At 49.5% G+C, this 62,228-nt stretch overlaps 2 long non-coding RNA genes and 1 pseudogene across 2 annotated transcripts; all 3 read left to right on the forward strand.

The window, feature by feature from the left end:
• Positions 1-41,821: 41,821 nt before the first annotated feature.
• LOC124515479 (uncharacterized) lies at positions 41,822-43,924 on the forward strand. The gene is made up of 2 exons (XR_006962821.1): positions 41,822-42,249; positions 42,376-43,924. It is a non-coding gene; the product is annotated as an uncharacterized LOC124515479 (long non-coding RNA).
• A 3,260-nt stretch (positions 43,925-47,184) lies between these two features.
• On the forward strand, positions 47,185-55,707 carry LOC124515480 (uncharacterized). Its single transcript, XR_006962822.1, has 4 exons — positions 47,185-47,292; positions 48,879-48,958; positions 52,403-52,496; positions 55,377-55,707. It is a non-coding gene; the product is annotated as an uncharacterized LOC124515480 (long non-coding RNA).
• Positions 52,506-55,383, forward strand: LOC124515478 (L-lactate dehydrogenase B chain-like; annotated as a pseudogene).
• Positions 55,708-62,228: the final 6,521 nt, after the last annotated feature.

Here is a 62,228-nt window from a genome sequence, read left to right on the forward strand (position 1 = left end):
TAGGTCTTAACCAAGGTCTCTTGCCAGAATCATCTGAGAAGCTGGGGTTGCCTGGGACCAACCCCATTCCAAGAGATTCTGTAGGGCTGGTGCAAGACTTTCAAAGCATTCCCCCTAGAGGCCAGCTATGCACTCTTGGTTAAGAACCATCGTATCAGACAACGTCTAGCTATGACTCCTGCCTGTCTGTCTTCACCAAACTCTTCAAGGCGACTCCAGCTCCCCAGTTACCTGGCTTTTAGCCCTATGTCTCAGGAAACAGATGTCTATCTTTTGTTTTCCTCATGCCTTGCAGCAAATTGACATTCACCTTCTGACTATCAGGAAAAGGGCCAACTGTCCTTGAGAGATGCTGGTGTTGGCCGCTTTGCCTATTTTGGCCACAGTGGTTTCCTGCAGACTTTATTTATTTATTTATTTATTTATTTATTTTTGAGAGAGAGAGAGCGAGCATAAGCGCACACCCACATACACACATAAACACACACACGTAAGTAGGGGAGGGGCAGAGGGAGAGAGAATCTCAAGCAGGCCCCACACCCCGAGAGGAACCCAACTCAGGGCTCTATCTCATGACCCTGAGATCATGACCTGAGCGGAAATCAAGAGTTGGACATTTAACCTACTGAGCCACCCAGGCACCCTCCTGCCGACATTTTAGATCTCTCTTTTTCTGGCCAATCTTTGCCTAGCTCTTTTTATCTTTCTGTCCCTCCCCATCCCTCATTTCAGATTACCCTGCAGGTCAGCTTTGTTCTTTTCCCCATGGAATAGGCCCCTGCAGCGTTCCATCCTCCACTTCTGAGACCCAACAGACAAAAAGATTTCTCTCTCTAGGACTAGTTTGAAAAATTCAAAAGAAAGAACCTCATTTGAGAGACAATTCAAGTAATGGTTAAGAGCAAGGACCCCACAGCCAGAGTTCAAATCCTGGCTGTGCAAACACAGCAAATTATTTAACATCTCTGTGTCTCAGTCTTCCCAACTGTAAAATGAAGATGATAATTGTAACTTCTGTGCTGAGCTGCTGGGGGGGGGGGGGGGTGGGGAGTCAGCGAGCTAATGATCCACTCAGAAGAGCTCCTGGTTTGGGGCAAGTACTGTATTTGTAGGTGACCACGCTTCCTGTGGATGACCCAAAAATGTTTAATTTGCTTTATGCACTCAATCCTCTGAAAGTAGAAGAGACAGGGTGAGATGCGTGGTTGGACCTAATTCTAAAACATGTATCAATACTGGTTTACAATGTAGAAGTGATATCAGGGAGCCCTTTATGGTACAACAGGGACTTGGGCTCATAGGACATATTTCATGATGTTCACTTCACTTAAGGAAAGCAGATTTCAACCAGTTGGGAAATTTTCATGAGTCAGAAAGTTCAAAGGAGAGTATGGCTAAAGAGGCACATAAATCCCCACGAGTAAAATTCCCATTATACAATCATGGATTAATCAAGGAAGCATGCTTGGCCCCTCTCTCCCCTCCTTCGTATGTTTCATCCCCTTCCAAGGACTGTCCATATGACATCCTAAATTTGATTTGGCCTTTCTTCCCAACCCCACATCACCCATTCTTGCTTGGGCTACCTTTATTTTTCAGCTGGACTGAAGTTTCAGCTTGCCCACGGGCCTCCTCATGACAACTCTGCCCCTGCCAGAGTTCCAATGCGTTCTGTACTCTCTACACTGTAGCCAGAGTGATTGTTTTGAAATACAAATCTGATCATGTTCTTGCTGTCCCTACCCCACCTCCACCCACACCACTCAATGGTTCCCCAGTGTTTTCAGAATAAAGAAAAACAGCTTTAATAGCCCACGAGGCCCTGCAAAGTTGGGCCATCACCTGTTTCTCCAGCTCTAGCAGGTCCACCAGCTCTGTCTCATTCTCTCTACCCACAATGGCCTTCCTTCAGGCCCACACGATCCTCAAACTTCCCTGTGCCACAGGGCCTTTGTATGTGCTAGTTTCTTCCTGGAATACTCCCCCTCCTTGCCTTTAAAAAAATAACCAACTTTATTTTTTAGAGAAGTTCAAGTCTCACAGCAAAACTGAGCAGCAAGTACAGAGAATGCCCATATATTCTGTCCCTCCCCACCACATACACACACACACACACACACACACACACACACATATACACACAGCTGCCTCTACTACCAACATCCCAAATGTGGTACATTTGTTACAAGCCATGAATCAACATTGACACACCATTACCAACCAAAGTCTATAGTTTTACGTTACGGTTCACTCTTTGTGTTGTACATTCTATGGGTTTGGACAAATGTATTATTACAAATATACAGTCTTATAGTGTCATACAGAATAGTTTCACTGCCCTAAAAATCCCCCATGTTCTATCTATTCATCCTTCCTTCTCCCTAAATGCTTAGCAACCATTGATACATATTTTTTGCTGCTTCCATAGTTTTACCTTTTCCAGAATGTCATACAGTTGGGTTGATAGAATATAGTATATGACTTTTTCAGGCTGGCATCTTCCTGTGGGAGATAAGCTTAATAATCCCCCGAGTTTACACCAATGAGTTAACAAGGCATAAAGAAATACAAAGTCATAAAATGCTTACACCTGAGTTTGGGTAAACCAGATTGACACCCCAAGAATAGGGAGGCGCAAAGCTGCCAAGAATAGAGAGGTGCAAAGGCACCCCAAAATAGGGAGGGGGTGCAGAGCTCCCAGAATAGAGAGGCAGAGGCAAAGGCCTAAACTAGGAACGGTGCAAAGGTGCCCAGTACACAGGAATATGAAATAAACAAGATTAAGATGTTCAGGGTGAAAGCACCCCCAATTTAGTACTATGGCAGAAAAGCTGCCTTCACAGAAGGATAGGGCCAGGTTAGGTAACTTGGTGAATTGGACTATGGACCGCTTTGCTGCAGGCAAAGCAGCCCAGAGCAGAGAGGGTTAACAAAAGAAAAGGTGCCTTGTCAACCCTGAGGTTATTCTCCCTACCTGTCTCATCCCCTAGGCTAAGGGAAACAGGCCCAGAACCTCCTATCTGCCATTAACAGCCATCCACCCATCTGCCTGGCGCCCGGATTTTGTTTTATATTGACCCAAACCCCAAACACTGTATATCTTCAAAACCCCCTTTTCCCTCACGTCCCCAAGTTAATGTTCCCAGTTTCTTTGTCCCTTTGTAAACGCCCATCACGTTTGTAAGCCTTCTGATTTGAATAAATACCGGGCAAGGACCCTTATTCGGGGCTCTTGTCTTTTCCCAGACATTAGCCTCTCTCGCTTTCAATCTTGCGTCCCGTTCTTTTGCTAGACAAGGGAGAACTTTAGACCCAGAGTCTACGACAGATGGTGACCCTGACGTGATAGAAAGAAAGGGGGACTATGGGCCAACGTGGACAAGGAGCCCATGTGGCCAGGCAGTGCGACACAAGGACTGCAGGATGCTGCGCAACGATCAAGGAGCTCCAAGAAAGAATAAAAGAAAAAAATGCACCAGGTACAGTCTCTACCTGACCAGGTAAGGGACAAAGCGAAACTATATTAGGATTCGCTGCTGTGGAACTTTTTGGGAGATCTATCATGGGAAACTCCCTCCCCCTGAATAAAAGCGCTATATTTGAATTCTTCAGTCCCTAAGAGAGGCAACAGGGACTGCTGTAAATTATATGGCTCTCCTTAGATTATTGGCTATCCAATAAAATTGCCCTTGGTCCCCAGAACAAGGAACTTATGATCTTGAAGTGTGGGAAGGAGAAGAAAAAATAATGAAGGCCAGGCATTCTAAAGGGGCTAATGTCCCCCCTAAAGTAATCCTCACCTGGTCCGTTGTCCGCACTGCCCTTCCCCCCTTGAGCTTGGACAATGCATACGAAGAAGAAGACAGGAAGACAGAAGACGTAAAGTTATCTAAAAAGGAGGAAAAACCTCACTCCCCCTATACTCAGATTGTGCCTCTGGCTCCTTTACAGCCAGAAGATACTCCTCCTCCCCCAAAAGGGTGGGATGGTATGGAGCCTCCGAAAACCTCACTGACCTACTCTGATAAAGTCCTCACCCCAATGCACAAGTATATTGAAAAAGTCCATAAGGCCAGTAATTTCCAGCTGTTTCCTGTTGTCAGAAAAAATGAGCAATGTGGCCATGAAGGCCTGCTCTTTCCAATACTACAAGAATTGCAAAAATCAGTTAGGCTGTATGTCCATCCCAGCCTTTTTACGATCGGTATTTTAGAAAATATTCATGGCACTCATTCCATGCGTGCCTGGGACTGGGCTCTCTTCAGAACATCATTCGGACCCCAGCCCAGTATGCTGTCTGTGCCCAAGAGTTTCATGCTGCTTACGTGACTAGTGCTGTGCAGAACTTTGCTGCTGCTATTGCGGTGTCTTTTAAACAACTGATGTAGGGCAGTATTCCCAACCAAGGCAGAGAGCCCAGCTTCCAATCATTGTCAGTAAATCAATGCACTGAAATAGTGCGGTGTATTTTACAGAGGCCATCTCTAATACAGGGGACTCTAACTCTCTCTCTCTCACTGTTTCTCCTAATACACTCTGGTTACTCTGACTATATGTGAGGGCTTCTCCCTCACTCATTTCCTGGATTAATAACTATGATGATTAGAGCCAACTCTCTCTGGCTAGTCTACCTCGGGACAAAGATTTTAAGGAATATTCCCAAGCAGCTGCCGAAACTCCTTTTGTTTCGGGGAACTTCCCTGTCTTCTGGCCGGACATGGACTGCCTAATTCCGCTAGTGGAAAACAAAACCAAAACAAAAATACAAAACAAAGCAAAAGTCGATATCTGCTCATCTATCTGAGCTGACAGGCTTTAGGACCATGTGAACTTTTTTCTCTGCCCTCTGTGCCTCTGTCTGCCTTCAGGCCTCCAGGCTGTTCCTCACCTTTTCTGCCTTCTCTACCCGCCCCCCCCCCCCCCTCTGGTTTCTGAACCGCCTGGAGTGCGGCCTGCATATCTGACTCATCAATGCCTCAGACAGCACTCCTCCTCCCCAGGCTGTCAAAAGGCAAAAAACACCCCCTTAAACTTTAAATTTCTTCAGTGGTTCCACGGGGGAAATTAACAGTGGTAAACTTTTAAGGGGACACAGATAAAATATTATTAAGATAGGCATGTCTTTTAAATTATAAGACTTTATTCTGCTAAGGTCGAGATGAATGGAATTTTAAAAGTACACTGATATAAGGTTGAAATTCTGCTTTTCTCTCTGTTCAAAAAACAAAGCTTTCTTGGACTGTTCTGCTCTTGTTAAGACAATGTAAGCGAAGATTTTTTTCTCTTTGCCAAAAAACCAAAGCTTTAGGTTTCATCTTTATCAGGTCTTTGATTGCTTAGGTAAAACTTCTCAATGTTAAAGGAACTAGGTTTTGCTAACAACTATATAATGCTATACATTCACCTTTAGGATCTTTTATTGCCACGTTGGTTAAATAAATAAAGTTTCAAGATTTGTAACGATCTGTAATCCTATTTAGGATGTGCTTTATGATAACTTCCTAAGGTTTTCACAAACTTCCCAGGATTTAAATGGTAAATGAAGCATATTCGGTGTTTAAACTAATTTAAGTTTGTTGGCTCTGTCTTTAAAGTTATCAGCATTAAATATAAAATTTTATTCTACTAAGGTTTACTAAAGGTCAAATAAGTTCATGTTATCTCTGTTCCAGTTTGTTAGCAAAAGGATGACTTAAAGTAATGGTTAACTTCGTTTGCCTCATAGTTTCCACGGGTAATTGTTAAGATAGCTTTCAGCATCTTTGGTAACCTAAAACTTTAACGTTTTGCTTAAATGAGCAATTGAATTAAGTTCTTCAGACATTTAGACCTCTTCCGAATCAAATGAAAAGCTGAAGCATTGCTTATTAGACATCGGTTTATGCTTTTAACTTCTTATGGCAACAAAAACAGAATATTTAAATCCATGCTTTATGCTTAATGGATTCTTAAGTCTACCACCTAAAGAATTCTCTGATGTAACAGACAATTCACAACTGGTTAAATGTAATTAAAACTGATAAAAATAACAAAAGCAACTCTGTATGTAGGAAAGTAGGAGATATGAAGAGAAAAAAAAGATATAAAAAATGGAAATATATTTTTGTTAAAGGTAAAAGAAAGTAACTTTGTCTTAAAAGAGACTGGTTATTTGGAGAAAAACGGCTTGAGACAAAACCTAAATGCAAAGAAAAGTTGTAAAAGGTTCGTAAAGGAAAATCTTTAAAAAGAAATTTTATGTGTGGTCAGGACGGACTAAAGTTAAAATAAATGGATTTTAGGGGCATCTGGGTGGCTCAGTGGGTTGAGCGTCTGACCTTGGCTCAGGTCATGATCTCGCAATTGATGAATTCAAGCCTTGAGTTGGGCTCTGTGCTGACAGCTCAGAGCCTGGAGCCTGCTTCAGATTCTGTGTCTCCCTCTCTCTCTGCCCCTTCCCTGCTCATGCTCTATCTCACTCTGTCTCAAAAATAAATAAACATTAAAAAAAATTTTTTTAGAAAATAAGTGGATTTTAAAAGTATACAGGGTTAAGATTAAAATTCCTCGTCCTTTGATCCAAAGACTGGGAAATTAATGCCAATACTCTTGGTGCCAGCCTTCAAAATCCTCCACATTTATGTTGTTCCTGTTTGGCAAAAGAATGGATGCCTCTGCTGTATGAGGGATGGATAATATATAAAGGGCTTTTACTAAGATACATGGGAGCCATTTTACTAAACTTAGCCTACTGTATGCCTCAAATGGATATCCACATGGCTAAAACATATTTATGTGGACATTACTAAAAAAGACAGGGGAATAGACCTTGACTTTGGCCCTTCAGCCCCCTCCCTCAAATGCCAATGATCAATGTGTAAGTTACCGCTGAGCAAAAATGAAATTAGAGCATCCTACAACCACAGAAAAAATAATATATTTTTGTTAATGATAATAAATAAATAAGTAAATATATAATTTTAACAAAAAGGGTAAAACAACAAGACAACACGCCTTTTTAAGTTGTTTTACTTAAGCCTTGGTTGATATTACCCATTCCTTGTAATCCACAAGGCCAAGCAATTGTAAAATGAGCATCTATTACGCCCAAAAACATGTTAAAAAAACAAAAAGGGGGAGATACCCCTGGCTGTCTGCATTACAACCTCAGCTCCTTCTTGATAGTGATAGGATTACTCTTCACTTTTTAAATCTTAATTCTCAAGGACTAACTGCAGCTGAGTGACATTCTTCAAAATCACGTAAACCCTCTCACCCTATGGTGCTATGCAAAACCCCCCAAGGGGGGCCCAACCGGACTGGGCCCACTCAACTTGCCACCTGGGGTTGAGGATTTGCTTGTGTCTTTTCAGATTCTGGACTTCTGTGTATTCCTTCTCATTTGGTGAAGCCTTACCATGGCATAATGGAGACCCCCAGGATATCTTCCAATGAACCAGAACTTCCAGAGAATGACTCTGAGTGAGTGGCTACCAGTCCCCTTTTTACAAGATGGAAGCCTCTTCATGGACTCCTCATCCTGAGGCCACTCCACAATCGCAAGTCCTTGCCCCTGATAGAACATGGGGAAGCCTTCAATGCCTGTCTAACCAGGCCAGCATCCTTTTACAACACAATGATATTGCATATACCCCTAATTCACATCTGATGGCCATGATGTCTGCCATTAACAAAAATTCTCTATGTGTAACCCTGATTCTTCTTGGCTTCATTTGTCCAGGCCAAGCTCAATATTCATATTGGGCTCATCTCCTTAACCCATCTATATTTGATAGCTTAACACTCCTGGCCTGGGATTTTCCTAGTAGCAGTAATGACAGAGTTCATGGGAGGAGCCAGTCTTAACCCGCCCTTCCAAACTGAACAAGAGCATTGGCTTTATATGCCAAGACCTCAATGGTGGCTTACTCAAGCACCTCCTATGTGTGTTTCTAAACTTAGCAACTTATCTGCTGGTCTCCAACTAAAAATCAACCCAAAACCTCTACAAGGCCAGTCAATTTTACCTTTTTCTCAGCCACACGCTTCGATATACCTCAAAAAACAAACATATCTCACACTCCTAATGTTATAGCTTGCTCTGGTCTCAAAAGTCCTGCCACCCCTATAATAAATTTCCTGGGACAACCTGTTATGGAGAGACTGAGCATCATCTTCACTGGGGAAATTGGACTATTACTGACAGGGGTCCTTGAGGACATCTTGAAACAAAATATTCTAGTAAGACCATATCCTTTGGCCAGCCTAGTAGGGAGAATATTTTTTGGAAAGATGGAGGTTTGTCTGGCCCTATAATTTCTGCACATAAAGGGAAATTAAAAGGACCTTGGCTTGTTAATCTTTGGAAGCTAAGTCTTCCCTTCTTCCCTCCTAGTATTAGCCACGGTGAGATTCATGTAAAGCAACATGCTAACCTAACTGGAACCTCCCTGTACAATAACTAATTCACATGGACCACTATTTGCGTCCCTTCTCCCTACGTTCTCTTTGCTACCTCCACCTTACAGATCCGACAACTAGGAAATAATTATAATATCTCTATCACTCAGGGTTGGTTTATGTCCTGCGTAAGTAATAATAACATCACCCAATTAAACATCTCCTCCTCGTTAGTACTTAGCACATCTCAACCTGGGTTCCTGTTAATAGCTCTAAACCCTATAGACATCCATCAGGACTAGGCTCGCTTTCCAAGCTTGTTCAGCACTGGTACTCTGCTGCAAGGCAAAAAAGATTTGTTAGCCCGTTAATCATGGGCATCCTTGCAGCAGTCGGTGTTATCGCCTCTGCTACTGTAGCTGAAATCAGCCTGCATCATACTATCCAGACAGCCCATGTCCTTAATAAATTTATGGTCAACACTACCAAAAAATTTATAACCCAAACTTCTATTGATAGACAAGTTTTGGCCCGCCTCAAAGCTCTTGAGGCTGCAGTGAAACTTTTGGAAAGAAACAGCAGGCCATGTTCCTCCCCTCTAAACTGCCCTGTGACCCTAACTACCAGCATATCTGCATGACTGGAATTCCTTATAATTACTCCCAAGCTTGGGATGCTGTCCCGACACACCTTCACAGTGTCTTCTCTTCCCACCTCTCTGAAGATATAGATTTAGATGTGACATTGCACCAACAGCTACAATATGCAGAGGATCGGCTTAAAAAATGAATGGACTGATTCCTGGGAAATGTGGCACGACCTAAAATCCTTTCTCACTTACAGCTAGCACCCATCTCAAATTCTGGATAACTTTGGGAAGCAAAATGCCTTTACTGTGTCTCTTTTTATGTCTTTGCAGAATCACCCTCCAAGCCATCCAAAAGCAAAAGAAGGACCAGGAACTCATCATGAGGGTCCTTGAACACGAAGCTAAAAACAAAAAACAAACAAAACAAAATAAAAAGGGGGAACTGTGGGGGATAAGCTTAGGAATCCCCTGGGTTTACACCAATGGGTTAACAAGGCATAAAGAAATACAAAGTCGTAAAATGCTTACACCTGAGTTTGGGTAAACCAGATTGACACCCCAAGAATAGGGAGGCGCAAAGCTGCCAAGAATAGAGAGGTGCAAAGGCACCCCAAAATAGGGAGGGGGTGCAGAGCTCCCAGAATAGAGAGGCAGAGGCAAAGGCCTAAACTAGGAACGGTGCAAAGGTGCCCAGTACACAGGAATATGAAATAAACAAGATTAAGATGTTCAGGGTGAAAGCACCCCCAATTTAGTACTATGGCAGAAAAGCTGCCTTCGCAGAAGGATAGGGCCAGGTTAGGTAACTTGGTGAATTGGACTATGGACCGCTTTGCTGCAGGCAAAGCAGCCCAGAGCAGAGAGGGTTAACAAAAGAAAAGGTGCCTTGTCAACCCTGAGGTTATTCTCCCTACCTGTCTCATCCCCTAGGCTAAGGGAAACAGGCCCAGAACCTCCTATCTGCCATTAACAGCCATCCACCCATCTGCCTGGCGCCCGGATTTTGTTTTATATTGACCCAAACCCCAAACACTGTATATCTTCAAAACCCCCTTTTCCCTCACATCCCCAAGTTAATGTTCCCAGTTTCTTTGTCCCTTTGTACACGCCCATCACGTTTGTAAGCCTTCTGATCTAAATAAATACCAGGCAAGGACCCTTATTCGGGGCTCTTGTCTTTTCCCAGACATTAGCCATCTCTCGCTTTCAATCCTGCGTCCCGCTCTTTTGCTACACAAGAGGGAACTTTAGACCCAGAGTCTATGACATCTTTCACTTAGCAATATGCTTTTATAAGGTTCCCCCTTCCATGTCTTTTCATGGCTTGGCTCTCATTTCTTTTTAGTGCTGAATAGTATTCCATTGTATGGACATACCACAGGTTATGTATCCATTCACCTACTGAGGGGCATCTTGGTTGCTTCCAAGTTTTAGCAATTATGAATAAAGCTGCTATAAACATTGTGTGTGTGTGTGTGTGTGTGTGTGGACAGAGTCTTCAGCTCATTTGGGCAAATACCAAATAACTGTTGGATCCTGTGGTAAGAGTATTTGTAGTTCTTTAAGAAACTGCCCAACTTTCTTCTCAAGTGGTGGTACCATTTTGCATTCCCACTAGTGGTGAAGGAGAGCTCCTGCTGCTCCATATCTTCATCAGCGTTTGGCGTTATCAGTGTTTTGGATTTGGCCATTCTAATGGGTGTGTAGTGGTATGTCATTGTTGTTTTACTTTGCAATTTCCTAATGACTATGATGTTGAACATCATTTCATATGTTATTTACCATCTGTATACCTACTTTGTATATCTATGTCTGTTCAGATCGTTTGCGCCTTTTTTAATTGGATTGTTTTCTTCTCCCTTTTTGACCTCAATAAACACTTCCTCCTCGTCTTTTAGATCTTAACTGAATGATCCCTTTTCGTATCTCAGACTAGATTTAAAAAAACCTCAAAATCCTATGTACCTCTTTTTCTTCGCGGTTATCACAGTTGCAATTTTATACTATTTGCTCGATTATTTGAATACTCTCTGTTTCCCTGAATCTGTAAGAGCAGGCGCCGTGTCTGGCTTTGTTCCCTGGTTTAACAGTAGTGCCCAGCACTGTGCCTAACGCATGGCAGGTACTGTGCAAATATTTGTGGAGTGAGGAGTAAACCGATGACATCACGGAGAAAGGTGGGGAGGAGGAGGGATCATCTAAAGAAACAACAGAGAGTACAGAGCGAGTCCAGCGTTTCAAAGAGAGTGTATAACAGTGGGAGGGGGCAGAGGGCCAAATACAAATGCCAAAAAGCACAAACCTGCAAGACTGGTGTCAGGAATACTAATGCGTAAAACGAGCTGAGCCTTAAACCAATGGCTGAGGCCACAGAAAGACTGTTTTAGAAAATTATTTGGAACAAGAAAAATGACAAGGAAGAGCCAGGCCCCACACTTAGCGGAAAGGGCATAATTTTTAATGCATAATGTTTTTCTCCCTCCAGAATAGTAACGCTCAAACCAGAAAGTATAAAAGGCAAATTCCAGGAGAAGAATATCAAGCCCAAGATCAGAGAAGAGGTGTGGGAACATCTGGCCACATTACATGAGCGCCGGCTTTGGATGAATCCCATCAGAGCTTGGAGATAAGATTACAGAGCCGCTGTCCATGAATTCTGAGAAATTTGGGAAAGGAGCCAATAGCCAGGGAAACATGAGATGTTTCTCAGTTTTCAAAAAAGGAAAAACATGTGCATTCGGGTAAGTTTAATTACTTCTGATTTCCAAACTTTACGTTGATTCATGGCACAAATATGTACTGGATGTGTGATGGGGTGTCTAGAAAGTGGAAGTTTAGATCCTTCTACCTTGATAAGCCACCATTTCAAAGTCACCAGCCAGGAGGGTGGAGGCAGCAAATCACCTTGGAGGAAGTCTTTGTTCCTAGAACAATCTCAAGAATGGGACCCTTCAGTTGTATAAACGTAGGCAGCCAGCACCATTATCCTGAGAACAGGATATAATTGAACGCTTTTCCCCGGGTTGTATGGCTTGACAGAGGCCATTCTCTTCCATGTTCCTTGGTATGAATAGCTGGTGGCCAGAAGCAATTGGACAAATTTATACAGGTGCAAGGAGCCTGGGAGAAAGAGGATCAGGACTGATGCCTTTGGGTTTGAGGCTAAGTACTACTGGATGTTCTCTAATGTGCTGGAATGGTCATACCTGACCAGAAGGCCCAGAGCTGTCCACCACCCAGGAGACGACTAACCAGGGAGGGAGGGAAAGTGTCAAATGTTGACTTGATTGTTTTCCAGCATAGAGCATAGCTGTGGCTGACGCACCCTCCTGGCCCAGCTGCCCCAGCAGAGAGGATTTGGAGGAGGAGCCCAGTGTGGCGCGTTCTTGTGTAAGCGTGACGCTGGGGAAGACTCATGATGGCCTGTGCCGAGGGCTAGACTGTCATTGTTTGTGCAGCAGGGGCTGGGTGGGGCCTTCTGTTTTTAACAGCGATACAGGTGATAGCGGCAGAGAGAGAGCCTGGTTCCCTCCGCCGAGCACTGCACTGACTGCACAACCGTGCACAGGCCGCAGGGAGAGAGAGATTTTTGTTTAGTTGGTACACTGGGTTGAACGGTGTTTCCCACCCCACTCCCTCATCCCCTGAACCCCCATCTGTCTGAAACCTCAGAACGTGAACTTGTTTGGAAATAAGGTCCATGTAGATGTAACTAATGTGAGGTCATACTGGATTAGGGTAGGCCCTAAATCTAACACAACTGGTATTCTTCTAGGACGGGAGAAGGACGCACAGAGACACCCAGGGAAGAAGGCCAGGCGACCGCAGAGGCAGAAACTGTAGTAAGACAGCTACAAGCCAAGGAACGGCAAGGATTGCTGGGAAACACCAGAAACTGGGAGCGTTCGAACAGATCTTCCCACAGAGCCCCCAGGAGGAACCAATCCTGCCCACACCTTGATTTCAGACTTCTGGCCTCCTGAACTGTGAGAGGATACCTTTTTATTGTTCGAAGCCACCAAGTTTGTGGTGCTTTGTTATGGTAGTCCCAGAAACAAATTGATTTGGGCACGTGGGGATTCCAGAGATTAACCTGGAAAATAAATGAGGGGAATCTTATGTGAGTTCCAGTCTGGTAAAGCAAGTTATACTAGTTACAGGTTATCAAGCAGCTGTCTTATCTGCTAAGATGCGGAACTGACAGCACCTTAGAATATTTTTGCGTAGAAACGAGAGAGATGTGAGTTGGATGGTACTACAAGCATAAGGGGTTTTAGCCCGCTTAACACTCAGTTCAACCGATTGATTTATGCTGACCCACTGAAGATTGCATGCTTCCGGCCTGTATTGTCACTTGGACAGGACTTTGGATGTGTTCTTATCAAAGATGTAAGTGACACAAGGTCTGTAGGGGATAACATGACAGATGTCAGATCCCACATTCCAAATTAATCATGTTAGCCAGAACGATGAGTGGAAAGTCCCAAGATGATATTTTATGGGGAAAAATGTAAAGCTTAGGTTCAAAAATCCACTGTGCAGGAATAAACTGTAGGAGACCTGGATTGAGAACAACCCATATGGGAAAATTTCTGGAGATTTACAGTTGATCCCAGCTTAAAAGGAGACAGAGCTATGACCTGGTTACTCAAAAAGTTCGCACAATTTTAGACCACGTAGATATGGATGTACCAGTAATAACTCACTCAGTAATCAAGTTCCTTCCCAATGACCAAAATGATTTTCATATAAGTCATCCAAGCGTCTGCTGGGAAAACCAGATAATTGACGGCCAGCATTGAGACACAGAAGGAACGAGGTCCGAGAACCGGCCAGGAGAAGAAGGGTTTCCAAGGAAAACGCTCGGCATATATGAAATATAAAATGAGCAGCCTTGAGATCCCAGAGCGTTCTTTCCCAAGGATGCCCTTCTAGGCCGGGCAGTCACAGACGCTGAAGCAGATCAGGCAGGGGCTGTAGGCCTGGCACTGCGCTGCCTCAGCAAATAAACCAGCAGGTAAACAACAAGGTGTGAGCGGCAAGCAGTGTCTTGACCTGCCCAGACCCCTCCCCAGCACTCCCATTTCTGCCTTAGATCTCTTGCAAATGTCTCCTGTGCACCACTCCTCCCCGCCCTAGACCCAGCTAATTTAGAGATCCGATTAGGTCAATTAAGTCAGTGTCCCACTACACTCCCTTCTCTGGCCCAGAACCCAATCCGGGCTCCCCCACCGCACTTACCTGTCATATCTCCTTAGTCTTCTCCAATCTGGGACAGTTGGTCAGTCTTCTAAAAGACTTCTCCAGAGTACATTGGTCATGCCAGAAAATGTCTAGTATGCTGAAGGTCTGGAAAGCGAAACTCGGAGCAAGTGTTGCCAGAACTGGAGCTGTCAGCTTTGAGGGAAGTCTTAAGGGGACACGTTAGTTGTCTTCAAAACCCTGAAGGAGCCTCATGCAGAAGATGGGAGTCTTCAGTATTGCCCCAGGGGATGGAAACGGAATCAAGAGATGGAATTATCATCAGGAACACTTCAGCCTGCTACTATGCAGAACATTCTATCAGAACTGACCAATCCTACGCTGGGCCTTGGCAGAACTGAGCAGGATCTGGGCCGGAGATAGACCTGAGTAACAAGAAGCCAGGTCGGGGAGTGGGGGCAGTGGCAGAGCAGGAATAACCATAGGGCAGCTGGCCAGTGCCCTCCTGCCAGAGGGATGTCAGACTCAGGGTGGAGAGCAGAGCAGACAAAGGCTTGACTCGCAGGTCTAATGGAGGTTAGGGGGACAACAGCAGGAACAGAGGGCGCTTCTTCTAACAGGTTTGCTGTCCCAGTCCACTATTAACAGGAACGTGAAGCATTACCCACAGCCCTCCCGGTGGACTGTCTGTCCAGTCTGCTCACTCTTGCAAGCTCTCTGCCCCTCCTGATGGGGAGGGTGTCCCTGGAGGGGCAGAAATTGTGTTCTTTGGTCTGGGAACTCTGAGTTGGTGCGGAAGCACAGGGACACCTCTTACAGGGTATTGAGGCGTGCTGGAGGCCGAAAAGGTGCCAGCTCCATGGCACAGACTCTAGTCTGGACAGTTCTGTGGCTTCCGGGCCAGGAGTCCTTCAAAGGATGTTAATCATATCTATTTGACATGCATATCATTGCTGAAAAATTAAGCCAACTAAATGGCAGCAGGGAAAAGCAACTAGCTGATGCATAAGTAAAGATCTTACTTACGTGTCTTTTTCAAAACCAGTCAATAGCTAAGATTTTCTGCCGGGTTACCTCAGCAAACATTCAGTCCACCAACGTCCTCATGAGAAAGTAGCTGACAACTGTATCACAGTTCAGCACTGTCAATGCTGTGGCCTTGTCCACCTAGCTGGCCACAGATCTATGGGTCTGTCTTGCCGTTCATCCATCTGTCATCTGTCCCTCCAGCCATCCATTTATGCCTTCATCCATCCAGGCAACATTCGTTTAACTTCTATTATGTGCCAGTTCTGTGTTGGACACTGTGCATGTGATAATGGGGGAAAAAATCTTTCCTGTTCTCAAGGAAGGGTAGGGGGGAAAGAGGTAACAAAACAACAAAACTGTCACTGGATGAAACACAGACTTAAGCTGAGAAAGTTTATATTTTCATTTAAAGCTTCCCAATTAAGCAATTTCTACAAATGATTCAAAGTCATCTGTAAGGAATAAGCAAAAGTTGCTTGAATTTCCACAGGCGGGTTCAGATTTTATGTGACTCATGAGAAATCCTTGGGATTAGAATCAGAGTCAATGGAATCCCGTTTACTTACTAAATATGTAATTGAGAGGGAAGGGGATCAGCACCCCAATACCTCAATACCCCCTTTTCAGACTCAAGATTATGAGCGTGTCTCTGATGCGTTTACATGGTTCCCCCCTGAGGACTACTGGTGGGAAAGGCCACCAAAAGATGCCACCGAGGGGCACCTGGGTGGCTCAGTCGGTTAAGCGTCCGACTTCGGCTCAAGTCATGATCTCACGGTTTGTGGGTTCGAGCCCCACGTTGGGCTCTGTGCTGACAGGCTCGGAGCCTGGAGCCCACTTCGGATTCTGTGTCTCCCCCTCTCTGTCCCTCCCCCACTCACACTCTGTCTCTGTCTCTCAAATAAACATTAAAAAAATTAAAAAAAAAAAAAAAAAAGAGCCGCCACCAGGAGGAAAGGGGACTGCGAAGAGGTGACTTGACTGTCCTGTCCCAACCCAAGTGCCCTAGCAGGGTGACCTGTGTGTGGGAGCGTTTTCCTGAGCTTGACACTCAGAGTATGGGAGCGTTCTGCCTTGGAAAACCACCACGGCCTGTGCAAAGGTCTGAACTGTTGACACCATTATATCCGCGAAGGGTGGGGCAGGGGACCGTCTGTGGTCAACGGTCAGTGCTCACGGTCACCAAAGGACCTGGGTTCCAGGCACTTCTCTGTTGCTCGCTGGCTGCCTGAGGTGGCTCACTTCCCCAGCCATAAACTGGGGACGTTACAACTCCCTTCTCACCAGGATTCTTCAGAGGTTTAACGGCTAAACGGAGTGGCTCAGTGGTCAGGCTGTGCGACTAGAACAGGGATGTGTTTCGGGAACCAGCCCTGCCAGCATTTTCACAGCCTTAGATGGGCAAGCAAGCATCACCTCCTACTAGTTTTCGCTTTGATCTTGAGTGAGAGAAACTGTTGACATGACCTGAAATCATTCGTTGTTTTGCCCTACTTTAAACCGTAATTTCTTTGCTCCTTTTTTTTTTCCCCGTCCTAATGTCTCTAAGGCAAACTGTGCTGCAAACGAGGGTAATACAATGTACCTCACAGGATAATTGTAAAAATTAAACAAGGTATCAAGTGTCTACTTCTCCAAATGTCTAGCGCTAAGGCAGGACTGGCACAGGCTTTGCATCCGAAGCCTGTCTGCCCCCCTCCTGTCTTGCTCGCATCCTCCGCCCTAGTGTGTGCTATGTGCCCTTTTGGGCTAATTCATTTCATTCTCACATTAGTCCTACGCGATCCACACAATTGCTATCCCCCTTTTACAGAAAGGAAACAAGAGCACAGAGAAGTTAAGGAACTCGGCCAGCACCGCACAGCTGGTCAACTGTAGAGCCGGGGTACGAATCCACACATTCCACTCCCAGAGCCCCTGCTTCTGAATGCTGCACCGAGCTGCCTTGTTAGTGTGGTAGAGACACACATTCAGTCCCAACTCAGCTTGAAAGTGGCTAATGGTAATGAAACGAAGGTTACTTCTGATTTGCGCCAGACCTGGACCAAATGGAGCTTAGTTCCACCTGCTTTTCGCTGCCTTTTTAAATCATCACAACAATGTGTTTTAATCTGCTTGTCTGCCTCAATTTGTGTGTGCCGCTCACCTCATCGAGAGTAATTTGACCTTTTACACTTTAATAGTGCTAAGTGGTCACATGCTCGAGAGAGAGAGAGAGAGAGAGAGAGAGAGAGAGAGAGAGAGAAGGAGGGAGGGAGGGAGAAACAAGATTAACATAATACCATGTATCATAAATAGTAGCCTGGGTCCAGTTGGACATAAAAACTTGGGCCAAATGGGGCGGGGGTGGGGGGTGGGATCCTTTTTTGAGTAACATGTCTAGAAACTGACACTTTGCCTCTGAAAGGCACAGTGCAAAAAAAAGAATTTTCCACATCAAAGAAGCCTGGGAATGGTAGACTGTAGCCCCAGATACACCATGATCAGTGTGAAACAGAAAGAGATGTCTGAGGTAGTTGGTACCAAGGTAGAGGATGTAAGGAAGAAAAGATAGATAAGCGTCGCCTTGGAAACCCACGGTACTGGGAGATGTGCCCAGAAGCACATGGGAAGGGAGAGCCCAGGCCAAGGATGGGGGGGGGTGGGTAGCATTTACTGGAAGGGGGCTCTGCCCGTCTCTTTGCCCTGGTGTCAGAGACAGGAGCACCCCAGTTTTCATATAAGTGGGGGTGAACTCTCCCACACTCATGCTTTGGGTTATGCCCCTTGGGTTATGCCAGGATGTAAAGATGAAGCAACCATCACACCCACCCTCAGGAAGTTTACCGTCCACTGGGTCAGACAGACCGGCGGGCGTGTGATGCCATGCTGTGTGATGATTGCTTTTATGGACTCCGGGAAAGAGGCGCAAAGAGAAAGCCAGTCCCCAGATGATGTCCGGGCTGCAGCTTGGAGAACAACGTGGTGATTTCCAGGTGGGTGGCACCGGAGGGTTGTCGTCCTAGCAGAGGATGCTGCATCTGCAAAGACCCTGGGATCTGAGAGTGTTTGGCCTGCTCTGAAAAGCACATTGTTGGACGTGACTGGAGAGGAGGGTCTGTGTGGGAACATCGTGATAGATGAGGTGGGAGGGGTGGCCAGAAGTCAGGTCACAGATATGGCCTTGAGTTTAGCCTGCAGGTGCCCCCCCACCTTGGATGGATTGCTAAGAACCTTGACCAGAGCGGACCTTACCCGCCTGCGTGCCATGGGCCCCTGGAGCAGGACTTTGCAGCACTTTTCAAACTATAGGTCATAAGCCGTTAGTAGATAATGAAAGCAACTTCATGCTTTTAAACTATAATTTTTAAAAAATAATAATGAAATAGACCAGAACAGTGCCTTTCGCATGATCTGTCATAGACAACCTGTTCTGTTTTCATTTTTTGGTTGCTGTTTTTTTTTTTTTAATTCCAATCTGTCACGGACTGATTCTTTTGTAAAATATAATAAAACAAATAAAAATCAATTACTAGAAAAGGGACCATGCTCTTGGATGTCACAGCGATGTCAAATTGCTATAAAAGTTTTTTTTTTTTAACACTTACTCTTTAGTAGCTTCATTGAGATATAACTTACACAGCATTCAACCCACCATTTGAAGTGCACAGTTCAGTGGTTTTTAGCGTATTCACAGAGCTGTGCAACCATCCCTGCGGCCAATTTGGGGACATTTGCAGCAAGCCTGAAAGAAGGCTCCTAACGTGAGCAATTAGTTAGTCCTCATTTCCCTCCAGCCTATCTCCCACAGCTCTAGGCAATCACTAATCTACTTTCTTTTCTTTTTTTTTTTTTAATGTTTATTTATTTATTTTTGAGAGACAGAGAGTACAAGTGGCGAAGGGGCAGAGAGAGAGGGAGACACAGAATCCGAAGCAGGCTCTAGGCTCTGAGCTGTCAGCACAGAGCCCGACGCGGGACTCGAACTCACAAACTGCAAGATCATGACCTGAGCTGAAGTCGGACGCTTAACCGACTGAGACACCCAGGTGCCCTAATCTACTTTCTAACTTTATAGATTTGCTTATTCTGGACATGACATATAAATGGAATCAGACAGTATGTGATCTTTTGTGATTGGCTGCTTTTTTTTTTTTTTCACATAATGTTTTCAAGGTATGTCCATGTTATAGCACGAATCAGGGCCACTATTCCTTTTATGACCAAACAATATTCCATGGAGTAGACACAGCACTTTTGCTTCCTCCTTCATCAATCGATGCACATTTGGGCTGTGTCCACCTTTTGGCTGTCATGAATGATGCTGCCATGAACATTCATATACAAGTTTCTGGGTGGGACATACATTTTCTTTTCTCTTGAGTACCTACACCTAGAAGCAAAATTGCTGGGTCATGTAACTCCGTGCTTTCCTTTTTTTTTTTTTTTTTTTTGAAGAACCACCATATCTTTTCCTGAGAAGCGACACCATTTTACATTCTCAAGTAATTTCTCCACATCCTCATCAACACTTCTATAGCCATCCTCGTGGCATGAAGTGATATCTCTTTTTGTGGTTTGTGCTTGCATTTCTCTGATAGATGTCGAGCATCTTTTCCTACTCAACACTTACTCTTAATTTCTGCACCTATCTCCTCCTCCCTGGCTGGTGATAAGCGGCTCACAGACCGCACTGCAAGGAGCCCTTGACTGGAAAATGTGAGCACATCTCACAGAGTGAGGTTAAGTGTTGCTTCAGAGAACTGTTGTGTCAATTACATACATACATGTATTTATGGGTCCAGGACTGAGATCTAAAATGTATTTGCAGGGGCGCCTGGGTGGCTCAGTCGGTTGAGCGTCCGACTTCAGCTCAGGTCACGATCTCATAGTTCTTGGGTTCGAGCCCTGTGTCGGGCTCTGTGCTGACAGCTCAGAGCCTGGAGCTGCTTCGGATTCTGTGTCTCCTTCTCTCTCTGCCCCTCCCCCACTCATGCTCTGTCTGTCTCTCTCTCCTCTAAAATAAAAAAACACTTTAAAAAATAAATAAAATGTATTTGTATTTCATACTATTTGAAAACCTCCCCAACATTCGCCTTCCTGGAGAGTAGAACGGACCATCCTTGAAAAGGGTCTCTGTCCTTCCAAACACATGCCATGGTGGTGTCACTGCCCAATCCCTGAGAAGATCTGACAGGCAGTTTCGAAATATGAAGCCAACCAAAAAGGGTTTAATTCCCAAAGCGATTGAATTAATAAAATAGACCCACTCTGTTGAACTCAGTGAAAAGTTTAAAAGACTAAAGAACTAAGCGGTCCGTTGAAAGATGGGTAGGTGAAAAAAATGCGACACACGCACCGTAGAATGTTACTCAACCTTAAAAAAATAAGGAAATCCTGTCATATGCTACCACATGGATGAACCTTGAAGACATTACACGATGTGAAATAAGCCAGTCACAAAAGGACAAAGACTGTATGGTTCCACTTACGTGAGGTACCAAGGGTAGTCAAATTCGCAAGAGACAGGAAGTGGAATGGTGGGGGCCGGGGGCTGGGAGAGGGGAAATGGGGAGTTGGTACTCAGTGGGTGCAGAGTCTTAGTCTGGCAAGATGAAAAAGTGCTAGAGAGCTTTACACAATGACGTGAAAATAGTACTGCTGTACCGTACATTTAAGACAAGAATGATAAACTTTATGCTCTGTATTTTTTGCCACAATTTAAAATAACATTTGGGAGGAGGGCGCCTGGGTGGCTCAGTCGGTTAAGCGACCGACTTCGACTCAGGTCATGATCTCGCGGTTTGTGAGTTTGAGCCCCGCGTCGGGCTCTGTGCTGACCGCTCAGAGCCTGGAGCCTGCTTCGGATTCTGTGTCTTCCTCTCTCTGCCCCTCTCCTGCTCTCGATCTGGCTCTCCCTGTCTCTCAAAAATGAATAAGCATTTAAAATAAATAAATGAATAAAATAAAATAAAAAATTTTTTTAAAGACTATGCTACCTGGAAACCACGTCGCTTAGCAGACAGAGCTTGGGTGTTGGATCCGACACAACTGGCTTTAAATCCTCTTCAGAGCTGTGTGAGTTGGGCGAGGGCTATCAACCCTTGACCCCTGAGTGCTTTCAGCAGTGAAACAGCTAGTTCTTAGTGCCAACAGGTGGGTCAGCTGGGAGCGAAGTGCCTACCAGAGATGCAGGGAAAGCCAAAGGACTGTGCCTCCCACGTGCGCGTGCAGCCCGCAGCCCCTTCCCATAGTCGTCTGGTCGGGGGGAGCCGCTTGAAAGAGCTGTGGGGGTAGTGCATGTGCAGTCACAGGGAGCCCCTCCCTGGGGACAGCCCCCCAGCCACCAAAGTCTGAGTTACCCCCTCTGAAAACAAGATCTCTGCTCCTTGGAAAATTCTCTGAAGCTCCGAAGCATCCAGCCTTGGGGTTCCTTGTGAGAGTCTTTTACCAGCTCAGCCTGGCTTCCCGCCTCACAGGAGGCAGCCAGAGACAAACTGTGGGGTTTTAGGTGTGTTCCAAGAGCAACAGTGGGGACTTTCTGTACCCAAGAAAACTCCCCAGGCAGTCAAGGCCTCATCCCTTGGCTTAAGGCTTTGCCCTCATAAAACACATTCCTGAGATCGTACCAATACTCTTCACAACTAAATAATGTCACAGTTTCCTAAGTATTTTCATACACAGAATATTCATCTGACCTTAGCCCTGTGCGGTGGGATCATAATCTCTGCTTTTACAAACGAAAGTTTTAATGAGCACCTACTATATGTCAGGCACTGTTCTAGGCTCTTTCTCCCAGATTAGCTTTCCCTATCTATCTATCTATCTATCTATTTAATTTATTAAGATTTTTTTAAGTGTATTTATTTTTGAGAGAGACAGAGCATGAGCGGGGGAGGGGCAGAGACAGAGGGAGACACAGAACCTGAAGCAGGATCCAGGCTCTGAGCTGTCAGCACAGGAACCATGAGAACATGACCCGAGCCAAAGTTGGACGCTTAACCGACTGAGCCACCCAGGCGCCCCAATTAGTAAGTGGTCCAGGAACGACACAGAGCCAAGGCTTCCGCATGCGGTGCTTTTCCCAGAGCACCTCAGCTGCCACTTGAGTCATTTTTGCCTCAGTGTGAACCATCCGGCCCCTTGCAGGCAGCAAGCTTTCCTGGGCAAGGAGCATGGCAGGGGGGAACCCAAAAGAGGCAGGCCCGCCTAGCGGAGGGGTGCATAGCCGGGGCTGGCAAGGTGAGGGCCCAGAGGAATGGAGAGCCCAGGACCACAGTGGCCTCAGCTCTAGGCCCGAGATTGCTGGGCCCTCTCTGTCTCTCTCCTAGACCCTCTCTCTGGTGTAGCAGCCAGGTCACCGGCTGGAGATCTGGACTCAAGTCTCCATAAGCCTCGGCCTCTGGATCAGTACAGTGAGGAGAATCAGAGTGTCCAGCCCTCGGTGGTTGTCAGGATTCAGAGAAATGCTGGACGTGAAGTGCTCCACACCACTCCTGGTGCATGGTAACAGCTCAGGAAATGCTGCTGCTGTGAGGGCTGTGCCAGTTCGTCCCTTCACGGACCCCTACCTCCAGTCCCATGGCAGCCCCCTTCCGATCCCCCTTTCTCACCCGGTCCCGCTCCAGCCACACCTCCACCCTCGAAAAAGCTGCAGGGAATTGCATGAGCCCCGGGGGGACAGCTGGGACAGGAGAGGAGCGAGGCAGCAACAGAGAGTCTCCACTACCTCCCTCTCCTCCACGAGGCTGACCCCTCAGGCCTGGCGTCAGGGACTAAACCCAAACTCCCTCCTTCCTGTTTACTCCACCAGCATCCTGGCATTCAACTTGGCCCAAGCTGAGCCGTGGGTTCAGCCTCAGTCCTTAGTGGTGGCAAAGGCCCTGGACTGGGAGAGCCACCGGTCCAAGTCTCCCAGAGGGGCTGTCCCATTCTGCAGATGGGCTCAGAACGCAGAAGAAAGACCCAGAGCTGGCAGGCCAGGGGCAGGCCTTACCGGGCTCATGCTACCCAAGGAGTGTTCTGCACAAGCTCAGTCTGATGGGGTATCGAGCCCCTTCCTGCTAGTGCTGCGAGTGACATCCAGAGAAAGTGAGTGCTCCTTGGAAATCCTGCCCCTTTCCACACCCTATCCTACCTAGAGCCCCTCCTGCCTTGGAATTTTCTCATTATAGGGGCTGCCTTATACTGAGAACAGGCTGCCTCACTGTCATTCTTGGGGAGATACCTTAACCCACACCCCATCCGACCCAGGTGTCTTCAGCAAAATGACGGAGAAGTGATCTTCCTACGGAGGTAGTGTAACACAGTCAGAAACTGTAGGGTTTGCAGCCAAAGGCTTGTGTTCAATTTCCAGCCACAATATTTACTGAAAGTTCTTCAACCTCTTGAAACCTCGGTTTACTCACATCTATAGTGACTATATCACACCACTTACTCTGTAAGGTTACTGTGGGGGCATAAATAAGATGACATGGGAAAGCACCGAACATACTGGGTACGTATAAAAGACGCTTGATACGTGTTGCTTCCTGGCACCTCTTCTGGAGGGACCGTCATAGGCCATAGCCCAGTTGGTCAGCCAGTTAGCATCCTGTTCCTTTCAGAGGGTTGTTTGGTGCCCCAGAAACAATTAGAGGGGGAAGGATGAATTTTCTCAGCCCCGGAAAGATGCCCAGATGGGTGAGGGTGAGGGAAACCATAATACACGGACTCTACTAGCAAACCAAGATGGTGTCGCCAATGCCTCTCCTGGGTCCTGCAGACACTGGGAGGCCCCCACTGCTGTCAGGGGGCCCTGGCTGGCATGGCTACAAGGAGTTACCTTCTGATAAGAAAGTGGAGGCTGCAATACTCATTCAGGGCCCTCAGTCCTCCTGTTGAGGAGGAACTCCCCAGATGGGTCTAGAAACTACCAAAGGTCCTCTCCTGAAATGGGGCTGTACTTTTAAGAGATTCGGGCTGTGTCTGTTGAAGGCAGGGCTGCACCTCTGCAAACCAGGCTGCTTCTCACTGAGGGAGGGACAAGGCCAATAAAGGGCTATGGAAGCCTTCTTCTCCATTTGATCCTTAGGCACAGGATGGGGGCCCTGCTGTTAGCGGCCTAAGGGCCAGAAGCCGATGACTATTTTGTGAGAGGCGGCATGAGACTCTGGGCATGGGCGGGCACAGCTGCTGTGGGACACAGGTGACAAAATGAGCCAGCATGTTGGGAAATCGCATACCTCTGATGGCTATTATGAGCGTATCTTGTCCTCCTGACTTATTTTGTAGGAAGTAACTGCTGACATACGGGAAAGCTGTTGGTAGCAAAGGAGCTAAGCAGACACAGGAACCAAGCTGCTTTGATTTGGGGCAAGCCACTGAACTTCCCTGCGTTAGTTTCTTTGTCTGCAAAATGAGGACAAGAGGCCCTGCTCCCAGGCAATGTGTGGACAGCACTGGGGACAGGGCCTGGCACAGGGAATGTTCTACACAGGTATCAGCTGTTATTTTTTCATCCACCTAAACCATTTGTTCTTCAGTGAATCCTCCCATGTTTTTTTTTTTTTGTGTGTGTGTCATTAGTGACTAATGAAATACTGGCCAGTTCTTTTTCCATTACCCAATTTTCTATTTCTACTTCCTGCCTTATCTCATAGGTTATCACCACGTAGGCCCTTCTTGGGAGGGGCGAAAACTACGTTGAGTTTTCAAGCAGCTACAGGAAGGATGGATGTGAGTGAGACGAGAGTGGCTAGCCACAGAGCAATGGCTGGGACACCGTGGTAGCAATTTAGCTGTGGTGTAAAGATGGCGTGGCTGTGGATAAAATCCTAGGAAATGGTGAGAAGGGGCTCCAGCTAAGACTCGCCTTGGAATAAGAGTTGACAGAAGTCAGGGTGTGTGGGTGGCTCAGTCCATTCGGCATCGGACTTCGGCTCAGGTCATGATCTCATGGTTCGTGGCTTCGAGCCCCGTGTCAGGCTCTGTGCTGACAGTGAGGAGCCCTCCTTGGATCTTCTGTCCCCTCCTCTCTCTGTACCCCCCCGGCTCACTCTCTTTCTCTCAAAAATAAAATAAACATTAAAAAAAAAAGAAAGAGGGGCGCCTGGGTGGCTCAGTCTGTTAAGCGGCCGACTTCGCCTCAGGTCATGATCTTGCGGTCCGTGAGTTCGAGCCCCGCGTCGGACTCTGTGCTGACAGCTCAGAGCCTGGAGCCTGTTTCAGATTCTGTGTCTCCCTCTTTCTGACCCTCCCCCGTTCATGCTCTGTCTCTGTCTCAAAAATAAATAAACGTTAAAAAAAAATTTTTTTTTAAAAAAGAAAGAATTGACAGAAGTTGGTGGTGACGCTGATGGTAAAAAGAAATGGCTAAAACTGACCATCAATTGAATTCTATGATAAATGTATTCATCCGAAAAAGAGAGAAAGAAGGGGAAAATTCATAATCTCACCTGATGATTAGTTCTGAGGCAATGGATTTGGGAAAAGTTTACAAATACTTTCATTTTCTACTGTATCTCCATGGGCTGTTGAGGAAGCCAGTTCCAAAATACTTCACAATTTGTTCATGTTTGGTTTTCGTTCACAAAGCAAACTTCCACATTTGGCCTTATTTTTGTCTCCACAAAATCCCTCTGGTAGCTATTACTGAAACGTCGGATATGAGGCATGATACTGTGTTTAAGAACATGGCTCTGGAGTTTGAAACCTGGCTTACTAGCTGCGTGACCTTTGGTAAGTCACTTAACCTCTCTGCACCCCAGTTTCTGCGTCTCTAAAATGGGGGCAATAATATGACCCCCGTCATGGGGTTTCTCAGCAAACAGGCTCAGTACCCTACAAAGATGAGCTGCTACCATGAGTATCTAGGAACTTCACGGCTTGCAAAGCTCTCTCTCCCTTTCTTACCTGACCTTCTTTGATACCCGCACACGTGTCACACATCCCTTTGCTGTTCGCACCGCAGTTAAACCGTGGGCTCCCCCGGGGCTGTGCCCCTCGTGCATCTGCCTCAAGCTTGAAACCCAGGTCCAGTCAGTGTGATGCTCCACTGTGTGCGTGAGATGAAGCCTCAGCACCAGCTTCCAGAGCGGGGAGAGGTGAGGACCTGAATGAGTCACCATGTGGACCCTGGAGGCATGGCACGAGCTCAGGTCCTCGTGCCCTGGGGAGCCGTAGAAGCCCTCTGATCAGAGTGGCCACATAACTCACGCTGCTCTTTGATAATCAGTCCAGACCTGCACTGAGCAACCAGCACGCGTGGCCACCTGGTCTATGAGAGGTCCTCTTTCTCCCCACACCGAAGTCTTGGTGTCATGCGGCTCAGCCTGGCCCCGGCCCCCTGCTCTGCTGACAGGAGGCAGCCGCTGTCCACGCGGTCCCCCACAAACAGGACTCCACGCTAGATCCTGCCTCGGGCCCTGTTTTCCTCAGCTGACACGCCGGGCACACACCTGCCAGGACTCTCGGGCGGGCGGGGTCCCGCGGGGAGTCTCGGGGATTCCTAGGGAAGCAGGAGACTCCCAGGAGACGGAGGTTGGGAGGAGCAATCTGAAGGGGCATCTGGAGAGGAGCAGGGTGGGGTAGGGAAGAAGAGGAATCGCGTATGTGTGAGGCCGGCCCGTGGCAGGGCCTGGAGCCACTACTTGCCGTGGAAAATCCCAACCGGAGGCAAGAACTCCACTCAACAAATATTTATGGCACCTACTCAGTGCAAATGAGAGGGCCAGGCTGAGTCACCGGGCACGGCCCTGTCCCGGCACTACGGCCTTGCTGCCGCAGGGACTTCGAGGGTCCCTGGAGCAGATGAGGGGCTGAGAGAGGGTGTAGGAGCCTGGTCCAGCGCCAAGGACCACCTGGCCCCAAGAGACAGCCCAGCCCTGCGGGGACCTGAGCTCAGCGGATCCACGGGGGCCCTGCCCCCTGGCAAAGAACTGCTGAGTCACAGACCACTCAGGACACTGCCCAGGCTAAGCTAGGGTGGCCCTGGGGGTCAGGGGAACTGAGTTGCTACCACAATGTGGCCACTCAGAGCTAACAAGTCCCAGTCCTTCCCCTCTCCAGCCTCCCCTCCTCAGCCAGGCCCAAAGCCGAGGACGCTGAGACCAGGGGGTGTGGAGTGCACGAGGGGGGTGACGGAGGTGCGGGAGGCCCTGCCTGCCCCACTCAGCTGTTTCTCACCCCGTCCTCTCCCCACATCCTCTCATGTCCGCCCACTCCTGGCCTCACCCGCCTGCTGTCCATTATCCTTTTTGCTGCAGGGTTCCTGTCCCGCTGCGCAGGGTGCACTGGGAACACTGGTGCCCGCTCCGGCCTCACTGTCCCAGTGTCCAGAAGTAGCATTAGAGCATCCCGCAGCTCTAGATTCGGGGTGGGCAGCCGCTGACCCCAAACAAAGTGACCCCACAGAGGGTATAGTAAAGGTCAAAAACCTCATCCTCTGCATGAACGCTGGCCTGATGAGAGCAGCCTTCTGTGGCCCTGCCCCAGGAAATGGCACCCCAAAAGGTCAAGGCAGAAGTGGGCTGCTGCCGAGGTGCTAGCCCAAGGACGCCTCGCGTTTGCAGTTATTTACGGCCTGCGAGGCACTGTGACATCTGATCCTTACAGAAACCCCAGAGCCACAGTGATCCCACTGTACAGACGAGGAAACGGCGTGTTCAGTGGCCAGCTCCAGCTCACCAGCCGTTAGGTGATATAGAACCTGGACTTGAACCCAGGCCTGGCTGATTGCAAGCCCTACACTCCTTACATCAGACCAAGGTTCTCTCCCACTCTTTGCCCAACATCAAGTCTAGGCGACGGGCTGATGACTGCTGCCCCATCTAAGGCAATCCCCCTGTTTATTCAGTCCTAGTGCCCTCCACACCCGCAGGTATCTCTTCCCTTGTGCCTCCTTCAGGTACCCCATAGCCCCGGCGTGCTACCTACTCTTTGTCCAGAAGTCCCCTTCTTCTTCTCTCTTTGCAGCCGGTCACTACTCTTCCTTCAAGTGAGGCCACCTCCTCTGTGAAGCCTCCCTGTATGACCCAGCAGGGCCAACCCCTCACTCTGGGCCCCCACATCTCTCTGCCCTCATGCTTGGATATGGACCCCCTAAACAGGAATTAACCATTTTGTACATGTGTGCCCTCCACTCTGCCCACCAGAATTCCTCTTTGTCCTCAGTGGCTGTTTGTGGAAGGAAGGAAGGAAGGTAGGAAGGAAGGAAGGAAGGAAGGAAGGAAGGAAGGAAGCTGGCCAGAGAGACAGGTCTTGTGTCATTAAGAAGGAGCTTGCATCAAGAGGGCAGCCTGTCATCTTGAGAAGCTGGAGACGCTGAGGCCAGGAGAAAGAATGACTTCACTGGCCCTTGAGCCACCCGAGGGTCACATGCCCTCCTCATTTTAGCCTCCCCCGTGAGGACATTACTCAATAACCCCTCAGCTCCACCCACTCCTTGTTGCTTTACTCAAAGAAGCGACAGCTTATGGAGTCATCTTTCCTGCTTCCGTCCTTTTTTTCCACTGTCCATGGAATCTGCCTAGAGCCACCTTTCCCCTCACTGCCGCCCCTGTCCCCTGCCCCCAGAGAAGCCATCTTGGGTTCTCCCTCAGGCCTCCCTCCCCTCCTCAGATGGAGCCAAGGGAGCAGCCAAGCCTGGATCAATGACTCACTCTGACCTGAGTTTGGTGAGGACAATGGCGCCTCCCTTCCTCCTGCCCTCCCTGCCTTGAGCCAAGGACCAACAATCTAGCCCTGCCTCCTGTAGAGCCAGCCCATTCCCATGTGGGACCGTCGGAACAGAGTTCCAGGGAGCCCTGAGGGAAGGCTATCCCAGCTTGTTATCCAGACCTGCCGGTGTCAGAGCCATGGTCGGGGTAGCCTCTGACAGCCTCCACCTACACGACTGTGCTCCCCACCCTCGCATCCCTGGGGATATTGATATTTTACCATTAGAATCCATTCCTCTGAGGAAGCCCAAGCCTTCAGCTGCCTTTCTGGGAAGGCCAGCTGATCTTGCTGGGTTATTTCCAGCTCTCCGAGGAGCCAGTGGCAGAGACGGAGCCTACTGGAAAGGGCAAGTCTCAAGGAGGGCACTGGCCCCTGGGCACGGCATCGGGACCAAGAGCAGTGGCCCCGGGATTCCCAGGCTGGGAGAGCTGGAGGCCAATACGTCCACCTGAGACAGAAAGGAAATGAAAGCTTGCCCTCCCGGCCCTGCCTTGGGGCACCCCTGGGTGCTAGGGCTCCGGGGAGGGGGCCGGGCATGACAGTTGGCACTGCAGGGGTTAACCTGGGCCGCCCAGCCTCCCACAGAAAGAGGGTCTGGAGTGCCTTCTGGGTGGAAGCAGAGGCGGGGACCAAGGCTGGCCTGGGGCTTCTCAAGCCACAGCCTCCCGGGGGCAGCCCCTCACCCACTCCCTCACACCCCTCTTCCTTGAATCTTTGTCCCAATCCCAGAAGCTGCCAGTACTGGCACGGGGCACGGGCAACTGAGTCATCCGTACACACCACAGCCTGCTCAGCCGCACTCACTCCAGCCACATCTGTTTCTCCTCGAGCCTGCTCATCTATCCAGCCAAGCCGGCCCCGCTCCAGCCGAGGGGAAGATGACCTGTGTGGCCCGGGCCAGGACTATTGCACCACTGAGCCAACTGCTCGGGGCATTCATCACAGAATTCTTCCATGAAAGCATGTGGATACTGGGTCCTGGCTGGCACCTCCCGACCGTCCTCCCTGTGCCACTCTCACAGCCAGAAGGGGCTTTTCCAAAAGCAAATGACCACATCCCACTCCTGCTTCGAGCCTTCAATGACTTCCCATTGCCCTGGCATAAAGGCCGTGCCCTGCAGCCGGGTGTTCAGGGCCTCCAGGTCAGGTGGCCAGGACGCGATCCACTCCTCATGCCTCCCCTCCCGCTCTTCCTCTGCTCCATACACTCAGAGTATTCACAATTCCCTGAAAAGGTTCCGCTCTGGCACCACACCTTCGCCCATGCTATTCCCACCTCTGAGAATGCCTTTCCCTTCATTTCTGGTCTGGCTCTTTCATCCTTAAGGGATCTGCCCTCCAGGCCTTTCCTGACCTTCCTGCAAGGCAAGACATTTCCTGCCATCCCTCACAGGACAGGCACTACTCTTAGGCAGGCAGAAACCGTGTCCCAGCTCAGTTCGAAGACTCTGCAGGCCTTTTGTACAGATTGCTAGATTCCAGGAGCCCACCACAGCCCATCACCAGGCTGGTTGTAAGGCTAAGGGAAGTCATGAAGCCTGATGGCTGAGTGGCCACATGACCTGGATGTCCTAAGCATTTAACCTTCCAAGAAAAGAACAAGAAGCCTCTGGATAGTGTCTGGGGGTCACCCTCATTAGCTATACCCCTAACCAACACTTCTGTCCTCCCCATCCCCACCCCGGCTGGGGTCACTATGCAGGCAACTACCCGGAGGCTCCCAGCCTCCTACCTGGAGGCGGAGGGTGGAGACCTCCTCTGTGCCCACCTTCAAGACTTTCCCAAACTCCTTCCCCTGTCCTTCTTTCAAGGGCAGGAAGGAGTCCCAGCTGAACATAAAGGGAGAATTCCCTGGATCCCCATGGTTTGAGGCTTGTGACCCCCTGAGGGGCCTTGGGGATTGAGGGCAGGAAAAGTAGTCTGATGACCCCAAGGCCAAGAAGGAGAAAGACCACACAAAAATGTCTGGTGGGAGGGGGGAAGGTAGGGAGGCCAGTTATGCTAAGACAGGGGACTCTGGAGTTTAATACCTGATTCAGCTTCTGGCCCTGGCTGTGGGTGAGACCTTCTCCCTGAGCCCTGCTCTCCTCATCTGTAGAATGGGCTCACAACGGTGCCTGTAAAGTGCTCAGCGTAGAGATGGTGGATGGCAGCCTCCTCCCTGGGAGACTGTGGGCAGGCCCCTCCCCTTCTTCAGGCTGCAGCCATCTTGGCTGTACAAGAAGGACAGGCCCACACATCTCACGGGTCTGTGGCAGAATCAGTGGGTTCACGGGCGGGAGGTGTCTCCACGAACACACATAGCCTCTGTGCCCAGGCCCCCAGGGCCAGAAATCACACGCTCACCCCCAGCTCCTGACCAGCCCCAGAGAAGACAAAAGACAGTAAGGGCCACACAGTCAGCCCACTGGTTCAGCCCTTAAACACTCTCCTCACTTCCCAGGTACCCCAGGCACCCCAGGATCCTAGCCCTTGACATCCCCCCTCTGTCTTGCCCTGTCCTCCCTCCCCGTGGCATTCCCAGAAGCTGTTTTGTTTTTCCCCTGCTGAGCACACTTGCCTGATTTACCTCCCTGTTGGTGAACTTGGGCCCATGGGGTGGGGTGGGGCTGCCAAGGCCATGACGACTTGGGGTCTCGTGGTCTTGCAAAGGCCAAAGTGTTCCTTGACCATCTGGGTTCCTAAAGGCCATTGTCTAGTGCTGGGGGTTGGGGGCTTTCCCCCTGCATATCCAGCCCATCCCCACCACCCATGTGGTGCAATCCTCAGCAGAGTGGTACCTGAGTCTCAGCTGTCCACTCACTAGCTGGATGGTCTCTGTAAAAGCCCCTCCAGGATGGATGCCACCATGCTCTACCAGCAGCAAGGAGGCATAGCCATCGGCCTGTAGCTCGGCTGTTAGGAGACCTGAAAGGGAAGAAGGGGAGTCTGTCCTCTCCGTGCTCAGAACCAGTTGAAATTGAGCTGCCAACCCTGACTAAAGGGACAGAGCAGAGCCAGGCAGCAGGGGACGCAGTGCCCAAACAGAGGTCACAGGGCGAAGACAACACTGGGAGCTCTTGTCCCAAAAGACAGACCCGAGAAGATACAATCTTTTAATTACATGCTCAGGCTTCCTGGGCTGCCGGCCAGGGTACACCCAGCCCTCGGCCTCCTCCACAGGCCCAGCAGAAACAGTGCCTCCCTCTGCCCTGACCCTCTCTGGGGACAGTGGGGTCTGGGGTTCCCCCGGACAGAGGAAAGGAGGCAGCAGACCCAGAGGGAGTTGGGCGTGGAGCTCTTGTCTCAGAGCGATGGGTGGGGGGTGAGAGAGAGCTGTGGGGTCCAGATCAGTTCAGCACTCCCCGTCATAACACACCCACTCGGGTTCTGCCGAGACCTGGGAGGGGCTGGGGGTGAGAGGACCGTCTACCCTGCCCCCCCCACCCCACCCCGAGACATCCAAACCCTCCAGGCGGGCTTCTCTGGAGGCCAGTTCATTGGCCAGCTGTACCCTGGGAGGTTACAAGAGCCTTAAGCAGCCCCGAGTAGGCGCAGAGAGGGGTGGGTTCTGCTGAAGTGTTAGACCTGGAGCCCCTCCTCTCCCGCCTGAGGTACTTGCGATGTTTGTTTAATGTTCTAGTGTTGCCGGGAAGAAACGTGTGTCGGGCTTGTGCAGGCCAGACCTGCCAGTCTGTGACCCCTTCAACTGGTTTCCTTTCCCCTCCCGAGGATCCTGGTGCCAATGCCAGTGGCCCCACCTGAGTTCAGGGAAGCAGGGGCCTGTCCCCGGCAGGTTCCACGGGTGCAGGGCTCTGCCCTTCCGAGGACTGCCTTTCCCGTGCAGTGTCTCTTTAAGTAAGGCAACAGCCCTGACATGAGTGGGTTTTTTAACCCCTGTTTTGCTACTGTAGGAACAGAGTCTCAGCCAGAGGGGATGAATGGGTCCGAGGTGCAGACCCAGAGGGTTGGATTTAGCAGCTTAGGCCTTGCTGCCTCCCTCTGAGGAAACTTGGATTTGTAAAGCAGTTAGGTGTTTACAAAGGGCTTTCACATATCAAAACGTATCTAATCCCTTGGCTTACAGAGGGGAAGTCTGGGGTAAAGAGAGAGGAATACCTGGGAGGAGGAGGACGAGGCCAGGTCTCCTCACTCCAAGTTCTAGGCTCTGTTCGTCCCACCCAGCCAGGCCAGCCCCACACAGGTGCAGCCCAAGTGGGTCCCTGTCCTCCTCATCCCAGGGGCGGAGGGGGGAGGGGAAGGGAGAAGAGGGAGGCAGCTTGGCTTCCCTTCTAGTCTCAGAGCCCAGAGCCATCTCAAGGCACCTGGTCTATTTATCCACACAACCATCAGGTAAATGTGAGCAGGATGAAGCCAGGTTTGCCCCATGCCCGAGCCTGAGGACTTCACATTGGCTTCTCTTGGGCACCCATCTGAGGTCCGCACCTGGAAGTGGAAGGATCATTCCCCACCCTGCTCGCAGTTACCACCTTTGCAAAGGCTGCAGCAGGAAGAAAAGGCGGATGGCCTGGGGAGAGAGTGGGTTGGAGAAGGCCTCTCTAGGCCACTGCAGCCCTGACCTGGAGACAGCCGATGGTTCCCATTGGGGAGGCCCTAGTCTCAGCCTAGGTCCGTGCCCAAGACAGCTAGCTTTGCACAGAGAAGAGGTCTCAGCCACCAGCCGGCCAGCTATCGCCTCCCTGCCCCACTCCTGCCAGTCAACATACCATAGGGAAGTAAGAGCCCTTATACCCTAGAGCCCTTCAGTGGGGGTTCAAACCACAGGTCAGTCACCTGTTAGCTGTGTGACTCTGGGCAAGTTTGTAGCCTCTCTGTGTCTCAGTGTTCTCATCTATAAAATGAGGACAATAATACAGTACCTACTCCATAGGACAGTCACGGGAAGTAGATGAGTTAACACATGTAAGGTACTTACAACACATTGTAAGGACTATATAAGTAGTTAGTTTATTATTACAGTTGACACTTGTGCAATGTGGAGGTCAGGGGTGCTGACCTTCAGCGCAGTCAAAAATCCATGTATAATTTTTGACTCCCCCAAAACTTAACCACAAACAGCCTCCTATTGACCAGAAGCCTTACCAAGAATACAGTCAATTAACATGTTTTATATGTTATATGTATTCTATACTGCATTCTTACAATAAAGTAAGCTAGAGGAAAGAAAATGTTCTTAAGGCGCCTGGGTGGCTCAGTCAGTTAAGCGCCTGACTCTTGATTTCGGCTCAGGTCATGATCTCACAATTCGTGAGTTCAAGCCCGGAGTTGGCACCACGCTGACAGTGGGGAGCCTGCTGGGGCTTCTCTCTCTCCCCCTCTCTCTCTGCCCCTCCCCTGCTCTCAAGCACTCACTCTGTATATGTATCAAAAGAAATAAACTTTAAGACAATACTTTTTAAAAAGGAAAATGTTCTGAAGAAACTCCTAAGAGAAAGTACATTTCCAGTACGATACTGTATTTATCCAAAAATATCCACATATAAGTGGACCCACGCAGTTCGAATTGGTTGCTCAAGGGACAACTGTCCTATTATTGTTATTTTTATTATTTTCTGAGGCAGGGGACACTGTGGATACTGGAGCAGGCTAAAACCCGAGCCCTAGGGGAGGTTCCGTGGGAGGCAGGGAGGAGGCCTATTATGCAAGGGACTGTCACCTTCCGTGCGCTGAGCGCGTGGCTCCCCAAGGAGGTTACATCAGGTGGAAAGTGCTGTTCATAGTAGTTCCCTCTCCGGCCAGTCACAAACCTACAGAGCACGAGGGGGTGAGAAATTTTACTACAGTAGGAAATGTGATGGCTGGGCAGAATTCCATTTTTAGAAAGCGGGAAGTTATTTTGAGCGAAGGGTTGGTGCGCGATATTTTTTTTTAATAGCGTCTGCATTCTAACAATACGTGCGCTTCCGCTCTGAGGAGAAACCAGGGCACAGTGGGGGCCCTGCCATGCTGCTGGGGTTGCCAGGCAACCCCTTTGGTCTCCCCGCTTCCACTGGAGGAGGCCCAGTGCAGAGCCAGGGATGGGCTCCGAAGCTCCCAGCCCCCCGGGTCCCAAGTGCTGGAGTTCATTAAGTGTCTCTGAGGCCCTCTCTGGGGTGTCTAGAGGCCTCGCTCTCCTCTGGCCTGAGCAGCGTATAATCAGGAAGGCAAGTCAGGGAAGAGCATTTTGTGCAGCTAGCGCACTTCGATTTCTAAGACTCTGTTGGCTTCTTGTGGCTGCTGTAACAAATTGTCATGAAATTGGTAGCCTCACAGAAATGTATTCTTTCACTGGAGGCCCGAAGTCCAAAATCAGTATCACTGGGTCCACATTAAGGTGTCAGTAGGGCTGTGCTCTCTCCGGAGGCTTTGAGGGAGAATCTGTTCCTTTGCAGCTCCACTGGCTGCTGGCATTCTTTGGCTTGTGGCCTTGTCACTCTGTGGTCACATTGCCTTCTTTTCTATCTGTGTCAAGCCGCCCTCTTCTTCTCTCTTATAAGGACATTTGTGATTGCACCTAAGACCCACCTAGACAGTCCAAAAGCATCTCCCTATCTCAAGATTCTTAACTTAATCTTACATCTGCTAAGATCTTTTTTCCATATATAGTCACATTTATAGATTCCAAGGCATTCGCATCTGATATCTTTGGGGATCCTTATTCAGCCCACAATCCAACTCACTCCTCGTGACTTCGAGCCTTGTGTCGGGCTCTGTGTTGACGGCTCAGAGCCTGGAACCTGCTTCAGATTCTGCATCTCCTTCTCGCTCGCTCTCTGGCCCCCTGCTGCTAGCACATTGTCTCTCAAAAATAAACAAAAACGTGTATGGGGCGCCTGGGTGGCTCAGTCAGTTAAGCATCCGACTTCAGCTCGGGTCATGCTCTTGCGGTCTGTGAGCTCGAGCCCCGCGTCGGGGTCTGTGCTGACAGCTCAGAGCCTGGAGCCTGTTTCAGATTCTGTGTCTCCCTCTCTTTCTGACCCTCCCCCATTCATGCTCTGTCTCTCTCTGTCTCAAAAATAAATAAACGTTAAACAAATTAAAAAGTAAGTAAACAAAAATGCTTAAAAATGATTTAAAAATAAAAATTAAATTAAAAAATATGTTTTCAAATAACACCATAAAATTTCAGTAATGAAATGGAGGGGAAAAAAAAAACAAAATACAAATCATTCAGAATCCTAGCCCTCAGAAATCATTTTTTTTAAGTTGTTGTATAAAGCGATCTTCCTTCTACGCCTTTTTTTCTGTTCAACACTTACAGCTTTAAAAAATGAAAGTGGATTTGCGCTTTACATTTTGTTCTTCGACCTGTATTTTTCAGTAAAATGATGCCTTCCATGGCGATACATGTAGCATTTCCTCCACCTTTCTTTTAAAAAAAATTTTTAGATGTTTATTTTTGCGAGAGAGAGAGAGAGAGAGGAAGAAGAAGAAGGAGAAGGAGAAGGAGAAGGAGAGGGAGAAGAAGGGGCAGCAAGAGAGGGAGACACAGAATCAGAAGCAGGTTCCAGGCTCGGAGCTGTCAGCACAGAGCCCGATGTGGGGCTTGAACTCACGAACTGTGAGATCATGACCTGAACCCATGTCGGACTCTCAACCGACCGAGCCACCCAGGTGCCTCTCCATCTTTCTAAAGCTGAAAAGTGTACCACCGTGTGGATGGACCATGAAGAGTTACCCACCGGTGAGCATGTGGGTTGTCTATGATTTTTCAGCTATAAAAAATGTGGCAAGATACTTGAGTGAGTTACTAATATCTGAGCTGCTCATGCTGCTATGAGAGGCTCACAAAGATGGGGAGGCATTTTTCCCTCTCCTCCACACACTACCCCAACCTCACTCCAAAGTAATCAAGCCTTGGGTGAAGGACGTCAGGGCTTCCCAAGCTCCCAGAAAGAATTACTAGGCCTTTGTTTTCTAAGGCTGAGCCAAGGTTCCAAGGGTCAAGAAACCAGACTGTCAGAGAAAGGGAGAGGCTCTGTGTTTGTGGAGAGGCTTCCACTGCAAGCACAAAAACATCTCCTCTCAAACGGACTTAGGCAATAGGGAGAATCTATTGCCGCCTGCGTCAGAAAAGCCCGGCAGCTGGGAAGGTTCAGGTGCGGTTTTATCCAGAGGTTCGCAATGTCACCAGGCTCCGGTTTCATTTTTCTGTAATTTTCTTGGCTCACTTATACTCTGTGGGTTAGCTCTGTCCACAAACTCATTTTCCTCCTTGTAGTAAAAAGAGCTAGAGCATGGCAGGCTCATATCCACCCACGACGTTATCCAGGTCTTCGTCCTAGGACTTGTAACAAAACTCATGAGATGCATCCTGATTGGACCAGTTTAAGTCATGTGCTACCACTGAACCAATCACTGTGATGAGTAGATGTCACGCACTCACAGACTCAGGCTAGGGTACACGCTCCCCGGCTGGAGTAGAGGTGGGGATGGCTTTCCCAAAGTCAGAGGGATTTTCCAATAAAAATTAGGAGGTTGGGAAATGGGAAGTAGAGAAGAGTGGGAAGTGAGGAGGTAAGCAAGGGAGTTCTGAGCCTCATTAAAGTCAATGGGCTCAAGTAGTCCTGCTTAGAGAAGAAAAAGTGGGTTTCTGGACTGGGTACACCCCACCCCCTGATGCCTGCAGAAGCCCAAGGGGTAGAGCCAAACACACAAGTGTAGGGGGAGCAAATTCACACCAACTCCCTCGAGCTGCACCAGGGGCATCCTGATGTGAATGTATACGCTTATTCTAGGATATGTTCCTGAAAGTCTGGAAACCGAAAACTGCTGGCTCAAAGGGCTCACTACTCAGACTTTGATATCGTTCAATTGACCCCCAACAAGATTTTTTTTTCCAATTTCTCCTTCCAACAATATGATCTATGAAGAGGCCCCTTACCCCACATCTTGTTAGGACTAAATACTATCCATCTTTCTAATGTTTGCCACCCTCATACATAGATTTAATGTGATTTAAATTTTTTTTAATGTTTATTTATTTTAGAGAGAGAGAGAGAGTGGGGGAGGGGCAGAGAGAGAGGGAGACCCAGAATCCGAAGCAGGCTCCAGGCTCTGAGCTGTCAGCACAGAACCTGACACGGGGCTCGAACCTGGGAACAGTGAGATCATGACCTGAGCCGAAATCAGACGCTCAACCGGGTGAGCCACCCAGGCTCCCCAATTTAATTTGATTTTTAATACTCTAAGATAGGGCGAACATCTTTTCATCCACTTATTAACTAATTATAATTCCTCTTCTGTGGATTACCTGCTAGTGGCCTTTGTTCATTTTTTGAGTTTTTTTTTTCTATTTAGTTATTTATCTTTTTGTTATTGACTTGTGAGAGCCCTTTGTAAATTAGGGATACAAACCCTTTGTTTTATCTGTTGGAAATATTTTCCCCAGCTTGTCCTTTGTGTTTTGACTTTGTGTGTAGCGCTTTTGTTGTCAGAACCTTACAAATCTTATGTCATTAAATGTATCAGGCTTTTCTGGTTTTCTGCTTAGAAAGGTCTTACCCACTGTAAAATAACAACAACAACAGAAAATGGTCACCCATGTTTTCTTTCATGATGTCTATGGTTTTTTTCTCTATTTAAATATTTTATTTATCTGGAATTTGTTTTATTATATTCTACATGCGAGGCAGGTATGAATTTTGTTTTGTTTTGTTTTGTTTTTTTTCAAATGGGTAGCCAATTGTTAGATTCCCAAACCTCTATTGCTTTCCTGTGGTTCTGATTTTTGTTAACATTTTGTTTCCATGGTGTGATCAGAAGGGTTAGAAGGAAAATGTCTGGTGCTTGTCTTCAAGTTCAGGGACAATCAGGAAAGGGGGATGAAGTGAGGCTGGGGCGCAGGCTTCAAATAACATTGGGAAGATGGGGAACAGTGCCAGAGGAGGGAAAGCAGGTGAGCCCCTGCAGTGAAGAAGAAAGGGGGGCAGGTCCAACCGTGATAAGCCTGTATGTCAAGCTGGTGGAGGCTCTTTGTGCTGAACACCCAATCAACCTAATTAAAGTTGATAGCAAGAAACTAGGGAAATGGGTAGGCCTCTGTGAAAGGGGGAAACCCCGTAAAAGTGGTCAGTTGTGGTTGTGTGGTGATTCAGGACTATGGCAAAGGACATCATTGAGTAACACTGCAAATGCAAGAAATGAAAAATTAAAAACTTGGCTCTTATTCCAAAGGAAGGAAGAAAGAAAGGATGGATGGAAGAAAGGAAAAGAAAGAGAGAAAGAAAGAAGAAAGAAAGAAAGAAAGAAAGAAGGAAGAGAGAGAGAAAGAAACAAAGAAAGAAAAAGGAAGAAAGAGAAAGAGAAGAAAGAAAGAAAGAAAGAAAGAAAGAAAGAAAGAAAGAGAAAAGGAAGGAAGGGGAAGAGAAAGAAAGAAAGAAAGAGAGGGAAGAAGGAAGGGAGGAAGTGATGCTTCTCTTGAGAAGAGTTTAGGGAGCAAGAGGAAGGCCCTGTAGCGTCCACTGCAAGGAAGGGGAGAGAAAGAAAGAAAGAAAGAAAGAAAGAAAGAAAGAAAGAAAGAAAGAAAGAAAGAAAAGGAAGAAAGAAAGAAAGAGGAAGAGAAAGAAAGAAAGAAAGAAAGAAAGAAGGAAGGAAGAGAGAGAGAAAGAAAGAAACAAAGAAAGAAAGAAAAAGGAAGAAAGAGAAAGAAAGAAAGAAAGAAAGAGAAAGAGAAAAGGAAGGAAGGGAGAAAGAAAGAAAGAAAGAAAGAGAAAGAAAGAAAGAAAGAGAAAGGAAGAAAGAAAGAAAGAAAGAAAGAAAGAAAAAGAAAGGAAGAAAGAAAGAAAGAAAGAGAAAGAAAGAAAGAAAAAGAAAAAGAGGGAAGAAGGAAGGGAGGAAGTGATGCTTCTCTTGAGAAGAGTTTAGGGAGCAAGAGGAAGGCCCTGTAGCGTCCACTGCACCCCAAACCCCATACCAGAGAGCATTCTGTACTCTCACCACCTGCTTTTCAGTCTTTGAGCCCAGAAGTCTGAGCTCATCCGTGTGTGTTCCTTCCACAAGTATTTGCTGACCACCTACTCTCAAGAAAGAACCATTGTATCTGGTGTAGTAATAATGGAAGTTCGTAATAATAACCCTGAGGCAGCAAGAAGGCTGGTGGGGACTTCGCCATGCTGCGGGAAGTCATTTTAGCAAGATTCCTTCAGACGTGGCATTTAAAACTTTGTTCTTGGGGTGCCTGGGTGGCTCAGTCAGTTGAGCGTCTGACTCTTCATTTCAACTTAGGTCATGATCCCAGGGTCGTGGGATCGAGCCCTGTGTTGGGCTCCACGCCGAGCAAGGAGCCTGCTTGGGATTCTCTCCCTCCCTCCCTCTCTCTCTCTCCTTCTGCCCCTCCCCCTCGAAATAAATATGTAAACATTTGAATTTTTGTTCTTTAGATCTGAACAACGAATTCCCTGACTCTGTTGGAAAATGGCTCACTGTTAAGTCACGCCCACCCATGCCTTCTCTGACTGTGTTGCTGCCTCGTTCGAGAGAGGTCAGAGGTCAGGAGCACCCTGAGGGACAGGCACCATCATCATCAGCCATCCTGGCCCATACCAGAAACTGGAGTTCAAAGGCTCACAAGCAGCTGGCCCTAGTAGCTTCAATGACAGCATGCATACATCTGTCCCTGCCGTCCACATAGCTCTGGAGTCATCTTTTGTGTGACCTTCCCCATTGGAAGGCACAGCCCTTGCATCTTGGTGTGGTGGGTGGTCCACGAACGGCTGAATGAACGCATGAATTGGTGATGGTGGAGAGCAGGGTGAAGCTCAGGGCCTGTGGGCCGGGCCGCGCTGAGGGCCACAGCAGGTGAGGAGGTCCAAGCACAGACCGCGGGGGAACGTGGCCCCTTCCATCTGCTTTCTTGCATAGCGGGCTGGCTGAGAAACGGCCATCAGCACCCAGACCCGGCCATCAGCACCCAGACCCGTGTCTGCGGCCCTCCCTGCTGGGCGGGCGGGGGGGGGGGGGGGCGGGGGGGGCTCCAGCGGGCAGCTGCTCCTCCCCCAGAGCTTCAACTACAGGCCCTGTTGGTCACCCACCCGCATTCCCTGAGCCCTTTCCTGCTGACTCACCACGGTCCCTGCCGCAGCCCAGCTGGGGCCAGAGGGGAGGGGAGGAGGCCGCATCAGGACCCAGGAATGCTCTGCTGGGCAGCCAAGGGGGACAACGATCTTCCGAGTTGCTGCTGCTCTGGAGGTATGACCAGGAAGTGAACTGTCCGAGGGCCTGAGTGGATCCCTCTGTTCCTGACTTAGTCACCTCCGGACCCTCATTGACCCCCGTTTCTGAGGACAAGCCCCCCCGACCCCCAGCCCCTTTCCCCTGCTGCTTGTATTAAAGCACCATTCACAGCTTGCCCCGCGATCGTATGTTCCGTGTGATGGCCTGTGACCGTGTGTTCTCATGTGCCAATGAGTGGGGCTGAATGCACAGAGGTTGTGCGGACTGGTGTGAGTGTGTGTGCGACCGTGCGGGATTCAGAATCCCCGTACGTGACCGTGTCCGGCTGTGTGTGCTTAGTGCGGATGAATGGACGAGTGCATATGTATGTGGTTAAGGCTCACTGTGTGTAATGTATGTGTGTGAACCCATGTGGCTGTGTGTTATGGCCTCCCGATGCATGAATGTGGTTACGTGTGATTCTACATGGCTGCGTACTGCTGAGTGTCACAGTGTGTGAGGGATGGGGTGTGTCTGTGGGTGTTGTGTGTGACTGCGTGGGCTTCGTATGATTCTTCGGGACCACATGCGTGTTCCGCGGCACAGGCCCAAGGAGGTTAGGGGTCTGTAGCCCCAGATCCACGGTCGGGAAGAGATAGGTGTGTGTGGACCTGTTGTGTGCTCTCTCCATTTCTAGCTTCTACCCCTGAAGAGCCTGCATTGGCTCCCACTTACGAAAGGAAGTGGAATTAGTCTGCAGAATGTTCTTCCCCTGGGTCACTGACCGGTTTTAGAGTGTTTTCTTGGAAGTCAGGCTGGGCTTCAGGGTAATGCCAGCCCATCGGAGCCCTCACAGCAGCTGGCTTCCAGCGCTGACAGAGTCTCAGCCCAGTCCTGGCTGGGGTCCAGGCTGCCTCCCACCCCTGCGGGGACACAGCCAGCTTCTCTCAGCTCTGGCCATCTGCTCTCAGCCTCCCGTCCCTAATCCGGGTGCGAAAGGAACACAGGCACCCGGCTCCCCTTCTCTTCCCACCCTGAAGACAAGCGCATGCCTTTTAAGGAGTTTGCCGCCGACCCCTTCAGGGAAAGCACAGTGAGTAACAGAGGCATCGTGAAAACGAGGGATTTACAAATGTTTCAGACTTGAAGCAGCTGTTACAGCCCCGGCCGCTGGTGGGTGAACTTCCTGTCTGACCCGACTTGAAGAGGCCCACCTGCCCCAGGACAGATGACCCCGCCAGGTAGGACCCTTCTCACCACTACCCCTCCCACAGCTGAGGCAGGTCCTCTGCCTCTCTGAAGTGACTCTAGCTCCCTGGCTCTGTCCAGAAATGACAGAAATTATCCCTCTGGTTTATCCTCTGCAGATTAGACTTGGGCAACAAACGCCCAGATGTGCAAGCCTCAGGCGGCCTCTGTGTCTGCTGGGAAAGAATCTCTGGGCTCAGTGTCTGGATCATCCACCATCGCTGGTGTGGGCCAGGCTGAGAATGTGGTACAGACTCAGCAGAAGGAGCACCCTGAGGGCAGAGGGAAAGAAGAAATGAGGAGCTGGGAAGCCAGACCAACCTGCATGGAGACCTGGGCTAGGGCCAGGGAAAGTGTGCCCCTGCCCCCAGCACCAGTGGGCCCACAGGCCTGGGTGCGAGGGGTGTTGTAGAGAGAAAGCTTTGGACTTATGGTCCAGATACCTAGGCTCTGTCCTAACTCTGCCACCCAGTAACTGTGTGATCAGGGGAACCCACTTGCCCTCTCTGGGCTTTAGTCTTTCCACCTTGAAGACTGAGACAACAGAGGTAATGAAATATGTGAAGTGTGGAGCCCGAGTCATGAGTAGGCACTCAACAAACATGACTCCTCATCTTGTAACCTAAAGCCAGTTGTTGACCACTTCCTGGGGGCTAAGACCCTTCCCAGCCCAGATGATCTATTTCTGAAAGAATCCATCTTTTCTTCCCTCATCAGAACAGGCATGGCCCACCGCACCCAGATCCCACAGAGACCCCACTCAAAGGTAGGGGCTTGAACAGTAAGAAGGGAAGAAAGCTGGGGGTTGAGGGAGGTGGGCAGACATGGTAACAGGAGGGGCTTCCCGCAGCAGAGCCTGACATGGATGCCTGCCAAGACTCATCCTGCACCTCCCTGACTTCATCCATCCAACCTGCCCCTGCTCCCTCCCTCCCTGCCAACCATCACGTGTTCCCTGCGGCTATAACCGTGGACTCAGACCATTCCGGTTGGTGCTGTGGCTCAACCCTCCTGGATCATCCAAGCTAAACTCAACATCCTAGGCCCCCCATAGGCTAGAAAAATGAGTAAGATACAGCCTCACCTGTCAAGAACTTGTAACTTCAATAGCAAGAACACCTATTTGATCACACTAGCTAATACTACATGGCAAATTCAGCTGCCTTCAAGATCTAGACAGATGAGGTAGATGGCTGACACGGCCTATCGGTGAAAGTCAAAGATAATGAGGCATGGTGGGGCCTGGGTACCCAGAACGGACCAACATATCCTATTTCACGGTGGGCCAAAGGAAAACACAGCTGCTGCTAGCCACCTTCTGCGACATTTTCCGAGTCTCACTAAGCACCGGGCACCGCGTGAAGTGCTTTCATATATTCCTTTCCTTAGGTACCTCAAGAATTCTGAGATAGGGATTAGTATTGCAGGAGACGGATTCTGAAGTGACTGGCATGATCCCTGTAGCCTCAATGTCTTTGTGTAATCCCCTCCTTTTGAGTGTGGGTAGGACCGGTGACGTGTTTCCAACCAATAGAATAACCAAGATGCCAATATGTAACCGATATTGGCGGAGATGGTGCCGTGTGTCACTCCCACGATTACCTCATGCTATAAAAGGCTCAGTCCTGTTTGCAGGTTGGTATAAAGACATCCTCTCTTGCCGACATTGAAGAAGCAAGCTGCCAAGTTCTGAGAGAGCCTTCGGACAGGGTCTCCTGGCTGGGAACTGTGGGTGGCCTCTAGGAACTAAGGCAGCCTCCATCCAATGTCCAACCAGAAGATTTCGGTCCTATGCGGGGCGCCCGGGTGGCTCAGTGGGTTGAGCACCTGACTCTCGGTTTCGGCTCAGGTCACGGTCTCACGGTTCGTGAGTTGGAGCCTGTGTCAGGCTCTGTGCTGACCGTGTGGAGCCTGCTTGGGATTCCCTCTCGCTCAACCTCTCTCTCTTGCCCCTCCCCTGCTCATGCTCACATGCTCTCTCTCTCAAAATAAATAAATAAACTTAAAAAAGAAAAAAGACTTCAGTCCTACAGCCACAAGGAGATGAATTCTGTCAGCAACCTGTGTGAGCCTGTAAGTAGATCCCTCCCCATGGGGGCATCCAGAGGAGAACCCAGCCCTGGCCCACATCTTGACACATTGTCCTTGCAGAGGACCCAGTTACGCTGTGCCCAGGCTCCTGGTCCAAGTCACTGTTGATGAAAAATACATGTGGGTTTTTTTAAAATTTTTTAATGTTTATTATTCTTTTTTTTTTTGAGAGACAGAGAGAGACAGAGACAGACCGTGAGCAGGGGAGGGGCAGAGAGAGAGGGAGACACAGAACCTGAAGCAGGCTCCAAGTTCTGAGCTGTCAGCTCAGAGCCCGACGCGGGGCTCAAACTCAGGAGCCGTGAGATCATGACCTGAGCCAAAGTCGGACGCTTAACCGAGGGAGCCAGCCAGGAGCCCCTGGGTTGTTTTAAATTGCTAAGTTTATGATAATTTATTATGAAGCAATAGAAAACGAATAGAAGTATTATCCCATCTTACAGATGAGGGACTTAACGCTCAGGGATGGCTCAAGCCATACAATGAGTATGAGCCAAGCAGGGACTAGACCCCAGGGTCCAGACTCTGCAGGCTGACATTGTCTCCAGGACCCAGCCTGCGGCACTGTCATTGTTCTCTCAGTGGCCTCCTAGATATGAGAGGGGTAATCCGCACAGCATTGATTTAATTACCATTGTTTTCATCTTAGCTCAACAATTTCTTGTGCTCCCACTGTGTGCCCGGCACTGTGCCAGGCACTGGGGACACAGCAGTGAGCAGTACAGGCAGAGGACCTGCTTTTAGGAGTAGAAGGTAGAGTGAGGGAGCTGAACGATGACAAGGGATATCAGTGTGATGAGGGTTTCAAAACAAGGAGGGATGGGATGAACAGGGCAGCCAGCCTCGGCGAGGGCTGGAGACAGTCTCCTTGAGGAAGTGACAACCAGGTCCCTTGGGGGGGGGGAGGCCTAGTGGGGAGTCAGCCCCTCTCTGCATTGCAAGTGAGTGAGTGGGCGGGTGAGTGGGTAAGCTTTCCTGGTCACGGGTCCCCAGGGAAGAAGGCTCTCCCAGCAATGTGAAATCATCCTGTTTCTGTGCAGTGGCTTCCAAAACATCTTGTCCCAAGGACGCAGGGCCTCTATGACTGGCCCATGACGCCCATGATTCTGGAGCACACTTCCCGGATGCATCACAGGTGGATGGGATAGGGGTAGGGGTTGCTTAGCCGTGACTGTCATCCCCTAAACATCCCTGACCTCTGGCTGCAGAAGAGCCACAGGTGGGAGTGGAGGCAAAGCAGGCAGATGAGGAGGGGTGAGGGTACAAGGAGAGCCAAAGAAAAGCACAGGAACTGGAAAAGGGACCCCCCCCACCTGTGATCCCAGCTGCTGTCTGTGATGACTCAGCAGACCCAGCGGTCTTTGCCAATGAGCTGGCAGGATGGTATGGGTCAGGCAGGGTCCCAGTGGGAGGCAGATGGCACACTCAGATGGGGCCATTTGAGGAACATTCAATCAAGGGATTATGTTCAAAGGTAAGGGCAGGGTGTAGGAAACGATTCTAAGAACCTGGCCCAATAGCAGTCCATCCACCACTAGGTCTGATGAGGTGAGAGGTCAAGGGGGCGACTAGACCCTGTCTGGGAGGAGAGGGCCCTGATGCGAGCCGTGGTCTCAGTTGAGCGATGCAGCCAGATCATGGCCACCCCACAGGAGGTGTGGGACAGAATAAGGGCCATGCACTCTCTGCCTCCCATATGCTGTCGGTGCTCCCCACTGGTCAAGGTGCAGAGTAAGGGCTCCTCCCCCCACCCCCACCGCACCCCGCCCCGCCCCATGCAATCCTCACAGACCCCCCTCAGCACACAGAGCAGGGAAGAGAAGTTGTGGAGAAGACCTGGCAGTGAAAAGAGACCAGATCCCGACCCCACCCCTTCCCAGCTGGGAACGCTGGACGAGCTATCCGACCTTTGTGGGCCTCAGTCTCCTCCTCTGTAAAACAGGGATGCTAAGCATGCTTGTACTCAGTTGTTCTGAATTTGAAACGCGATGATGTGTTTAAGGATTCCAGCGTGGAGTCCTTGCATGCGTTGGCTGGCTGCCAGCCCTTGGTTCCCAAGAGCTCAACAACAAGAACACAAAATCGGGGCCACTGAGAAGCCGGACGCCAGCCCAGAAACCCTGGACATCACACAATGCACTGGTGAGCTGTTTGCTCAGCAGGTCTTACAGTCCCTGCCAGGACTGGAACCCAGAAACTCTCTGTCTCCCTGCAGGGGCCTGAAGGGTGCACACACACACACACACACACACTGGCAGCAACTGCGGGAGGGTGTGTGCCCTGTGTCTTAGCCCCTCTGGAAAGAAGCAGCCCTGGGCCTGTCGGAAGCCTGGGGTCTACACTCAGATATCTGAGGTGGGTGGAGCGGTGGAAGCAGGACAAGGGCCCGGCTGAAGGACACTTGGCAGCCCGAGTCCACCTCCCTGTGTGGGGATGCTCCCATGTACCTGCACATATGTCACTTAGGCGGGACCCCAGCAGTGACACAGCGGCCCTGCCTGAGACAGCCCTCTGAGCCTCAAGGACAGACTCTAGGCCCCACCTCTGCCTGCGGGTGACATAACATCAGTACCCAGAACAAAGGCCCTTGGTGAGACCCACAGGCCACTGTCCTTCATTGCTTTATCACCCACATCTCAAGTTCACAGGAAGAGGGCTTTCAAAGCAACAGAGTCAGGCTGGCAACACGCACGGCACTGTGGTTAGTTTTTTTCAAAAGAAAGGAAACTGAAACGGATCAAAGAACTGCAGGTGCAGCAGATTAAGGCCCTGCCCGGCAGGAGGGACCGGAGGGAAGGGAGTGAGGGCCGGGGGACCGGAGACCCTGCTCTCCCGGCTTCCAGTGCAGGAGTTGGGGTGCTGCTCAGTCTCCCCCAGAAGCAGTACTTGGGAGAAAGGAGACACGGCTGCCCCTACTGCTCTTTCGGCTGACAGATGATGACGTGGTGCGTGCGACAGGAGCAAAGAGGAGCAGCCCCGGGAGGCCCTGGCGGTGCTGGCGGCGAACCCCAGGCTGCCACTGCCCCCCTGCACTGCCCGGGTTTCCCCCTGCTCACCTGCTTGCACCCAGACCAGTGTCAGTCTCCTAACTGCGCACCCAGCCCGGGCTCCGGCATGGAACCCCAGCCTCAGTGCCAGGTCGGCCCATTCCCTTTCCCAAAGCAACGCCATCCCTAGCGTTTCTTCCAATCCAGGGGCACCCAAGAGTCCAAACGGGAAACATTAAGTCTCTGTATCTCCTTCCTATGAGACTGTGGTTGAATTTACCAAGTTGCTTCATTTTTCTGGCTTCTTTTCCATTTATTTTATGTTGTTGTAGAGAATGAATCCTTTTTTTTTTTTTTAATTTTTTTTTTCAACGTTTATTTATTTTCGGGAGAGAGAGAGACAGAGCATGAACAGGGGAGGGGCAGAGAGAGAGGGAGACACAGAATCCGAAACAGGCTCCAGGCTCTGAGCCATCAGCCCAGAGCCCGACGCGGGGCTCGAACTCACGGACCGCGAGATCGTGACCTGGCTGAAGTCGGACGCTTAACCGACTGCGCCACCCAGGCGCCCCGAGAACGAATCCTTTTTTAAAAAGCTTCTTTTAAGTTGTAAAATGTCCCCAAAATTTAGAAAAGCATAGGGAATTATATAATGAACACCCGGGTACCCCCCTGCCAGCTTTATCAATTCTTTTTTTTTTTTTTAACGTTTATTTATTTTTGAGACAGAGAGAGACAGAGCATGAATGGGGGAGGGTCAGAGAGAGGGAGACACAGAATCTGAAACAGGCTCCAGGCTCTGAGCTGTCAGCACAGAGCCCGACACGGGGCTCGAACTCACGGACCGTGAGATCATGACCTGAGCCGAAGTCGGCCGCTTAACCGACTGAGCCACCCAGGCGCCCCTATCAATTCTTAACATATCGTCACTTATGGTTTCCACGTGGTGGTGGTGGTGGCGGTAAAAGGGAATGAACAACATTTACCATTTCTTCGGCATTTCGATTTCTTAAAAAAAATTTAAGTGAATTTATTTTATTTTTGAGAGAGAGAGCAAGCGGGGGAGGGGCAGAGAGAGGGGGAGAGAGAGAATCCCAAGCATGCTCTGCGCTGTCCGCACAGAGCCTGACACAGGGCCCAAACTCACCAGCCACGAGATCGTGACCTGAGCCAAAATCAAGAGTCGGACACTCAACCGACGGAGCCACCCAAGTGCCGTCAATTTCTTTTAGAAACATAACATTGTACATACAGTTAAAGGACCCTATGTCCTCTCTTCTATTCCCTTGTCTTCTTCCTTAGGAATAACCACTACTCTGAATTTGATTCTCCTATAAAACAGATGCAGGTGTTACATGTTTTTTACAATTAAAACAATCCATACAGTGGAGAAGGACATAAAGGAAAAATTATACATCCTCCTGCTCCCCACAGCCTCAAGTACACTCCCCCTGAAGTAACCATTGTTAAAAACTTTCTATGAATATTTCCGGGCATTTTGTAAAATACCTACGAATTATTTTGCTTGCTTGCTTTCTTAACAGACGTGAATTTACACTACGCACCATGCCCTCCAAATTGCCTTTTGTTTCTGGTTGTTGCAGTTCCTTGGACCTTTTTCCATGTGAGTACTGATAAATCTACCATATTCTTCTTAACAGCTGCGTGGGATTCTACTTTATTAAATAGTTTCCCACAGAGGGGCATTTAGGTGGTTTCCAGCTACTTAGCTATTCTAAACAAGCCTGCACTGAACATCCTTGGCATATAGTTTTGCTCAATTGTGGGAATGCTGTATATCTGTAGAATAAATACCTAGAAATGCAGTTTCTGGATAAAAGGGTATTGAATGTTTGACATCTTGAGAGATATCGCTGAATCCCCCTTTGTAAAAATGATCCATTTAAACACCAACTAGTAATGCACAAGAGTTCCTGCCTCCCCTCATCCTCAAGAATGTGTCTTTTCATACCATTGTCAGCCTTTTATTTATCTTCTTCTATGAACTGTCTGCTCTAATCCTTTCCCCTAGCATTTTATGGGTTTATTTTTTACATCTGAATCTTTGATCCATCTGGAATTAATTTTAGATGCACAATGAAACAGACATTCTTTTCAATTAACAATTATTGTTTTTCCTACCCTGTAAATAGATGGAATTAAGTACCAAGATAAAGGGAGAACAGATTTCTCTTCACTCCTAACAGGCCACTGCTCCCTGATTTTTGCCTCCCCGCTTAGAACTAGCCCACCTCGAGGCTCTAGGTTAAGAAATGGAACACCGCCTCTGACCACACTATCTTTAGAGTATACGGCTGGACACAGTTACTCTGCAAACATACAGTTAGTCATTCAACAAAGAGAGGCCACCAAACTGGAGAGGCAGTCAACGGAACTTTAGGGTTTTTCCCCCAAGGAGAAGCATATTGCACGTGTGGGAAGAGGGGGTACACCTGGATATTTGGTGACCAGAGGAATAGCTGTGGCAGAATGCAAACAGTTGGCCCAAATCCATTCTCCCTCTTTCCTTATAATGAAGTTGACATCAGGCATGTGGCTAGGGACATGTGTTTTCCGGCCCTGTGAATTTAGCTGGGACCATACACCTACGTTCTCAGTAGGTGAATGTGAGTGAAACTGGCATGTGTCCCTCTGGCTATAATGGCTTTAAAATATGACACAAAGTCTTCAACCCTCTTCCTGGCAAGAGGTAGGGGATCTATGACCCCTCCACTCGCACCTGGGCAGTCTCCAACTGTAACGTGACTTCTAAGGTTAGGGCATAGAGGTTTCTATCTTGTTCTCTGAGAACTCTTGCTCTTAGAGCTCTGAGCCTCCATCAAGAAAGCTAACTCCCCTGAGGCCACCAAACTGGAGAGGCCACATGTGGGTCCCCTGGTTCAGGCCTGGCTGAGCCTAGTCTTCCAGTCAGGCACCGGGTGAGTAAAGATGCCTCCAGAACATTCAACCCCAACCATTTGAGTCACCCTTGGTCATTTGAGTCTTAGCTGAGGCCCCAGAAGGTATAGAGCAGAAACAGAAGTCACCCTCCCTGTGTTCTGTCCAAATTCCCCAGCATTCCTCACAGACCCACAGAGTCTATGAGGATAATGAAATGGTTGATGTCTTTTAGCACATTATCTCAGGGCTGTTTGTTATTCAGTAATAGATCCCTGGAACCAAACCAAGACCTAGAAAACTCTTCCTCTCCTCCCTGCTGGCTCCAGCCCAGAGATGGTGATGACCTAGCTTAAACTATGCAGATGACAACTCCTAGGGATAACAGAGCCACAGCATGGAGGGAACCCAGGTCCCGAAAGGACCAGATGGGGCACTGCTGCCAGCCGATAAGAAACACTTCAAGGGTTATGTGAGAAAGGAATGAGTGTCTTTATTCTTTCAGCCAAACAAACAAAACAAAGATAGAGCAGTGAGCCAGGCAGACATGGTCCCTGCCCTCTGGGAACTTAGGTCTTTGACTGGGGAGGAGGCTAGAGGGAGGGGTCACAACGCCAGATCAAACACCAAGGGTTATACAGTTGGTTATTTATATCAGTGGTTATCAGTTCTAGGCAGAGATATACAGGGAGCTATAAAAATAATTCACAGGGGCTCTGACTCAGTGTGGGTAGACATGGAAGGTAGCCCTGAGGAAGTGATGCTTGACCAGAAGGGTGAGTGAAAAATTAAGTAGGATGGTAGAGAGGGAGGAGGGGAAGACTGTTCTGGCACCAGAAGTGGGTAGAGCATATGCAAAGGCTCTGAGTCAGGGAGATGGTGAGTTTGAGAAACTGAAAAAAAAAAAAAAAAAGCCAATGTGAGCCTTGTGGGTCAGGCTAAGGATTTCAGATACGATCTCTACAAAATGGGAATTCATGGGAGTAATTCCAGCAGGAAAATCAGTCTCTGGAAGCTGTGTGGGCAACAGACAGGGGACAGAGAGGAGGCCAGGAAGCTGATGGAGACCCCATCTGCGGTGGGGACTGTGGAGATAAACAGAGTGATCAGTTTCAGAGACACTTGGGAGGCAGTTGATAGGATTTGGGGGGTAAAGAGAGAGGAGTCAGGGATGAAACACCAGTGACATGATGTCTGGTCTGTGAGTAAATTGTAGTGTTGGGGCCAGAGGAAACCTAGGCATGACCAAGTTCAAAGGCAGCTCAGAGCAAGAGAAAGGGGACTGGATTGTAAGTAGGGGCTTTGAGCAAGTCACTTTTCACAGTTTTATATCTTTGCCTGACCTATGGCACAAGATTGCTTCATGCATAAGGACAATGGCTGTACTCATTCATTCATTCATTCATTCATTTATTCATTCAAAACACATAGTGAGTGGTGCCTAGGATGTGCAATGGTATACCACGGTGTATTAGTGACAAGGCTAAGGAGAACGAATAGAGCAGAGAAGGGGACAGAAAGGGGAAGAATCTGAGGAGGGAATCTGTGGAATCAGAGCGGGACTCTCCTTTAGGCAAAATATTAAAATATCTCGTGTCCCAACGATATGTGGCCCTATGAATCAATTTCTAGGGCCTCGGACAGGGCGGTGCAAGTGACGGGGCCCAGAGCAGAGCTTCAGGACTTTCTTAGTAAATCCACCTCTGCTCATGAGTAATAGGGCTGGGGAGGGGGAGGAGCATGACTGTGGGTGTCACAAACAGAAATTGCTTCTGTGACTTACAGCAAATCACTCAATTACACTGATCCTCAATTTCCTGATCTGTAAATGGGGAAAACAATATCATGTCCTTATAAGGTTTTCAGGAGTAAATAAGGGCATATCAGTAAAGATCCTGGTTCATAGTAATAAGTAGTAGCTATTTTATTTTATTTCATTTCATTTCATTTCATTTCATTTCATTTCATTTTGAGAGACAGAGAGCACGAGCCAGGGAGAGGGACAGAGAGAGAAGGAGAAAGTCCCAACCAGGTTGTATGCTCAGCGTGGAGCCCACAGTCATCAGATCATGACCTGAGCCAAAATCTAGAGTTGGACCCTCAACCGACTGAGCTACCCAGGTGCCCCAATGGTAGCTATTATTTTAATTTTTATTCCTACTCCTCACAGACGGGGAATCATGATCTCACCTTGGGGAGGGACCAGAAAGAACCAGAATAAAAGAGGATCATGAGCCCCAATGACAGGAGGCCCCATGCTGCCTGTGAGTATTGGGTTCAGTGACTCCAGGATGCACATATTGTGTGTGGCCTTTGACCCCTGGAACTGGTCTGTGGCAGTGGCCCTCATGTGCTACACTATGCAGTACCTTTGGAGATTACACATAAAGTAAGGACCCAGCTGTCCCTATGGACCTGGAGATGTGAATGGGATGAGCAGAGAGAGTGAAGGCAAGGCACGCAGCTGCCACTGTCTTCTTTGCATGGCCACCACAACCTCCCCAGAGCCTTCTCTCTCTTGCACTCGATGGCAACTCTTATGGAAAAACTGATCGCCCTGGTTGCGGAAGAAGAGGCAATGGCAATAGGACCAAACAATGAAATCATTGCAGTAGGTGTTGAACTAGTTGGTATGGTATGTGCCAGCAGCATTCTGGGAAAGTCTCTAAATGATGAACTTGCCGTCGTGGATGTTTTAGAAGATAAACTCAAAAAAGAGGAGGTGCGTCTGCAGCATGGAAGCTTACTTCTTCAGACACCAAAACTTGTGGCAGATAGAGATTACTGTGACTGCCAATTCTAAGATTGTGATGGAAAATGCAGGAGTCTGCCAGCCAGAGGAAGAGAGTCATCTCAATCTGGTGCAGGGGGACATTAATGTCTTCAGATTCATTCTTCTTCAGATCATCAAGGACAGCAAATTGCATCATAATTATAGTTCCCGATCCGGTGGATTCTCACATATGTTACCTGGACACTAACTGGATTACCTGAGCATGATGTGATTGGAAGTGAGTGCGAGATTTTGAGATCTTCCAGGTGAAAAACTTGGCATTCATCCCAGCAGCTGCCAAGTTTGAAGAGAACATGGTGTCTTTAGTGAGGCTGTATGGAGTAGAGTGAATGTGGCAGGCATTTCTCTTTAGGAACTGAATCCAAAAATGGGAATGATAGTGAAAATTGGGAGGAAGCACATAAGACGGTGACCAGAAGTGCCTATGGAACCATCAAGCCAAAGGATATATCAGATAGGCTATTGGATAAGTGTGGCTCACCTCATTGAATGCATGTTGAAAATCTATCCAGGGGTCACCCTGTGTCAACGATGGGGAAGGGAATGTACGGCATTGAGAATGAAGTCTTCCTGAGCCTTCCATGTATCCTGAGTGCCCAGGGGTTAACCAGTGTTATCAACCAGAAGCTGAAGGCTGACCAAGTTGCTCAGCTCCAGAAAAGTGCAGATACCCTGTGGGGCATCAAGAAGGACCTAAAAGATCTGTGACTTCTGGATTCTAGGCTGTAGAAATGTAAAAACTCCAACATGATTAACCATGAATCTCTAGTTTCTATCCATGTACATGGATCACAGTTTGTTTTTTATCTTTGTAGATACATGAATTTGTGCTCAAAGAATCAAAGCCTGCACTTGGTTTAATGCTTGCGATATGAGCCCTTGAGCAGACAGAATTAACTATTGGGGGCAAAAAAAGAATAAAAAGAAAAGATAGAAAAGAAAGAAAGAGGGAAGGCTGGGGGCTCAAGCAGGGCTGGATTCCAATCCAGTGTGAGGACAGTCTAACATTGCCACGAAAGGAGTTTGTGCGGGCGTGGACAGAGCACAAGGCCACTGCTCCTGCCCTCCTCCTCTTCGAGTCAGATACATGTTCCAGGACCTGTTCCTCATGTTCCACGAGGACACAAGACTGTGCCAGCCTTGGGCACCCGGTGACTGAAAGCTCCCCCCACCACCTCCGCCCGGGCCTGAGTGTGTGGCTGCCACAGCAAATGCTCTCAAGCGTCTAACAAAGCAAGCTCAGCCCATGGTGGGTGCTGGTGACGTCTGATGGCCTAAAACAATTAAACCCATAATCAGAGGGGTGCTCCAACTCGGCTGCTGTGGGTTTGTTTGCCTACCAGTCGCAATCATCTTGCTGGGAGTGTGCATCAGCCGTTAGCCCTCAAAGTTCTGTTGCTAAGAGATTATGAACCAGATGATGTTTCCAAAAAATAACCACTACAGGATGTTCCAGGATAGAGGCATAATAACAGCCCAAACAGAACGGATATGCTGTTATTGATAAATCCTCGTAAAGAGCCAAGGAATGGGGCAGCTGGGGGTAGCCTGGCCATGCACATCCTATGTAAATTACTGGTTTGCCAAGATTTTAAATGTAACAAAATAGAGTCATCAGTGATACCCGTAAGGGACATGATCTGAAGTCTTCATGATTCCGAAAGTTCTTTCATCAACCAAGACGTGTCTGTTGGAGGCCTGTTGTTTGCCTATTCCGAGCATGTTTACAACCATCTCAGCCACATTTAGTAGCAGGCAGTGACTAAGCTTAACAGGGCTGTAACCACCCCTTGTTTGACACAGTGCCTGTGGGTGACAATTGATGAAGTGATTTAACATAGCTGCTTGCAGCCACCTCCACTATTGCTCTGTTGCTGGGGTAACAGGAACCAGTCAACTAACAGCAGCCCAGGTTAGAGCAGGACATTTTCCATCAACAGGAAGTCAGCAAACAGGGCGCTTGCAAGAAACTGATAGTCATCTGGTGCCTAGAACAGTTCTGTCCATGCAGTTTTCCCGGGAAGATGCAGCCATTCTGCACCGAAGGCTCCTGGCTCCACTCCCCTATCAAGGCGGGTGATACTGTGCAAAGTGGCTGTCACCTGTTAGGAGAGGAAGTCCTCACCTCTGTCGGCCTCCCTCCTGACCTGGGAGCAGAGCAGCACGATGCCCGCCTGACAGCCCCCTCCTGCCACCCCACACCCCCTTCCCTCTCAACCCTCACCCCCAATGGCCCACTCTGCTTTCTATCTGGCCAGGCCCCTGGCCACAGTGGCCTAATGGTCTACACTTTATCCTGCCGGGGCTGGTGGTAAAGACCAAGTTGTTGTGTTCTTCTTTCATTTAACAGGTAAAGGAGCCGAGGCCCAGAAAGACAAGGTGAGGTGTCAGGGTCACGTACGCAGCTAGTAAGTCAGGAGGTAGCTGCATGTCTTCTAGCCCTGAATCCCAGGATCTTCGCTGCTCTGTGGGCCCCAAGCACCCTCCGATGGAAACCGCACAGGAAACCGCCAAGTGTTGCAACGGCTCCCAGAAAGGGTCAGAGTTTCCATGTGCCAACCCCGCTGACCCTCAGTCACTGTGGGGCCCTCAAGGGAAGGGGTGCAGGACCACAGGACTCTGCCTTCCTCCTCCCTCCAAGGGGCAGAAGAAGGTGTCATGAATAAAGCAAACCATTAAGATCCCAGACTTGGAAGTTTATTCTGCCAGTCACTATGTGGGGGACCTCGGGCAAGTTACTTAATCTTCTGCAGTGTTGTTTCCTTTCTAAAAAGTAGGACAAGTACCTCCCTACTTTATGGGGTTGTTATGAGGAGCGCATGAGATTAGACAGGTACAAGCGGTCAGCAGGGCGTGTGGGAAATCCTTGACAAACGCTAACAACAGGGGTGGCCGTGGCCCTGACATTATCGTCCTCTTCACCACCACCAGCACCCACTCCTGCTAGGCCCCTGGGGCGCAAGCAGGCAGGAGGCTGGTGCCAAAGGGATGCATTTCCCCGGGGCTCCCGGTGACGGATCCTTAATTTTTCAGAAGCTGGGCTCACGGAATGGAGAAGCAGCCTTGTGGCTTTCTGTGCCTGTCTCAACACATGTGCTTCCAATTGGCTGTCTTGTGCCGGAGTTCCCCGGTGCCCAGCCCAGCAACCCCAGCTGCCCAGTGCCCCCCACCCTGAAGCATGCGGGGGCTTCTGCCCTTGGCCAGGCCTGGGAGGCCTCAGCAGCAAGCTGCTTCTTCCCCCCAGAGTAGGAAAGAGTGTGGGGTGCCTCCCTGGTCTGTCTGAAAGTTGCTCCTCTGAGAGTCTTAAAACCTCGGTGCAGAGAAGGACATCTAGGGAGGGCCGGGAGCCAGACAGACGAAGGCTGTGGTGGAGGATCGTCAATTCACCAGCCCTGCCACTTGCCCCCCCCCACCACCCCCCAGGGCAGAGGCTCTGTTATCCTGTGGGGTCAGGACGCTGTTTCTGCTGAGTCATCCTTTCTTGCCCAGAGGGATCCTGGCCCAAAGCCACATTCCTGGTGGGGTCTGAATGCCACAGAGGACGGAAACTTCCTTTCTCACCAGACCCCAGCTCTCCAGCCCAGCACACCGTCCGGTCTCTCAGCAGCCTCTGCCGGCAGCAAACACTCTCCTCTAAGCCTGTGTGGGTCCTCCCCTCAGAGCCCCCGCCCTCCCTAGACCTTGCCTCTGGGAGAGCTTAGAACATTCCACAAGGAGGCAAGGATGCTCATGTGCCAAAGGTGGAGAGGCTGAGTCTAAGGGGAGGGGGCCAGAGGGGTACTGAGGAACTATTTGTAACGATTTCAGCAGTCCCATTGAGAAGGAGCCTGCTGCTTGAGGACAGCCCTGGGCAGAGGCCAGATCTCAAGCTAGAAAGGAGACAAGGCAGTCTAAGAGGCTTCATCCCTGGGCCCATACTGCCCCCACGTAGCAACTCCAGCATCCACTTGTGCAAAATTTCAGTGTCCCCAAACGTGCAAGTTGGCCACACCTTCTGCAGAGCTCATGTTTCAGAAGCCTATGGGCCAGGCACTATACTGGGCACTGGCCCCACAGCAGTGGACAAAGGAAGGTGTGGCCCGTCCCAGTATCTCTCTCGTCCTTTCCAGGCCCACCATCCCTGCTTTCAATCACGTTTGGCTTCTAATCTTGGCTCCTCCCCACTTCTAGCTGTGTGAACTTAAGCAAATTACTTTACCTCTCTGGACCTTGTCTTCTCTATAAAGTGAGGGCAGGCTAATACCGACTTCACAGGGCTCATAAGAGAGGTAAATGAGTTAATATGCGTTAATATATATAATATATGTGCTTATATGTTAACATATATAAGATGTTTAGAACACTTCCTGGTACGAAGACTTCAGTACGCGTGTGGGTGCGTGGGTGCATGTTGTGCACACGTCTTTGCTCTCACTGCCCTCTACCTGGAATGCTTTTCCCCTTTTCTGCAGGAATCTGTGGGTTCAACCATGGCAGGGTTTTCAGAAGGGAGGACTTAATGGGGGGCCGGCCCAAGGTCAGGCCACAGCCCTGCTAGGGCCACCGACACCTGCAAAGCACTTTACACTCCCCTGTGAGGCAGATGAGGGCAGGGGGCTCAGGGAGGTAAGACACCCGCCCGAGGCTGCTGCCTTCATCAAGTGTTGGATCTCAGAGTGGAGCTTGGGTCTTCTGACTGCAAGTAGCACTGTCCCTGCCCCGCCTCACGGTGCTGGTCCCCAGGAAACTTCAGACAGAACCTCAAAGCTCCCCCAAGACTCAGCACCCAGAGGATGGGCCCTTCCTGGATGTGCAGAGGTCCTGGAGTCAATAGGAGATATCTCTCAGAGCCAGACAGGACCAACGGAAGCCTCAGGACAGGGCCGCTGGGCGGCAGGAAGAGCTCAGCCCAGGAAACTCTGGGCAATGCCTGCAGACCACAGAGCCCCCGGGCTTCCTGCCCTGTCCACACAGGCCGCCCTGTCAACGTCAACGGGTTTGTGAAACGCTGCCGGGCAGGCAGTGGGAACTCAAGGGGCCCCAGGCTTCACTGGCTGTGGTCACCCTGTTCCGTCGCAGCCCAGGAGAAGGTGGCTTTCTAAAGACTGCCGTCCACACTGCAATGGGATCCAGCTGCTGTGGGGGACAGGCACCTGATGGTGGCCCCACCGGCTCAGGTCCCAGGCCTCCAGACCCCAGGGTTCCTCCCTATAGGCCTGTATTTCCTGGGCCTCCCCAGATGCAGGGAACCCCTAGATGCAGGTGTAGTGGGGGATCTGTGGTTGAAGAACTTTGGAGTGGGAAATATGTGTGTTATAAGCCCAGTTCATAGTTTCGCTGGCTGTGTGACTTTGGGCAATTTGGTTAACCTCTCTGTGCCTCAGTTTCCTCATGTGTAAAATGTTCCTAAAAAGCACCTACCTTTTTGTGAGGATTGACTAGAACACTGCCCACGGAAGGTTTGATACAATACCTGACACACAGTACACTCTCAATAAGTACAAGCTCTTGTTTCAGTCAACACTATGAGGGGCAGCAGAAATCAGGGTGCAAATACTATCCCACTTCCTTCATTTTGTAGTTTTAATTAAAACCATCCAGACCCAAACTACTCTACTTGAAGGAAGTATATATCTTCCTCTGGACGCTTCCTCTCCCTTTAAATTGCTCAAGAGCCCCAAGTCTTACGTGCTCCAAAAGAAGGAGGTGGAAGGTCCAACTTCCACCCGTGGGCCAGGAGAACTGGAACTCTCACCAGTCCCACTGCCATGGTGCCTGTTCACAGCTGTTCCCATGCGGTCAGAAGGAGGAAGCCGGTCCTGCCCCACCCAGCGCCCCGCAAGGCCACATGGATCTTCCAGGCAGATGACTCCAAGCATGGCCAAGAGTGCCCTCACTCCTACTCCCGGGGTTGCTACCCACATTCGTGGCTTGTTCGTGCCCATATGTGGCCATTCCCAGTGCTGACTCTTCGGGGCTCCTGGGCCCACCCCTCACAGACTGGATGGGTGTTTAATCCCTTTTCCTTCCCCAGGATCCACCCTGGGGTTGGGGTTCTCTTTTTCAGACACCTAAATACAGTCTCATTATTCCTCTGTGTCTGAAAGACCTCAGAAAGCAGCACACCTTGGCCACTCCAGCCCCCTACCCGATGGCTAGCCTCAGTGCTGATTCCCCTGCCCATGGACCACCAAGGTAATTCTCCCACACAACAGAGAGAGAGCCATCTCCAGTGGGGCACCCTGCCATACTGTTTCTTCTCGGTAACTAGGCAGCAGAGAGAAGACACAATTGAAGCTAGGGCAGTGGTATACAGCCCTTTTCTCTTTATGCTCCAGGAGCATGGGATGTGAGGAAATAGGGGACGAGAGAGGGTTGCATTTCTATATCCCCCAGCATCTGGCTCCAGAGCCTGAGCTCTCACCAACATGTCCACATGCATGGCTCAGTCAATGTTTGTTGACTGACCAACTGACTGAGAGCAAAAAACCTATCTGAAGCGGGGAGGGTCAAGCAGAGATGGAGGGTTGGCCAGAACAGGGGAAACCAGGCCCATGGGAAGCAGAGAAGTATATGGGTCTGCAGGAGAAGTGGGGCAGCCTCACGGGAACAGAGGAAAGAGGATGTTTTTCTAGGGGCAATGAGGGTGCGCTCTGGTTGCTGAAGGACCTGGGAGGTATCTTTGGGAGAACTCTGGAGACTGCCGGACTCTTTCAGGTGCCTAGCAGGGGTTGGGGAGCAGGAATGGCAGGAGCTGGTGGGGACAGCAGCCACAGAGGGGGAGGTCTGTGGGAGGGGGCTCTCAGAGGGATCCAGGGAATTGTAACTCCCCTCTGCGAAGAGAGCCCTGGTTCAAACTGTAAATCAAAAGCAAGCCCACTTCCTTTGACAGAGTCCAGAGCTCAGGCTGCCCCAGAGAAGAGCTCCCACTGCCCAGGAGCTGCTCCAACTCTCTCTGTGCCCATCTCAGTGCCCTGTGCTAAGATGCAATCTTCCAGGGGCCTCTGGGGCTTGCACAGCCGCTGACCCGGCCTTCCACAGACGCAAGTGTCCAAGGGGGACAGAAACAACAGCCAGCACCCAGTGCAAAGGACATATGGGATCACAACCTTTGAAGCCCGATAACCTGGTTTGAAACCCCAGCTCACACCTACCAGCTGTGTGCCAAGGTACCCTCTCTGAGCCTCAGTCATGCACCTTGCAACAGTATGGACCTCATGGAACTATTCAATGGCAGGATATAAAGCACTCAGCCCGGAGTCTGGCACATGGTGCCAAAGGGCGGCCTCAGTTGGCATCACGCTGGTCCAGGTGTCTGAGTGGTCAGGTAGGGTGACGCAGACCTCTTCCAGCCTCGTGCCCATCCACGAACTTACTTGGCATCTCAGGCACAATTGGAGGAGGCTGGGCCTTGGCCAGGGAGCACAGGAGGTTTCTCACCGTGGCAGGGAAATTGCTGGCTTGGGGGTGCGGACAGCCACAGTGACCGTCTCTCTGCAGGACGGATGCGGCTTTGCTGACAGAGAGTCTGCGGCCTGGACATACCAGCGGTGCAGGTCTGAGGTCAGCAGTGGGGAGCCGGGCCCACCACGGCCTCACCATCCCCGGCAGGGCCCCACCAGGGCAAGGCATCTGCTTCCAATCAGCTGCCCCTCAGCCCAGGGAGGGGGCGGGGGGCTGAGTCCTCCTCCCCAGGCTCGGCTCTCGCCAGGCAGAACGGACATCAAGAGCAAAGAAATCAGGGAGACACTCCGGGGTCCTGGGTCCAGGGGCCCAGGCCAAACAGAAAAGGACTGGAAATAGAGGTTTATTGTTAGCTCATTTAAAGGAAATCCTCCTAGCTCCCTGTTGCAAAACCACACCCAGTCGAGCCCAGTCAGTACCCCCAAGCCCCTCCTGGCTCATGCATCTGGCTTGTTCCCCACTACAGACTTTGCACTAACCCCCTGTGCCTGGGGGCCCCTCTCCTGCTCTGTGCCCGGCTGACCCCTCATCCTTCAGCTTAAATCCCATTTCCTTAGGAAAACCTCCTTGGCCCCATGTTTGGTCCCAATTAAAAACCTTGTTTGGCATGATTCGGTTTGTACTTACGTAGTTATCTGTGTAAGTCAGAATTGCATCTGTCTCCCTTGAGACCATATCCCTAAAATCCAGCATGGAGCCTGGCACAGAGCACGTGCTCAATAAATACTTGTTGAATCAATGACTGAATCGCACCTCATAATTTTTTCTACAGTTTCTGAGTGTAATCCTCACTATTTTTTCAGTGCTTATGCCCATTTTACAGTGCCCAAAGTCAAGGTCGGAGGTGAGTTATGGACCCTGGCTCCCAACCTGGTGCTCATCCTTTATCCAGGAGGAAAAAGCACGTACATAGGGAGAGTGGGCTTTGCAGTCGACCTCCCTGGGGTCAAAATGAAGTGCTTCTGCTCACAGCTCTGCTACCTCCGACAGGCGACTCACCTCTCTGAGCCTCATTCCCCTCATCTGTACAATGCTACAACAGGGCTGACTTGAATGGGCCACGGTGAGGCTTCCATGAGCCCACAATGGTCAAGTGTCTAGCATGAGAATTGGGTCTCTGTGCTTGTACAGCCCTCCTTGGCTCACGGGGATGATTTCTCAGGCATTAAGTGGTTTCCTGCTGGCAGGGGACAGGCCTTCTTTCCCTGTACCTGGGAGCACCCTATGGACAAGGCCAGGTCTGGTGCCTCCCTGCATCCCCCTTTGCTCCTAGGCCAGCACGGACCTGCGGTGTTTGCTCAGCCAGATGCAGGAATACGAGAGCATTTGCCTGGGTCCAGGGAAAAAGCTCTGCTCACTCCCTGCTGATAAGCAGATGAGGGAGCAGGGCCTTCTCCCGCTCAGATCTAAGGGCTGGAGGGTGAGTGAAAGCCCCAGCTATACAGCAAAGGGGAGCTTTCAGAGAACCTGACTTCCAAAGGAGGGAGCAACAAACTCCAGAGGAGAAGAGGAAGGATATGACCAGAGGGAGGGCAAAATCCAGACAAGAGGCTGTGACAGAGGCCCTGCAGAGGGCAGGTTTGGCCTGGGACCTCCACGTGTGTAGGCCTCCTCAGGGCCTATACAGACACAAGGGGTGCCTGGGAGGGAACAGGAGAATTAGCCTAGACCTTGGCCTGCGGGTAGGCAAAATGAGGCTAAAGGAGGCAGAGGTCTAGAACACAGACACAAACATACAAGCCTGAACCCTGGAGCTCAG

The sequence above is a fragment of the Lynx rufus genome, unplaced genomic scaffold (genome assembly GCF_022079265.1).
Source record: "Lynx rufus isolate CCGP_SWC_20201006 ecotype Redwood Valley unplaced genomic scaffold, mLynRuf1.p SCAF_2, whole genome shotgun sequence".
NCBI lineage: Eukaryota > Metazoa > Chordata > Mammalia > Carnivora > Felidae > Lynx > Lynx rufus.